The sequence below is a fragment of the Pyrus communis genome, chromosome 8, assembly GCF_963583255.1.
Source record: "Pyrus communis chromosome 8, drPyrComm1.1, whole genome shotgun sequence".
NCBI lineage: Eukaryota > Viridiplantae > Streptophyta > Magnoliopsida > Rosales > Rosaceae > Pyrus > Pyrus communis.
The window spans coordinates 9,699,729-9,770,604 of NC_084810.1; the positions used below are offsets into that span (position 1 = coordinate 9,699,729).

General features: G+C 37.4%; 6 protein-coding genes and 1 long non-coding RNA gene across 11 annotated transcripts; 5 read left to right on the forward strand and 2 right to left on the reverse strand.

Moving 5' to 3' along the window:
- Positions 1-7,550: 7,550 nt before the first annotated feature.
- Positions 7,551-12,498, forward strand: LOC137742501 (truncated FRIGIDA-like protein 1). Of its 2 annotated transcripts, XM_068482382.1 has the most exons (4): positions 7,551-8,621; positions 9,365-9,540; positions 9,630-9,942; positions 10,779-12,498. In XM_068482382.1, exons 1-4 carry the CDS (start codon positions 7,625-7,627, stop codon positions 10,883-10,885), a joined length of 1,593 nt encoding a protein of 530 aa, XP_068338483.1. In that variant the 5' UTR covers positions 7,551-7,624; the 3' UTR covers positions 10,886-12,498. The 2 variants fall into 2 exon arrangements, with proteins under 2 accessions (XP_068338483.1, XP_068338482.1); XM_068482381.1 differs by lacking the exon at positions 10,779-12,498 and having other exon boundaries at positions 9,630-10,750.
- Positions 12,499-13,297: 799 nt separating this feature from the next.
- LOC137742508 (probable WRKY transcription factor 20) lies at positions 13,298-18,390 on the forward strand. 2 transcript variants are annotated; one of them, XR_011069414.1, is made up of 7 exons: positions 13,298-13,696; positions 15,207-15,371; positions 15,839-16,382; positions 16,477-16,642; positions 16,725-16,883; positions 17,102-17,704; positions 18,041-18,390. XR_011069414.1 is itself a non-coding variant. In XM_068482393.1 (6 exons), exons 1-6 carry the CDS (start codon positions 13,451-13,453, stop codon positions 17,589-17,591), a joined length of 1,770 nt encoding a protein of 589 aa, XP_068338494.1. In that variant the 5' UTR covers positions 13,298-13,450; the 3' UTR covers positions 17,592-17,865. The 2 variants fall into 2 exon arrangements, 1 of the variants encoding a protein (XP_068338494.1); XM_068482393.1 differs by lacking the exon at positions 18,041-18,390 and having other exon boundaries at positions 17,102-17,865.
- Positions 18,391-23,796: 5,406 nt separating this feature from the next.
- LOC137742047 (scarecrow-like protein 21) lies at positions 23,797-26,804 on the reverse strand. Of its 3 annotated transcripts, none has more exons than XM_068481785.1 (2): positions 26,613-26,741; positions 23,797-25,773 (listed from the first exon to the last, which is right to left on the reverse strand). In XM_068481785.1, exon 2 carries the CDS (start codon positions 25,573-25,575, stop codon positions 23,974-23,976), a length of 1,602 nt encoding a protein of 533 aa, XP_068337886.1. In that variant the 5' UTR covers positions 25,576-25,773; positions 26,613-26,741; the 3' UTR covers positions 23,797-23,973. The 3 variants fall into 3 exon arrangements, 2 of the variants coding, with proteins under 2 accessions (XP_068337886.1, XP_068337887.1); XM_068481786.1 differs by having other exon boundaries at positions 23,797-25,730; positions 26,613-26,715; XR_011069359.1 differs by lacking the exon at positions 23,797-25,773 and adding an exon at positions 25,867-25,891 and having other exon boundaries at positions 26,613-26,804.
- A 15,502-nt stretch (positions 26,805-42,306) lies between these two features.
- LOC137743704 (uncharacterized) lies at positions 42,307-43,552 on the reverse strand. Its single transcript, XM_068483636.1, has 4 exons — positions 43,263-43,552; positions 43,111-43,160; positions 42,909-42,990; positions 42,307-42,608 (listed from the first exon to the last, which is right to left on the reverse strand). Exons 1-4 carry the CDS (start codon positions 43,498-43,500, stop codon positions 42,562-42,564), a joined length of 417 nt encoding a protein of 138 aa, XP_068339737.1. The 5' UTR covers positions 43,501-43,552; the 3' UTR covers positions 42,307-42,561.
- Positions 43,553-51,571: 8,019 nt separating this feature from the next.
- On the forward strand, positions 51,572-55,092 carry LOC137743508 (transcription termination factor MTERF9, chloroplastic). The gene is made up of 5 exons (XM_068483411.1): positions 51,572-51,896; positions 52,377-52,568; positions 52,678-53,370; positions 53,497-54,212; positions 54,438-55,092. Exons 1-4 carry the CDS (start codon positions 51,609-51,611, stop codon positions 53,812-53,814), a joined length of 1,491 nt encoding a protein of 496 aa, XP_068339512.1. The 5' UTR covers positions 51,572-51,608; the 3' UTR covers positions 53,815-54,212; positions 54,438-55,092.
- A 1,196-nt stretch (positions 55,093-56,288) lies between these two features.
- On the forward strand, positions 56,289-56,698 carry LOC137743633 (uncharacterized). The gene is made up of 2 exons (XR_011069509.1): positions 56,289-56,417; positions 56,498-56,698. It is a non-coding gene; the product is annotated as an uncharacterized lncRNA (long non-coding RNA).
- Positions 56,699-61,231: 4,533 nt separating this feature from the next.
- LOC137742921 (uncharacterized) lies at positions 61,232-62,086 on the forward strand. Its single transcript, XM_068482858.1, has one exon. It carries the CDS (start codon positions 61,232-61,234, stop codon positions 62,084-62,086), a length of 855 nt encoding a protein of 284 aa, XP_068338959.1.
- Positions 62,087-70,876: the final 8,790 nt, after the last annotated feature.

A 70,876-nucleotide genomic window follows, 5' to 3' on the forward strand; every position in this document is an offset into this window, starting at 1 on the left:
TGTCTCGGCCTGCAGATCGAGCATTGTGTTAATGGAATTTTGGTCCACCAATCAGCTTACATTGAAAAAATCCTGAAGTGATTTGGCATGGACAAGGTTTATCCACTCAGCACGCCAATGGTCGTTCATTCTTTTGACATTAATAAAGATCCATTCCATCCAAAAGAAGATGATGAAATGGTCCTTAGTCCATAAGTACCATATCTGAGTGTAATAGGTGCTTTATTGTACTTAGCTCAAGTACTAGACCAGATATAGCTTCTTCAGTTAACTTGTTAGCAAGGTATAGCTCTACTCTAACAATGCGTCATTGGAAAGGAGTCAAAGATGTTTTGCGATACCTTGATGGTACAACAGACATGGGTCTCTTCTACTCAGGAAAATCCACAAATGACCAAATCCTTGCTGGATATACAGATGCTGGTTTCTTCTCTGATCCGCATAAAGCCCGCTCACAAACTGGATATGTGTTCACTAATGGAGATACAGCAATCTCATGGCGCTTAACAAAGCAAACATTAGTTGCTACATCTTCAAATCACTCAGAAATACTTGCTTTACTTGAAGTAAGTCATGAATGTTCCTGGTTAAGATCAATGATCCATCATATCTGGAATTCATGTGATCTACCTTCAAAGACAGACAATCCAACTATCATCCATGAAGATAATGCAGTCGGTGTTGTCCAAATGAAGGAATGATTCATTAAGGGCGGTAAGACTAAACACATATCACCAAAGTTTTTCAGTGCACATGAGCTACAAAAGGCTAAAGTTATTGAAGTCAAACAAATTCATTCCAATGCAAATCTGGCAGACCTGTTCACCAAGTCTCTACCAAAGTGCACGTTTCAGAAGTTAGTGTAGAGTATCGGATTACGTCGACTTACCAATCAGCTAAATTTGAAGAATGCGAAATCAGGGGGAGATAAATATCAAGGGAAACATCCATGATACATGCTTGTTGTACTCTTTTTCGTTCGACTAGGATTTTTCCCACAAGGTTTTTCCTATTAAGGTTTTAACGAGGCAACATAAGCATACTTAACACTATATCAACAATCCAAGTAAAGTTGTACTCTTTTTCCTTCGCTATAGTTTTTTCCCACTAGGTTTTTCTGAGCAAAGTTTTAACAAGGCAACTGATGTTGATGTGTAGGCATCCAAGGGGGAGTGTTATAGAATTAGTGGGTGAATGCCCACTCAAAAGAATGCTCAAAGACTTAGTAATAGTGAGTAATAGTGTTTGATACTTTCAAAAGTATCATCATTGTATTTTGATGGTTGTAGTTACGAGAGTCGCTCTATAAATAAAGCACTCCGTCTGTTATCAAATGCACTGCGAAAGAAAGCAAGATAAATAATATCAGTATCCCTCCCTCTCTTTATCTACCATCCTTTTTGTGTTATAGCTACTAAAGTCATAGTGTGATATTTTGCACCTGCTTCGCTCCTGTCCTTAAAAAGGTTATCTCTCTAACTTTTGTCTATTTATAACACAAGTAATAATGTAGAGTCAATAAGATGTATATAAAAACACTCCTTACTTTAAACATCATGTTACTTGATCATGTCAAATAAGTGATCGCTATATTTTACTGTTATAGCACAACTTATGGACACGAACAAAAATACATTTCAATCCTACAAAGATCTTTATTCTCTTCTTAAGTGTAGATACAAGATCATGACATCTATATGAATGTAGTCTCTAAAGATCATGAAAAGAAAATTATTTTTCTATTTCTGATAACGTGTTATATAGTCGAGAATTTCTAGTGCAAAAACAACATAAAAATTATATTCTAAATTTTTTAAATTCATAACTTCTGGTTTAGTGTACAAATCTATGTTTAAAGAACATAGGTTCTAATATCAAAACTTTTGGTTTTAAAACTAATAACGTCTTATAAAATATTTTAGGGTTTAGGGTTATAAAACTAAAAGGAAATTGTGGGGGGATATGAGAAGGAGAGTAAAATATTTTTTAAGTTCGTGTGTATTTTTTTTTTGTCAGAATTCGTGTATATTTCATCTTTGATAAACACTTATCTATAGGCATTGATAAACACTTATGGCTCGTTTATGTAGCCGTAATCAAAATTGGAGGAATTGAATTGAGGAGAAATTGAAATGAAGAGGAATTAGAATCGATTTCCTATTGAAACTGTTTACTTAAATGTTCAGGAATTGGAATAGAAATGAGAATTAAGAATTAATATGATTACTAAAATGCCTTTTTTTGTTTCAGCAAGAGTCTTGTAACCATCCCGTGTTTTCAACCACTTCTCACACAACAACCACTCAAGTTCAGAGCACTGTAACAGCATAGTTTGCCTCAGTTCTCTAATGCAACCTAACAATATCACATTAGCGGCAGCCAAGCTAGAAGAAGATAGTAGGGAATTAAACTGATCAACAAACATCTTAATCGTTCCAGGAGGATCAACAACCACTCCCATTGCATTCAATTCCTTATCGAATTTCCAAATTGCATTCCTATATACAATACATCAATCGTAGGGACATGAAGGATACTCAATAAACAACCCCATCTAGGATCAAGAAGAACAGTTTCCCAAGGGCATTTAAAACCCACAGTTGTCTTTATCCACAATTGTCCTCATCCACCTCCTCAGCACAACTTCTTGCTTTTAACCTAGCCAAATTCATCTTCCCTGAATAAAAAAATTAACATTTTAAGAACCTAGCCAACAGAGTTGGCACCTTGTTGTGTTGATTAACGAGTCATTGGGCGTCCACTCACTCTCCACCCTCACGAGTGCATGCATCAACAGAGGCAACGCTCCGAGCACTCCGATCGCCATCTTGTTGTCTTCCTCCAACGCCAAGTTGACTAGCCAAATTCATCTTCCCAATTGTCTTCCTCCAACTCCAAAGCCAAGCTGAAGCATCTATGAATAAGAGGGCATAATAGGACAGTAGAGTGCATTCTTCATTCCTTCACCATCCAGGAATCCAAATACCTCACTCAGGGAGTCCAATTCCTCCAATTTTAGGGATTGAATTCCATTTTTCATGTGGGTCCCACATGTTATTGATTCCTTCAAATCATAGTAAACACAAGAATTATCCATAATTAGAATTGGATTCCTAAATTTCATTCCGATTACGGGTGTGTAAACATGCCCTTAATTACTAAATATAATAATTAGGCATTGATTACAAAACAATAAGATAGGAGGTTAGAGCAACTCCAGCGTTGCTGGGTGCTCGGGGGATAGGCCAGAGAAAAGGGGCCCGAGGCCCTGTGGACCGGCTCTAGCGTGAAGGAGCCCGAGTAGAGGTGGAGGCCCGAGCTCCGGGCCCGTGAAGAATTGCCAGCCCGAGAGCCCAAGTGGATGTGACGTCAGGCATTTTTATATTTTTTTTCTGTCAGGCGCGTGCATCCCACTTGCGCGTGGGGGTGCGTCGCCGACAGAAAATCAGAAAATACAGTCACTTTTTCAGTTACCGTTGGGAAGCCACGTGGCTTCCCGCGGTCCGTTCGATCTCAACGGCTTTTTAACATGGACCGTTCGATCTTAACGGTAAAAAAAATAAAAAAAAAGTGTTATTTAATATCCACCGTTCGATTTGAGATCAACAGTGGATATTAATATGCTTTATACAGAAAAAAAATAAAAGAAAAAATTGTTTTAAAATTAAGAAAAGTTACCGTTATGACACGTGGCACAATCTAGAGTGTTGGAATTCAAATTTTTTTATATCAAACGGCAGAGATTAATTAGTTGAATAAAAATTTTTAAAAAATGTAAAAAATTGTAAAAAATTGTAAAAAATTCGAAAAAAAATCTGAAATTTTTTTAAAACAAATTGTTTTTACTTTTCTACAAATACCTTCTCATTATCATCTACCTTACACCACAATTTCATATTTTCTCAACTACTTTCAATCACATTCCTTTCTTTCTCTCAAATTTTCAAACCATTTTTTTTTCAATAAAATGACTACTGATGCAGGTACGAATTGGTCGCTTCTTGAAGATGTTGCATTGTGTACTAGCTGGGTTGAAGTTACTCATAGTTCGCTTACAGGTAATGAGATGCAGTTGCGAGAAATGTGGAGTCTTATTCATACCAATTATCTTGAAAAAATTGGTGGGAAAAGAACCAAAGAATCGATGTCCAATCGTTGGAAATTACTTAGCCAATCGTTTAGTACGTGGAGAGACGCTTTGGCACAAGCTAGTAGTAATATTTGAAGTGGGGAAAATTACTCGGATCAGGTAACAATATATTATTTATTTGTTTGTACTATACCCAAATTTACATTATAATTATTTGTTTGTATTATTTATTTGTTACCTACTTACATTATAATTATTTGTTTGTATTATTTATTTGTTACCTATTTTCATTATAATTATTTCTTCTCCCGCATTGTGTAGGAACTTCAAACACAAGCTTGGTACGCTGCCAAAACCAAAGGCAAAAATAAATCATTCAACCGGTAGGAATGTTGGAATATTGTTAAAGATTGTCCTAAATTTAGAGTTGTGCTTGTCGATCTAGAAGTTTTCATGAACAGCACCCCTCTTCACTCTACACCCGATCATGTCTCGCATGTTCATGAAGATGATGCAGAAGAAGTGCCCGAAACGCCCCTCCCTGAACAAGCGTCGGGTTCGACCCGTTATCCAATTAGGCCTCAAGGTAAGAAGGCTTCAAAGGGAAAATGGAGTGCTTTCAAGAATGCTTATGCAAAGTTCATGGAAGAATTTACTCACCAAGGTGAATTGACTTTGGCGAGGGAACTGGCGAAATATGAGGCTGATAAGGCTAGAGATGACGCAAAAGCTGCAACTATTGAGAGAGAATTTCAGTCTAATGAGAGAGAAAGATAGCTACTTAGGCAAGAAAGGGAACATGTTAGAGAAGAAAGAAGGGCTCAACGAGATCGTGAGATTATGAACATGCCTTTAGAAGGTAAGTCTCCAAATTCTAAATTTTTTTGGAAGTCAGAGAAAGCGGACGTGGTGCGAAGGAGGCGTGCAAGAGAAGCGAGAGCAAGCCAAGATGGTCCTAGCACCACAAGAGAAGATCATCCTAGCACCACAAATTAGTTAAGTGATGATGAATATAGTAGTTTTTGTAATCGGAGCCCATAATTTTCCAATCACTTTGGGTTGTAATTTATTATTTATTGAATATAGTATTTTATGTTGTTTCCAATTTATTGAATATTTAGTCAAATGAATTTGGTAAGTTATTTATACTAAGAGAATATTTATTGAAATGACAAAAACACACCAAATAAAATTACATAAGCATACCGAATAATAAAAAACTCACTAAAAAAATTACATAAACGTACCAAATAATAAAACACACCAAATAAAATTACATAAACACACCAAATAATAAAACACACCAAATAAAATAACATAAACATACCAAATTCAAAAAAACACACTAAATGAACTTAATTATCTTCAACTTGTTTCAATGCCCACTAGTGCTCTATCAAGTCAATTTGTCGGGCATTGTGCATGTCTGGCATTTGAAATGCAGTATATCGTTGATGAGCCTTTCATTGTAACGTCTATTCCTTTGTAATGGCTCATGTTGCACGGGCTCATCGGTGGCGTCATGAGCACAATATATACGTGTTCTTGAATTGTTCATCGTGTCTGGCTCATATTCATCAACGGCTTCATAATCGTACTTATCTTCCACATTCATGTTGTGAAGAATGATGTACGTCATCATTATGGATCGAAGCGACTCTACATCAAACAATCTGGCAGCACCCCTAACGATCGCCCAGTGAGCTTGGAGGATACCGAAACAACGCTTCACATCCTTCATGCACCCCTCTTGACAGCTTGCAAAGTGTTTTTCCTTTGCACTTCGCGAACGTGGCACTGTTTTGACAAATGTTGACCACTGCGGGTAAATGCCGTCAGCTAGGTAGTATGGTCTGTCGTACATATGTCTGTTGACCTCATACATAACTTTTGGTGCCTTTCCTTGCAGGACATCGTTGAACACTGGGGATTGGGCAAGGACGTTAATGTCATTTTGAGCTCCCGGAACCCCGAAAAAGGCATGCCAAATCCATGTATCAAAAGATGCCACCGCCTCCAAAATGATACTTTTTGCTCCTTTTCTGTCCCCATAAACGCCTTGCCATGCACTTTGACAATTTTTCCACGTCCAGTGCATACAATCAATGCTTCCAATCATTCCAGGAAAACCACGCATCTCAGCCTTCTTCAGAAGCCGTTCCAAGTCCATGTTTGTAGGTTTGCAGAGGTACTCAGCAGTGTAGATAGATTCGATTGTTCCGCAAAACCTCATCAGGGACTCAAGAATGGTTGATTTCCCCATTCTCGTTATCTCATCCACTTGGTCTGCAGATGCTCCATATGCAAGCATCCGCAAGGCAGCAGTAATTTTTTGCTGAGGAAGGAGACCCATAGCACCAAAAGCATCTTTCTTCTGCACAAAGTAAGAATCATGGTTGCAAACAACAATCATGATTTTGTTGAACAAATGTTGTTCCATTCTAAAACGACGTCTAAAGTACGTATCAGGGAATGCACTATTAGGGACAAAATAATCGTCCAAGAGTTCCATACCTTGTCGTTGCCTACTTCTATCAAGGTTTCCGGAACGGCTGGGCCTGCAAATTTGAGTCACAACTTGGATGACTCGACGGGAATGTGAGGCTCTGCCCATTCTTACTTCATCATCTTTTCTTCTACGCTCCTCATCCTCTTCCCTCTCATTTTTTGCCACCTGGTGATTGAACATTCCTTCTGATTGGTCCTCTTCCTGATCGAGTTCCCACATCATCCTTGAGGAAGAAGAAGACATTGTAAGAAAGAAGCAGAAACTATGAATAATGATACAGATTTTTGTGAAGAAGGAAGTAGAAACTATGAATAATGATTAAGATCTTGAGAAAATTGGTGTGAGATTTGTGAGAATGGATGGTGGATTATATGGAGGATTTAGAAAGGATTAGGTTGTAGATAATGCCACGTGGCATGCCGTCATTCGTTAAAAATCTGATGGAAATCTATTCTCAAAGATTGTAAACAGATTATGACACGTGGCGCGACGTGATTGGTTAATAATCTTATCAGAAATCCATCACCAATAATTGTATTTTCGGATAATGACACGTGGCATAATGAGTACGATTAAAATTTTTATCGGAAATCCATCCCAATAATTGTCTTTTCGGATTTTATGACAATTGGTGCAACGAGAACAATTAAAAATCTTATCCGAAATTACAAATAAAATTATTTTGTATTATTTAATAATACTTCGGATAATGACGCGTGGCGCAACGAGAACGATTAAAAATCTTATTCGAAATTACAATTAAAATTATTTTGTATTATTTTATAAATAAATAAAATACTAATATTTTATTGCCTATTGCCAGGACTATTGAAGTGTAACGGTAGAGATACAAAAGACGATTACTGTTTATTACGAGCAGTTACTATTCATGAAGTGGATTGAATAGTGAATAGCTGGAGGTCACTTACCGTTCATATTTACAACAAAAAGGGTTTCTTACCGTTCTGCATTGGGAATTTTCCCAGGCGGGGGTTATTGCAACTCAATTTCGCGTTCACGAAGCAATGGCGACGACGACTGCGGAAACAATCTCAGCGGCCATGGAACTGATTAACACGAAGAAACAGAACCTAAAGAAGGCCTTCGACGAGCTCCAATCCCACTCCGCCGTCCTCTCCTCCTTCAATCTCTCTTGGTCCGACCTCGATTCCCACTTCACCTCCATCCAAAGCTCCCTCACCCAAAAGTTCCACCTCCTCCAATCCCTCCAGTCACAGTCCTCCACAAACCCTTCTTCTCCTTCATGTCAGATACCAAAAGACCCCTCTCCTTCGTCGAATTTACCGACCCAGGTAGCAAAAGACCCGTCTTTGCCGTCGCTCGGGTCGACCCAGATGGCGGAAGACCCCAAATCATCGTTCCAGATGCCAAAGGACCTGCCTTGTTCGTCAATTTTGTCGACCCAGATTGGAAAAGACCCTTCTTCCTCATCAAACCCCTCGAGCCAGAACGTGGATGAAACAGATATCAACTGTGAAGTGGATGTCGTGCCTCCTCGGCCCGAATTGGTGGCGTTCTGTGAGAGAATGGATGCAATGGGGTTGAGGAATTATATGAATGAGTCGGTGAATAACCGAAACACAATTCGGGGTGAGCTCCTGGGGGCAATTCGGTGTGCCAAGGACCCTGCTGCCATGGTTCTGAATGCAATGGAGGGGTTCTATTGCGTGAATGGGAGAAATAAGGGCGATAAGGACCAACAATTATTTGGTGTGAGGAGGAGTGCTGTGCTGTTGTTGGAAGTGTTAATGGCGATTTCTCCGAATGTAGGATCGGAAGTGAGGGAGAGAGCCAAGAAGTTAGCATTGGAGTGGAAAGGGAAGTTGAGTATGGATGGCGAAAACCCGTTCGAGGCGTTGGGATTCTTGCATTTGGTTGCAGCTTATGGACTGCAGGCCGAATTCAAGATGGATGAGCTTGTTGATCATTTTGTTATAGTTGCGCGGTATAGGCAAGCTGTTGAGTTATGCCGGAAAATTGGTTTGGGGGATAAGCTTGCAGGTAAAGCTTTGTTTTTGTGGAAACATTTGTATACTAAGTGGATGTTTATTTCGTTTAGTTAGTAATCGATATCAATTCATATAGTTAGTGTCATCCAATGTTGATTGCCATACCTGACCTTTTATACATGCCACATGTCTTTTGGTTTAGTATAAAAAAGGCTTCTTTGATGTTTCAGTCACTGAATTCGTATTAGTACTAGTTTTCGTGGGAATAATGAATCCTTGAGTTGATTTTTAATCATGAACATAATGTAGTTTATGCAGCATGGTAAATAAGTTAAAAATTTTGTTTTTGGTTATCAAGACTTGTTTGATACTTATCAGACAATGATTTAATTGTGGGAACCGAATCCTCTATGAGTAAACTTCAGAAAAAGAAGTGTAAGAAGTGTGAATAGATGCAGAGTGTCTGCATGGTCTCACTACTTAGTTACTAAGGCCTAATGGAAGGTTCTACACGTAAGCTGAAGGTCAATGCACTGGGGGAGAGCTAGTGATCCAGTTTTTCTCAATATGCAAACACTTCACATGTGCTAAATGTTGAGAAGGTGTGTCAATCTAAGAGAGAGCTCTATCATAAATGTACAAGCAGGGTACTGTCCCTCTGAGGCCATCTTACACCGGGATCAGTATTTGCCTTTTTTGTTTGGCTATTTTAATTCTCTATTGCACACGTAAAGTTTTGTTTCCCTTAGGGTAGATTCTAATTTTAACTGTATAAGTTTGGTTTTGTGCAAGCAGATCTGATTCAGAAACTTGTGAGTAAGGGAAAACATCTTTTGGCTGTCAAATTCATTTCTGAATTTGGTCTGACCGATAAGTTCCCACCAGTTCCCATCTTAAAATCCTACGTCAAAGAGTCTAAAAAGCTTGCTAAGAAAGTATGCAAGGATGGAAATAACTCTCGCCAGTCAATGGTATTTTCACCATTCTCTCATATGTTAACTGATAGCTGTCAAAATCTAATTCTTCATCTGCACATACTTCATAACTTTTTTTTTTGCAGAATGAAGCCACAGCGAAAGAATCCGGCGCTTTGAAATCAGTAATCAAGGTTATTGAAGACCTCAAGCTCGAATCTGAGTATCCACCTACTTTTCTTCAAAAGCGTCTGGAGCAGCTGGAGAAGGAGAAGGCAGACAGAAAACGCAATGCTGTGGCTCCTGCTGCCAAGCCTCTGCAACTGCGGCAGCAACAGAAACAGCAGACAGCAAAGGAGCCGGCAAAGAAACTGAAGCAGCAGCTATATGGAAACAAGCGTCCTAGAATGACTGCTCCAGATGGATCTGCAGCAGTCTCAATTAATGTTAATGACACAGGTTTGTTGCGAGCCTATTCCTTGTCTGGCATTGCTCCTGCTCCTCCAGCTGCCGCTTATGCGGGTTCATCAGCTGGGCTGTATGGTTTTTCAGGAGGCCAGATGGGTTTTCCTGGGCATCCAGCCCCTACTAGTACCCACTTATCCTTGTCTGAACTGTATGTTCCGTCAGGTTATTATAACCGGCCAACTACCTATGGTGGATATGGTCCACCCCCCGAATATCATCCATCTTACTATCCTCAGTAGTGATTGCTACTCTTTGTTGACGTAGTATACTTTTGGATGGTATATGACAAATTTTTAGTTTTTTATTTCCGCAATGCTGGTGATCAGAAAAGCAAGTCTGCTTCTTTGTTTACCATGATTGTAGCACAGCAAACAAACTTGAACAAGCTTCTTGCTGTCCAGAAGATTGTCTTATCCACTAATTTTCTGGACATTTGGGAAGTAATCCGCTGAAAAGTAGTATAACTTTGTTTTAATATCATTTTTTAGCACTCATTCTTGTGGGCGTAGTCTACTTCTAGGACTTATTGATCCATTTTTCTTTCCCATAGAAAATATTTCATAAAAAGAGAACAAGATCCTCATGCTTTAACTGTTTTAGGATTTTGCTCTCTGTGTTGCTGTTTAATTAGGGCAAGCAGTACTCTGCTTTTCTCCACTGGATTTTGCTGTGCATTCCCGATCCCCTATTCTTGTCCCAGAAATAGATGAAGTTTTGTATAGAATAGGAACTTAATCTTTGATTTTGAGGTTGATCATTGTAAGCGTGCTAAAAGTAGTGTTTTTTCTTGATTACTTTTCAAAATAATGATTTTTTTTTTCTTGAAGGTGCGTGGTTTGTCAGCATCTTCACTTCTTTGGGAACTGACACAACTTTTTTGCTCCTCTTGAATATTACATGCTGCTTAAAAGCCTTAAATCCTCTTTTGCCTTAGAGAAGGCGCTGTCTTCCATTAAAATATTATATTAGAAGGAACATGTTTGGTTTCCCAGTTTGTCATTCATCTTTGTGTGACATCTATCTTTGAATATATGTATTCTGAAAGAGCTGGGCAGAACAGAATAGAAGCTTTACGATGTTCCTCTTTTCTTACGTGTACCATTGCCATCTTGATGAAATGAGTTTCCTTTGTCAATGGCCTTGTAGCCTAATGGTATGGCGTCTCCTCCTTGTGTAAGATGGGGTTCTTCAGACTGACTCCATTAGGAGTCGTTCACCTCTTGGATAATAAATGGGTACTAGGTGCTTATGTTTCCATAGCAGAGAAGTGGGAAGCACGGTTGGGGATTTCTCCCAGAAACATTGTTTTCTGGGACTTGATACTTTCCGCTTTATCACTCCTTGCTTTGACATTTGTGCTTTTCATTCTCTCCATGCGGTCAACTTATTGTTGTTCTGTTCTACCTGTTTCTGGCATCAATCTTTTGATTCACTTTAGGCCACGTTTTGTGGTTAGGACTTGACTAGATTGAATAACGTACTAGATTCAAGTTATATTGAAGGAAGAAATGGAGGCCAACTCCCAAAGTTAAGTCAGGAGATGGATTAGTCATGAAGAAAACGTATTCCTTTCCAATCCCCCAAACTTGGACAAAATTTGAAAGTTGGCCTTCACTTCTTTTAACATGCCTTGTATCCAGTGTTTGATACAGTTCAATCATGGCTACGTTTAATCTAGTGACTTATCCAGTCCAATCATATTCACTGAACGCGGCCTTAAGCTCATATGGTTTGGACTATTGGACTTGTATAGCGTATGATTTAAGAAAGCTCTGTTTAGGGTTGGCCGGTTGCTTCATGATCTGCATTCTTCTTACTTCTTGGGGCTCTGTGTATTCTTCTTATGGTGTAAGGATGTTCTGTTGCGGCCTGTGTATTCTTTCAATTGTTTGTGTACAATCTTGTTCTAGTTAATGATTAAATCTAATTAAGTGGCGAATTGTGTTTCATTTGGTGATTTTTTAATTCCTCAATTATGATGTCCGTTGGTAGCTCGATACAGTGATTGCTCTTGGAACGGTCTATTCATACGACGTCACCAAAAGCGAGTCGCTGTTTCGAACAGTTTCGGAATCAGAAACGTGGTGGGAAGTGAAAACACATAACACACTGAATCAACGTTGCGGAGGCAGGGAGTTTGGAGGAGGTGGTTCATGAAGCTCCTGCATCATTGTTGTTAATAAATAGAATTTACTCCAGTGGGTTGGAGGCTCAGCTGCACAGCTTCTGGTTCTGGATTGCTTCCTTTAAGCCTACCACTGTTCCCAACTTAAATCGATGAAGTCAGTCTAAGTACGCGGAGAGGGTTGTGTTATTCATTCGCAAAACCCTTTCTTTTTCCCGTGTCGGCTACTACAAAAGTTCTACTATTCTCTAATGTATGAATGCGAAACATCCAACGATCAAGAATCTGACGACCACAGATGTCGTTGGATATTACACGCAAGTGCATACTAGAAAATTCATCTAGTTAAATGTATGTCAAATAATTGTTGCTTGTTTAGCAGATCAAAAGAAGACTAGAGATCATTAAGCCTTGACTAATGAAGGGGGGTAAATCATTATGCCATTTGTTGACGATAAAATTTTAACTTTTCTTTGGCTCGTTGCGCATAAAAAATCATCTATCGTACTTACAAATTACATTCTGACACGCACAAGCATTGAACCAAAAATTTATACAACGGTGGCCTAAACTATTTTCTTTTGTTGTGGTATGGAGACTTGGAGTGCACTTTTGGGGGTGGGATGAGTTAAATTTAATTAATTAAACATTTGTACCAAACTTCTTTTTACAAAAGATAGGCTGGGGTAGGTAAAAAGACAAATTGATTTACATATTTTTTTTATACAAACAATATCATACATTAAGTTATCTAAATTACATCGAGGCGATTCAAAATTGGATACAAAAAAATGATCACATTGTTTATAACCAACTTGACTAAATTCAAGTCGATCAAAAAGTAACTTATGCTACTTCATTTATGCCAACTCAATGCAATCTTAAATTTGAATAATGAATTTTCTACATGCTAAGGCACTAGTGCTAGCATATGCAAAGATGTGGATTCGAATTTGAATGTCAGAAGGTAATTATTATTTTCTTAACTTAACATTCATTCTGGTTAAGTTAACGGACTGCTTCTTATCAACTAATATAACCCACGTCTGCACAAAAGATCGCAATTCAGTTGAATTACACTTTTCCAATTGTTTTTTACCAAGTTCAATAAGATTTTAACCAGGAGTAACAAAATGAGAAAACGTCTCCATTGAGTTCTGAGTGGCTCAGTCCGCAGAAGAATTCAGATCCAGTGCAGCAAGTCAACCTCTCTCTCTCTCTCTCTCTCTCTCTCTCTCTGTGGCAAAAACCTTCAACACACAGAATTACCATTTTACCCTTCCTTGCTCTTCCTCTGTTCTGAACAAAAACGAACCCAGTAGTCCCTCTTCCTTTGACTCCATCACACGACACCCCAAACCCACCAGCGCTCAAATGGACGCGACCGCACTCGGCCACCCTTCCGGACCTTCCGACGGCGTCGATCAGGGTCTAACCGACTTCCAACCCGGCTCCGACCCGACCCTTTTCTCTTCTTCTGCTGCTGCTTCCGGTGGGGCCAAGTACAAGCTCATGTCCCCGGCCAAGCTTCCGATCTCGAGGTCCCCCTGCCTCACTATCCCCCACGGCCTCAGTCCGACGTCATTTCTCGAGTCCCCCGTCCTCCTCTCCAACATGAAGGTCTGCCCGCTTCCACGTCGGTTTTCCCTTTCTTTTTTTATTAAATTTATTTTTCTAGGGAGCAAAAGCAAATGCTCCTTTTGAATCTTAGGCCGCGTTTGGCTGCTTAATTTCTTCTGTTTCATTATTAATTTTTGAATTAGTAAGGCTCTGTTCTACTGCCTGGAGAAACTGAGCGTATCACTTTCCAGTGAAAAAGTTTGAATTTTGAACATTTTCTCGGCAGTTTTCTCGGTATCCAAACAACGGGTAGATAATGGAAATGGGTTTGATGGCCTGAGATTTTCCCCGTGGTATATATGCTATCGTGGGGAATTTTGAGGACTTAAAAATTGATGTGATGTTGATGATGAGTGAGCGAAGAAGATGCGAGTGAGCAAAGAAGATGCTTTTTTCAGCACAATTCGAAAATTCCGATTACTATTTCATTTGTTTTGTTGCATTACAGATTAATTTAATCAAATGTGTTCGCTGCGAATGCTTGATTTTATTTTTATTGTGCCAATGGCAGTGAGTTTTTATATGTGCGTTCTTTGGATGGGACCCCGAGATTCTGATGCTTTGTTGCTGTTTTAGAGTAATGTAATGGTTGTACTGGCCTATTGGGGTCTTTTCTCTTTATGCCCGTATAGATTTGTTCGAAAGCAATTGTTTTCAGGAATAATGGGGCTTTCACTTACAACTCTTTGAACTTTGTTGTTGTTTATTACCATCGACAGTGTTGTTTTCTCACATAATGATTCTTTTTCTCTTCTTTTTGCTTTGTTGGTGGGTTCTAGCCTTTCTGCTTGTATTTATTTAACGGTGGCAGTGGATGCAAGTACGACAAAAATGTTTCTATTTCTGTATGTAGCATGAGGAATAAATGCATTACTAGCAAGGGGGTATAGGGAGTCTAGAAAGTTTGTGGGTCAAGGAGGTGCGGTTAAAAGTTGTGATTGACATGAGTTTTTATAGAGGTTATGACCCTTCATGTTCTGATTGTGATTGGAGATGATATTCGTTGTTCAAAGCATATTGCAATAACTTCAGTTGTCTGGGTAATCGGTCTAAATAATTGCTCTTCCATTTTCAGTGGATTTTTTTTAAGATATGTTTATCTTCCTTACTAGTATTTGTTTCATTTGTGCCTGGTAATGGATGAGCTTGTTAGAATTATTTTGGTAGTCTATGTTGGATGGACAAATACCATATCTGTTAAGTGATGCCTATCACGATGATGCCCAAGTGATTGTCCGAGTTTCCTGTTATTGGACACATATGTAACAGCATGTCAAAGTACTGGCGAATTATTTCTATATTGAAAGGGCTTTAAATCACAGGGATAACTCATGGGGCTGCATCATTGTCAAGTTTCCTTGTTTCTTTTGTTTCATGAAGAGTCTTATTTTCTCCGCTCTAGTTCTTTTACAAGATTTTCCTTTTCTCTGCATGCCTCGTTGCTTAAAAAGTATCTGGATCTGGAATTTTGTGACATATTTCTTAATTTTTACTTTATCTGGTCTTGCAGGCAGAACCTTCCCCAACTACTGGGTCCTTTTTGAAGCCTCAAATGGTGTACGGATCTCTAAGTTCTACTACATATCCAGCAACAACAGTTTGCTCTGATTTCAATACCTCAGATGAAAGAAATTCTGGAAGCTTCGAGTTTAAGCCCCATGCTAGATCAAATATGGTACTTTCTATGAATTAGTGGTCCATTATCCTTTCATTAGTTGTATCCTTGACGGATATGTTTTACCTATGTGGGGAAGATACTGATTAAATGGTGGCCTTGATCCTAAGTTTAGCTGATTGGTCTTTGGCCTATCTTGTGCTCTAGTTTAAACTTGCAATATCAGTGGATATCTACTTGACGCTACAAAGTCTTTTAAGCTCCCATTCTGAAGATTAACGGATTTATTTAATCTCTTACCATTATTCTTTCGTTACTTTATTAGGTTTTTTCGATATTTTTTCTTAAAGATGCTTTATAAGAAACAATGTTTTCTAGGGATAAACTCTCCTTGTCAAGATGGACTGTCATATTTCTTTCTAAATTGTAGAACAATGATATATCTTGATCGAGTTTTTTTATGTATCTGCAAGTGTGCCAAAGTGGTTGTAAAATACTAATTGCCTAATGCTTTACGTTTATTCAAGGTTACTACAGATTATAACCACTATGGGAATGAGCAGCCTCTGCAAATCCAAGGTCAAGCTCAACCTCAATCACACATGTCACCACCTTTGGCTAAAAATGAGATGGCAGTCTCCTCAAATGAATTTAGTTTATCTGCACCTGTTCACACGGTCACTGCAGGAGCTAGTGCACCTGCTGAAGGTGATTTGGGTGAGTTAACACAGAGGGAACATCCAAATCCTGGGGTCCAAACATCTCAGTGTGATAACAAAGGAAATGGGCCTTCAGTAATATCTTCTGATGATGGGTATAACTGGCGAAAATATGGACAAAAGCACGTTAAAGGGTGTGAATTTCCTCGCAGTTATTACAAATGTACCCATCCTAATTGTGAAGTGAAGAAGCTATTTGAGCGTTCTCATGATGGACAGATAACAGAGATTATCTACAAGGGTACACATGATCATCCTAAGCCTCAACCTAGTCGACGATATAATACTGGTGCTATGATGCCTCCTCAAGAAGAAAGATCAGACAAGGCTTCATCTTTGACTGTTCGAGATGGTAAGCATCAGACTAATTCATGTTAGCTATTTCCCGAATAAACTAATGTTCTTCTATCATCTCTTCTAATTTTCTTTTTCTTCTCTAATGGTAGACAAACCATCCGGCATTTATGGGCAAATGTCTAGTAACAATGAGCCAAGTAGTACTTCTGAGCTATCTCCTGTCACAGGCAATGATGATAATGTAGAAGGCACAGGCTCACTGTCAAATAGGTTACCTGATGAGGTTGATGATGATGACCCGTTTTCAAAAAGGAGGTATAAATATTCAAGGAATGCTTATGTTTTCCCCTGTGTTCATTTTTTTTCTAACTAACAAGGTGTCAAATTTGTTGAGCAGGAGGACGGATGTTGGTGGCATTGATGTCACACCAATTGTTAAGCCTATCCGAGAACCACGAGTTGTTGTTCAGACTCTGAGTGAGGTTGATATATTAGATGATGGATACCGCTGGAGAAAATATGGTCAGAAAGTGGTGAGGGGAAATCCCAATCCAAGGTATGGTTTATCATCAGGGGAAGATAATTCTCACTGATTTTTATCTGTTTCAACATGTAACTTCAACATTTGTTTGGTAACTTTATGAGTGAAACCCAATCTCTCTGCTTTGGCATTTGGTGTTCTACCACCATCATCGTATCTTCCAAAGCTACCCTTGTTAACTGCAATTCTCAAATGAATTATGCAGTTTCTGAACGTTCTCACTTGTTATGCAGGAGCTATTACAAGTGCACCAATGCTGGATGCCCTGTTAGAAAACATGTGGAGAGGGCATCCCATGATCCAAAAGCAGTTATAACTACATATGAAGGGAAGCATAATCATGATGTCCCAACTGCAAAGACTAGTAGCCATGACGCTTCAGGACCAACAACTGTGAATGTCCCGTCGAGGATTAGATCAGAAGAAAGTGACACCATAAGCCTTGATCTTGGTGTTGGAACAACCTCTGGCGGCGAAAATAGATCCAACGAGCACGTGCAACTGCACTCTGAACTTGTGGAACGGCAATCTCGCACTAATTCCAATTTCAGGGTTGCTCAAAATACCCCTATTTCGACATACTATGGTGTTCTTATTGGTGGCACGAATCAGTATGGATCTAGGGAAAACCCAAGTGAATCACGCAGCATCGAGGTTCCACCTTTAAATCATTCCTCATACCCATATCCACAGAACATGGGAAGAGTGCTAACAGGTCCGTAAAATTTCTTATGATGAAGCCAACAGAAATAAGCTGCTTCTCCCCTTCTTTTGGCACATGCGAAGGTCAAAAGGGCATCTCGGTTTCAGACCGAAAAGAAAAAAGAGAAACAAAGGTATTCTTCTTATTTGTCTATTTCAAAGAAAGTGGTATTGTAATTAGGTGCCTGCTGCAAAAAGCCTTCTCTGTCCAAGTACTGTATTTGTAACATTAACTTGTCAGGAATAGTATGTACAAATATGAATGAGTCCTAATATATATTCTCCGTCTTTGACACCATGTGTTGTAATTTAAATGCTTAAAATGTTAAATGATTATAAGAAAATTTTGTTTCTTTTAGCGTTTGTGATGGAATCTTAATAGTATAATTAGTAGTTACTGAGCTGCTGCTTTAGAGCCTTAAGTTTGCTCGGCATTGTGAGTCCTATTGCTAACACTCGAGCAAATGTAGATGCTGGAGCACTGATGCAGTCTGGTGTCATTTGCGTCTGAAAGTTGTGATAATGTCTGTTGCTGCAGTAGATAAAGTTTTCATAAATGTAGATGCAAGAAGTACAATTCATCGTAAAGTTATGGTGTCAAAGATGAGTTGTAGTGGTGCCCTCTCATAATTGATGGTCCGAATGTGAGGATCGATGCTGAGCTGACGGTCGAAAGAGGGTCTGTCGTCGTGTTCTATGGATTGAGTGGTCTTGAAAGGAAGTGTCCCTTCAGATTGGGAGGAGGCTTTCCCCTTTTGCATTGAGCTTGATTTATTTTTTTATTTTTTTTTAACAAACGACATTATCTACACTAAATGAGAAAAAGTGAGCTTAGCCTCACAATGAGCTAGCAATAATGTAGTTCAAATTCACCTTTGATGAGAATTGAACCTAAGATCTCTCACTTACAGTCGAAGAGGAATACCATTAAACTGTAGTACTAAGTAGCAGCTTGATATTTTTCTTGACGAGGAGAAATGGTCCCTCAAGTTATTTTTATGGATCCAGAAAGATAAGAAAGAGGAAAAGAAAGAGTCAAATGTTACAAGTTTAACAGAACATTACAGAAGAAACACCAGGTGAATATTGACAATTGAATTCTTTGTAGCTTTGTTCTCAACTTCTCATGTCATGGCTTGTGGCAAAATGGAAGCTTTTGGCTCCTTTTGAACCATATAGATATAGCGTTCAAAATTGGCCTAGTGGCTAGGATCTTCTTTAATTCACTGTATTTCGGGTTCAAACCCTCCTTCCCTTGATGTAATTTGGAGTAAGAATATCGGTTTATAAAAATAAAAAAAATTAAGGTTTGAGTAAGGGACTTCCAAGTCCCAAACAATTAAGGCCTCTATTTTGGATAAGCAGCCTCATTAGTCTGCACCCAAACTTTTTTTGGGATGTTGTCTGTCTCGGTCCAGGTCCATTTTTGGGATTAAATTTGTTTCAACCCGCACCCAGATTTTGCTGGGGTGCACCGCTTACGGCCCAAGCCAATTTGGGTCCTCCACCTGTTTGGCTCGCAGCCATCTAGCCCTAATATGGCACGAACCGCTGTATTTTCTTGCTTCTACTGTCGACCCTTGTTTAGGCTCGGCCTATTAAATTAATTTAGTGACCTTCAGTTGATAAATTAGACAAAGAAAGATATTTTTGGCCCGCGGTCCACTTTATAAATTACGATCTAATATTTTGTTTTTTTTTTTGTTTGGAACATCAACATCATTTCGTAGTTCCAAAGCTACTCACACTAGGTCCCCAAAGCAACCCAATTTCATACACTAGTTGTATTATTGTATCTTGTGTTTTTGCACGTATGATGAACTAGTTCATTTAAATCAAACATGTAGCTTCAAATTAGTGCCTTTGAAACTTAAAATTTTCATAAAACAACACACCCATGTAAAACTCGAAATTCTTCATGAAAATTAAACCAAACCATGTTTTAGAACCCAAATGTTCTAACTTTGATGCTTATGGAGGTTTTTATTCCCCATAGCACCAACCACGATCTTGTTGTCTCCATTCAATGGATTGCCGAACCATCACAAGTTCAATTTCACTGACATGGAAGTTTCTGACAGAAACTACTTTATGTGGGGTACAAGATGTGAAGCTCCACTTGGCCATCGAGAAGTTGAGAAACCATTGAAGTCAACAATTGTGTGAATAAGAACTGAATAAGAATTCGCCATGATCTTTTCGAAGACTTATGTGGGAAGCATTACAATCGGAAGTACCTCGATAAAGACGATTTCATGGCTCTTTGGTTTGCTTTACAGACCGTTCGATCATGAAAGATGATCTTGCTTGAAGCAAAACATGATTAAAACTTTCAGATCCATGAATAAGTAAAATTTTGAAGTTTATAGAATTTGATTGAATTTTAACTAGAGAAGATTTTTCTTGTCCTTTTATGCCTCTAGCATACTTTTGAAGTAGCAATGTTGAGAATGGAAGTTCATTAAATTATCGTTTTGATTGGAGCCTAATGAATGGCATAGATGTATCGAAGGATATGCTCTACTTCGGCAGAGGTGTACCAAGCAGAAGTCTCTGTTTCGACAAACGCTTATCGAATCTGCTCATCCAGCTTCGGCTGGAGAATAACAAACAGAGCCGCCTAGCTTCGATTGGAACCTTCTGAACCCAAGTCTAAATCTATCTTTCTTCTCACCACTTTAGGGTTGGTTTTACAACATATGGTAGAATCAAGACCTGCCAAGGGGTGGCATCATGGCCAGAAGTGTGATCCTTGACACATAATACCCAAAATTTTAAGAATAAGGGACAGTACTCCTGAACTTTAACCTTGCAAAATCTACTTTTGTTTTGAAGGAAGAGGTCATTGGTTTTGTACTTATTTGTGCCCCTTGTTGAGGCGTAACATTCCCATAGTCAATATGTGAGACTAATTTTTCTCCACCTAACACATTTGGAAGAGCAGAATTTTGACATGGAATTGCCATGTTGGCCGAATCCTCTTAGTAAATTTTGGTTTACTTTGTGAACAATTTTCTGTGTTCCCAGATTCAAGTTTGGCGTTTGTTTTAGTACTGGATAACATTATGAATATTGTCATCGAATATGAGTTTCATTAGATCATGGTTCTTATACATGTGACCCAATTCAATTAACATGTGTTTAGGTATAATCGTATATATATGGGAAAATTAATTGTCTTGATGAAATGTGCTATTATGCACACTAACTTCATATCTAAATCACCCATCTAACAATGAATTCAGGTATATCCAACCTAATTAAGGGCCTTGGCACCACCCCACGCCCCCCCCCTCGGGGGTTGTATGAATGTTAATGACTTACCATTAAAAGGACCTTATATTCTCCTTGGTCAGGAAGAACATCATTGAGTTTTAAGGATATCCGGGAGAATAATGATCATGAATGAAGTTGCTAAAAAGAATAGAGGGTGCAACACCATCAAAATATGAAGCCCAAAGCTATGTTTTGGGGCCAATGGGTTGCCCCCCAATTGGGACATGCCACATGTGGCCGGCATGGAGCCAAGTGATTCAAGTAATTTGCTTGCTTTGGCAAGACCATTTGGGACACTTAGGTTGAGATATAACATTTCATACCACAGACGCATCTCTTTACCCGATATAAGGATTTTGTGCCTACAAGCATACTTTGACAAGCCTGTGTGTTGGAAAATTTAATTTCTATTCACCCCAAGCAAAGATACTAAGAGACCCTCTTTTCACAGTGAATTCAAGAGAATAATTTTGGACTAGTCCAAACAATATGTGAACCATGTAAATATTTATGATTTTGGTTGATGTATCGACACACTAGTCACATATTTGTTCACATACATTACAGCTAACTTCCTAGCTGATTTTAACTTCAACGATCTGAACCGTTCATTGTGAGTATCAATATATTTGTCAATCAATTACTTGATTCTCAAGTAACTTGTTATTTAGGTGACTTGGTTGTCGAATTGATCTTATGGCCCAATATGGTTAGAATAGTAGATTATTAACCTCTGATTAACCTATTACGTGGTCTCTATTCGGTGAAGACTTATTATGGTCGGATATAAACTATGTAATTGGGATTATGAATCTCTCTCATTTAATAATAGGCTTGATTGAGAGAGATCCTAGCAACTATATAAGAATTGTCCTTGCTCTCACAATAGTCGTTTTATTATGTACTAAGCCCTATTCATAGCAAGAACATATAGTTTGGAGAGAGTAGAAGACATTCTTATGCATACGCCGATTTCTTTGTCATCCGTAAGAGCCACGTCTTCCATACTTTACAAATAAGTTCAATATAATTAGTCCATCTCTATTTTATATAGATTTGATTCATTATATTCATGATCCTAATCTCTTGTTGTTGTAATTTCAAAATACGTCTTAAAACTTTGACACAGAATATAAAGTGATGAATGAGGTTCAATTGAGTACAAGTAGTGAGGACTTTGGCGATGATATCTTTTCCATCTCAAGGAGGAAGAACGTAAAAAGGTTACAATAGTTTGCAGGACAATTGCAAGGAGAACTTAATATACTTCATCTGCTTAAAAGTGTTAAAACTATATACGTTTGCCCTTGTGTTTTATGTTTTGGCCATGAAAACCTAATATAATTAGTTTCTATCCAAAGATGATCATGGAATTATATGCTTTTGTTGCAATCAGAAAATATTTAGTTAAAGTTTTTGTTTCTATCAATGTTAAATGGACAAAACTAACCATATGATTTTATATAGTTTTGTTTCAGTTACTCACTTCCTTACAATATCTGACATATAGATGAAGTCGAAAAATTAGTATTTGAACCCCCAAATCTCGTAATTATAGACCTGTTGACTAATGCTTGATCAGTGGAAGCGTATAAGAGGTACATGCGTCTTTGAGATTTTTTTTACTCTTTTAATCAGTGGGAGCAATAGTCTGCCTATGTAGTTTTGTCTCGTTTAATTAGTGAGAATAAGAAACTGCCTTTTATATTATTGAATTGAAATGTTAGTGGCTGAAGGTTTAATAGTAAAATTTTATTCATAAGTTTTAATAAGAGATCCTAATTTTGTAAATACTATGTTGTATTTTACTTGTTCTCTTATCAATTTTTAAATAGACAGAAAAGTTGGATTTTGTTACCAATGTTGTTGAGTTAATTTGTGAACTACTTTTGTTTTGAAGGATTAGTATAAGTGCACACTATCCTTGTTTTCAATAGTTCTACATTTAAATTAATAATAACAATTGTTATAAGGGTTTGGTTATAGAATTTTGTTACTCAGTGATCACTATTATTCTGGTTATATTTGGCTGATTTTGTGTACAAATTTATTGATGCTCAAGTGCGAGAATGTAAGAATTACTGCGAGTATTAATTTCTTTGTCAACCAATCACTTGATTCTCGAGTAACGTATTACAGAGATGACTTTATTATCGAGGTGATCTTATGGTCCAATATGGTTAAGAATAATAGAGTCTTAACATCTGATTAACCTATTAAGTAATTCCTAAGTAGCGAAGACTTATTATGATGGGATATAAAATATGTAATTGTGATTATGAATCTCTTATTTAATAATAGGCTTGATTTAGAGATATCCTAGAAACTATATAAGGATTGTCCCTGCTCTTACAATAGTCATTCTATTATGTGCTAAACCCTATTCATATCAAGAACATATAGTTTGGAGAGAGTAGAAGACATTCTTATCCATACACCGAATTCTTTGTCGTCCGCAAGAGCCATGTCTTCCATACTATATAGATAAGTTCGATATAATTAGTTCATCTCTATTTTATATTGATTTGATTCATTATATTCGTGATCGTAATCTCTTGTGGTTGTGATTTCAAAATATGTCTTACAACTTTGACACATTATATAGAGTGACGAATGAGATTCAATTGAGTACAAGTAGCAAGGACTTCGGCAATGATAACCATTTCCATCGCAAGGAGGAAAAACGTAAAAAGTGCTGTAATAGTCTGCAGGACAATTGCAGGCAGAATTGTTAATGTGCATGATTGAGGACTACGAAGAATCCGATTCAATTGAAAACCAAAAACTGCTTTCCACCGCAGAATATTTGGTAGTGAGGAATAACTATGCTCTACTTCCTTGTTTTGTTATAGTTTTCACCTCAATAAACATTACGTGACGATTTAAAAGAAGATTTTGATTCCAAAAGTTGTTTTCTGATGATGTAAAATTCAAGGTACAAAGATGTATATGAAAAAGGCTCATTTATTTCTTCTGAAGCATAGCCCTTACAACATAAAATAACCATCACTCTACCAAAGATACCTTAACTATCCGACGAAAAAAAGAAACACGAAGAGTTCAAACGAGAGCAGAAGATTACTTTAGGGTTCCATACAAGATCAAGAAACACAAAATTTCATGTTTTTTACCTCCACGCACAAGAGACAACCAGTGGTTGATTCATCCAGCCGAGATATAAAGCTCCACCCATCTCTTCAAGCGTGTACTTCTCAGAATAACTCTGCAGTAAAGTCTTGATAGTTGCGTTTACCAAGGGGCTCAGTGGACAAGGCGAAAAACCAGCCATAATGAATCGTGACCTCCACTTACTGAGAGGCTCATAACGTTCTACTCTTTCCGCCCCTTCACATGCTATAATGTTAACAATTTCTCGTGCCAGACAGTGCTGCTCGACATTGATCCGCTCCCTATGCTCCCTTGGCAGAGCAACATCAATTGAATCAAAGACAGCGCTAAAATAGCTCAGCGTCTCAGTGAAACGAGGAAGGAAAGGGACTGTGTTGGTGTTTGATTCTTGTTCAACAAGAGTCACTACCTTGGGTGACAAACTCTTGGCAAGCCTCAACAGCCGGTCCCTGTGATTCTGACTACTCACACTCTCATCTGGTATGTGGTGCAGCATTAAGGCAAAATTCACTGCAATAGCCTCGCCAGGTCGAATCACAAGGTCCTCAAGTTGAACCTCAGAACCAAAAATTCCAGCAGCATGGAACTCAAACGGTACCTTACATGACTCCGCAAGCCTTGACAACCTCTGTCCCACAACACCAAGGCCCCCTCCCCGAACATAAGCTGATGTGGAATCATCTATGCCTGTGATCCTAATCTGTGGGGGTCCTCCTGGCCGAGTAGCTAAAGCCTGGATTAATGTAATCCACTGGCTGCCTTGAGCTACCTGAAAATCAATTATATGAACTCTACTTTCATCCTTCATAGCTTCTGCAATCGCCCCATTTGCTGACATATATCCGAACTTGAAGTATGGGCAGACTTCATAAAGTATGTGCATGTACGAGAGGAGTTCAGCACTGGCAGGCTCCTTGCATCTTAGGGATGCACAGATAGAACTCCCCGACAAGGCCAGCCTTGCAATAAGACCTTCCAAAATGTAAGCTCCTAAACGTTGGATTGGCTCACCTGAAACTGACACCATCTGACGTAGGTTTGAGAACAACTGTTCAGTTGTTGACATATCATTGTTTGCCAACGCTTTTGCACATGCGCAAAGCACCTCCTTTAAGTCACTTCCGCGGATCATCACCATCATTTGTTCCCAGTGCTCTGCTTCTGAATAAATTTGATTAGCCCCAACCTCATCTATGATGTTGTACGCGTCAAAGGCATCTGAATCATTTCCCAGCAAAGCATTTTCCAGTTCCCTAATTTTGTGACCCAGGTCATCCGTTTCATTTGATATACACGACTGGTTGACAGGAGAGCCACAAGACTGGTAGGAATGCACATCTGGATGTGATGCTGGACTTCCATTTGCTGAGAAATTCAAACTTGATGGAGAACTGCGACCAGGGTAACCACTGGTTCCCGAGGATGATTCAAGGGTACAGTGTTGTTCAAATCTTTGAACTGAAAGCTGTGTTCCTTGGACAACCTCATCAGAGGATGCTTGTTGTTCAACATTCTGGAAGGAAGACTCCGGCTCTTCAACAGGCTGTTCTCCGATTCGGCGTGGAACATTTGGGATTATATGCTTGTAAGATTCTCGCATTTTCAGGAAAGCCAATTCCTTTGTTTGATCCAACCAAATGAAATGCTAATGGACTTTTCTGGCACAAGATCTCTCGAATTAACTGACAACTCTCTTGTTATTTAGACCGAACCTTGACCACATCATAACATACAGATCCAACTTTTGTACAAACTCTGCTTGAAAACGGTGGTAAATTAAATAGAGTCCATACATACTCTGCAGAAATAAAAAAGTAACAAGACAATTAAGTGTTATCAAGACGGACAAAGAAAATTGCATTTCAAAGATCCTACTGAAAAATATTGAAGCTATCTATTTGAGATGCCCGCATGTTCTAGCAAATGTTGTAAAAATAATTTTTATCTGCGAGGCGTTTTAGCATAAACTGTAAACAATTTTCAGCTCAATCACTGCAGTAGTTATAACTCTCAGTTTATATTAAGAAAAGGTTGAGAATAATCTGACATTCCATTTCTGGTTTGAACAAATAATCTAGACCTTGAAGTTTACAAACGGGAAACAATCAGAAAAGCTTCAAACATACAAGGGTTTCACTTAGAATTATGAAACTACCACCATATCTTCATTCAAACAAACAGAAAAGAAGTTAACACCAAAAGGGTTTCTCCTTTTTCCTGCATTTGTGGGAGCCCAAAGATCCCACTCCTGACGACAACTCATCAGCCAACCTACAAAACCAGTTGGCTAGAGCAGCGTGCTCCTCGAATTCCCTTCTGCTAATTTAAATGAATTTAGTGCAGAATATCCCACCGTTTGTTAAAAAAAAAAGAATATTGAAAACTCGAGATAAAATACTACGTCTCACTCTCACAATAAATTCATGCTTGAAATAACAAATTCAAAGCCACTAAATTGACCACCAAGTTTTCACCTTCATCACATAAGAAACTAAAAGCGGAAAAAAAGCACATGCAACTGCAGCAAACATTATAGCTCAAAAGCATCTAATTTGAAGAACAATAAAATAAAATAAAAATTAAAAGTACGGAATTTGGTGAAAAGCCATTGCAGTTTCTGATGGGGTTTTGACAGACCTTATGATTATTGATGTGTGGTTGATGATCACCTTTGAGCTTCAGCTTTCGTGTTCTTCTTTGCTTCTGAGTTCAAATGCAACGATCCAAAGTCTGTTAGCTAAACACCGTCTCCTACATAACCCAAGAAAATATCTGCCTCTTATAACAGTGCTTTCCTAACATCAAACCTCAATCTTTTCACGAATTACATTGCTGCCACACACATTACGACGTTTAGGTTTAGCGCCTAAAACACTCCCATTATTTATTTCTTGTTTCATACGTTCATCATCTCTCTGTATTGTAGTCGTCTCTTAGTCATGGTCGACGTCAAAGTCTTTTCATGGAAAACGTTATATATATATATATATATATATATATATATATATATATATATATATATATATATATATTATCAAACGTTATAATTTATATTAAGGGATAAGAGAGTGAGTTTAATTTCATAATAAACGTGTAATAATGTAGTTCAAATTCATCTTTAATTATAATCAAGCCTGAAACTTTACTTACAATTAAAAAAAATCTACTAAACCGTAATATTGAGTGACAAAGACAATAAAATATTGGACATGATTATCTTTTTCCTTCGGATTTATAAAGTCAATGTCATTCTACTCTATTTATTTAAGAATTATGTGCTTCAATTAGTCATGCTTAGTTAAGAATTTGACAAAACTAAACCCCACAGACAAGGGAGTAATCATGTTGTTTGACTGGGATTTTACACGAAGGAAAATGATAAACACCTTTTTTTTTTCTTAATTTGTTCACACTCGTGTTAATCATGATTTTCGTGTTCGCTCGATTTATTGAAATAAATAACTAAATCTATAAGGAAGTGCACGACAAGCTTAAGTAGTGTGAAAAACAACTCTCTACAACAACAGAAAAGGCAAAATGCCGTAATAGTTTTGAGAGAAAATTGTTCTCGGTAGTGAAAGGCGTATGAGGATTTTACTTTATTTTATTGTCATTTGATTCGATAAAAGCCGCATATCAAATATGAATTCAGAACGTCCTCTAATAAGATTATTGTTTTAAAAATTCTCACCTAGTGCCCTTTAGGTGGGGTCACCGTTCCGATTAATCTCCAAATGTTTGAAAATTAAGAAAAAACGTTTAAACAACCTAACCCACCCAAACCTACTTAGATACTCATCTAGGTCACGACTCTTTCTTTGACAAAAAATATGTAATTTTCATTTACAATTTTATTTTTTTTCAAAAAATTGTAAAAAACTTGTTGAATACTTTAGATGAACACACATCATATACGTATTCCCTATGTTTACATTATGTCCTAAACATCATAATATTTCTATCATTCAATTTTGCAACTTATGTATCCCTATGAAATTATGTATCTTTTTTTAAGTATAATCATACATTTATACGATACGTAATATATTTACTTAAATCCGCCTATGCTCCAACTTAGCCGCTAGGCCCCAACTCGTTGTCCGACAAACATCTAGCATCTTTTAGAACCTTAAATAAAATAGAAACTGTGTTTCATTGGATCAAATTTTACTGGATAGAATTATAATTAAGTGTATCTCATTTTTCTTTACCGAAGTATGGAATTTTTCCAAATAAATTGAGTAAATTACCAAAGCTAATTTGAAGGTTGGACGGAATGGGTAATATACAATACAAGAAGCCCCAGAACCGTTTGTTTTGTCCACTTTACTCTCAAGTCGTACCATCCAATAAATGTTGTAGGACGAAGATCAGAAAAGAGACAAGAGAACCAACAAACACTGTACCACGAAGATCAGAGATGAGAGACGAGATCCAACAAACACTGCTACTCCTTTTGGTGTTGTATATATCAATCAAGCATGATGACCGACGTCCTTACATTGATTCAATTACATAAGTCACATACAACTACTTGTCAGGCTTATTTATCACACAACTAACTTTTCGATAAGAAAAATAGATATGTAATTGTATATAATTGATAATTGTATAATTGGTTACACTTACAATTTTCTACAGCTTCCAAACTCAAAGCTGAATATTTTTATGGTGATGGAAGTGCTAATTATTTACCAAACCATTCAATCAAAATTAGTCTTAATTAATTAGTATGCTAATTAATTAAAATTTTCAACAGAAAGGTCGAAGGCGGTTGCTTTAGATTTCATGCAAACAACAAAATAGTTGCAATAACGGGTGACGTTGAAGATCAATCGGCAGTGTTGACATGATGTATGATATGAAATTCAAAAATTAATTCAAGATAAGGACCTGTCGTCTGGACCTGTCTGTCTCCTGCATGTGTTGATTTTATGAATAAAAGGCCAAAAGCCATTTCATCATATATTAGGGAAGCAAAAGACCATTTGATCGTGTAGGTTCAACATTTCTGTACTCCTTTTATTTTCATATTTGGTATATCTACTTAGGGTTTCGACTATACTCTCGATCGAGCACTATATATTTAGATAGCGTTCAAACTGTAAGTATCACGTCTGCAGCACATCATGATGTCTTTATATATGTTAGTGTTTTAAAAAAAAACTCGTCCCCCAATGCGACTAGGTGGCTTTAGAAGCGGAGTGACAGAAAAATTGCCTCTATTTTGTCAGAGTCGGCGAAAACTCGTCTACGATCCGTGGAGGCGCGATTCAAGGCATTCAATTGGGCATAATGTTACCGAAATTTTAAAAAAAAAAAAAAAAATTAGTTGAAATGGGTTTTTAGTTACAGAGCAGTTACTGTGTTTTTTCGTTTTAGAGCTTGTAGAAGGTGAAGAAGACTTTTAATTATAAAAAATTTTGAATGCAAGATGAGATTTTTAGAGTACAATAACAAATCCCTTTCAAAAAAACTAAAAGATAAGTACAAAAAAAAAAAAAAAAAAAAAAAAACAATTTTGTATTTTTAATATTCATTTAAAGAAAATACTCAAGAGACTTTTATACTTTTTATATTATTTATAGATCCAAAAAATCGTGTGGCCAGAACGAAAAAAGTACTGATACATCATTTTTGTTTTTATTATTATTATATGTTATCTTTGTTTTTGGGTGCTTTATATATAGACAAAAACTTTCGCTATATTTCAAAGAATTCCATTAGTTTTTAAACATGTCAACAAGAGACAAAAACATAAAAATAACTAAAGCCCAATCCAAAAACATGGAAAAAAAAAGTTTTAAAATACCAGTCATACCCCTAAGGCTTTAGGGTTGGTTTGGTATTGTTGTGCTTTGAAAAAAAACTGCATCTACTGTGCTGTGAGAATAAGCTCATTTTTGCTGCTTCACGTTTTCAGCTTTTTTTCACCCAAAACTATGAAAATAAGTTGTTTTAAGTGTTTATCAAACACCTTTTTGAGCTCAGCTTTTTTTGATACCCACTTTTTATAAAATCACCTTAGTACCAAACTAGTGCTTAGAGTTGTTAATAGAATCCAACCTTCACAACTCCAACAAATTAATATGTGCCATAAACTCAACACATCCTCGACTATTTCTGTAGAATCAGTTTTGAAAATATATGCAAAATTAGTTTGTATCATTTATTACTAGAATCAATTCAACCCGTTCTTGACCATTTTTGCAAAATTAGTTCAACTCATCATCGACCATTTTTGCAATTTTTGTAGAATCAGCTCAACCCGTATTCGATCATTTTTGCAGAATCAGTTTAACCGTCCTTGACCACTTTTGCCAAATTAGTTCAACCCATCTTCGACCAATTTTGCAGAATCAGTTCAATCCGTCATCTACCATTTTTGCATAATCAATTCAACCTTCCTATTTCATTTTTACATAATCAATTCAATTAGTCTTCGACCATATTTTGCAGAATCAGTTCAACCCGTCATTGACCAATTTTGCATAATTAGTTCAACATGTTTTCCCATCATTTTTCCAGAATCAGTTCAACCATCCTCTTTCATTTTTGCAGAATCAATTCAATCGATCTTCGACCATTTTTGCAGAATCAGTTCAATCGTCGTCGACTATTTTTGCAGAATCAGTTCAACCTGTCCTCAACCATTTTTTGCATAATCAATTTCAACCCATCTTCGACCATTTTTCCAAAATCAAGTTCAACCCATCCTGCATAATCAAGTTCAACTAGTCTTCGAACATTTCTGCAAAATTAAATTCAACCTTCTTCGATCATTTCTACAGAATCAGTTCAACTCGTCTTTGACTATTTTTGTAGAATCAGTTTAGCTTGTCCTCGACCATTTTTGCAAAATCAATTAAACCATACCATTTTTGCTTTCATCTCGTCCTCCATTATTTCTACAGAAATCAGTTCAAACCATCTTCAACCATTTTTGCAGTTCAACTCGTCCTTGACCATTTTTGTAGAATTAGTTCAACATGTCTTCCACCATTTATGCAGAATTAGTCAAATCAATCCTCGACTATTTTTGCATAATCAGTTCAACCCATCCTCGACTATTTTTGCAGAATCAGTTCAATCCATTCTCAACCAGTTTTGTAGAATCAGTTTAACCCGTCTTCAACCATTTTTGTAGAATCAGTTTCAAATACATATAGAATCATTTTGTATAATTTTAGTAGAATCTGTTTGTATATGTTCAACAAAACTACATACATGTCATCAGTCCAACCGCTTCTCGACCATGTTTGTAGAATCAGTTCCATGTTTATAGAATCAGTTTTGTATACATTTTAGTATAATTAGTTTGTATATTTTTCACAAAACTACATAATTGTCATCAATTCAACCTCTCTTCGGCCATTTTTTTTTGCAGATTCAATTTCAAAATATATGTAAGAAACAAAATAGAGACCAAAGGTTTTTTTTAAATTTTTTAATTTAGAATACAACCATGAAGTGTGACAGCCCGTTCCGAAAATTTTTAAAACGTACGCGTGAAAAGACGATTTTGCCCCTAGTGTGATTTTTTTACGTTGTGTGGTTGTTTTGAGCTTGGTGTGGCTGGTTGTGGACCACACACATTTCCTTCACCCTTTCCCTGCCCTGCACCCTGTCCTGTGCCCTTTCCCTTCCCCATTTTCTATCCCATTTGTACGGACATACCCCAAAACCCTTGTAATCTTCACAGATCGAAGAAACAAAGTACATATCCATGCTCATGAGGTTCGTAGAAGTTCAACCATACCCATTTCAGGTAAGGATACCTTCGTTTTCACGTCGAACTCGGGATACCCAATTTTTGTCACTGTTCATGCACACGTTAATTCTTGTGTTTTTGGGAATTCCAAGCTTGTAGGAAGCTTGGTGAGGTCCTTAGGAGGCTCGGGGTGGTTCGTTTGAAGGTTTTGGACGTCAGGATCATAAGTGTCGAGGTTGGCTGGAGTTGGGGGTGTTTTCCCGGCGAGATCCCGTGTGTTTTAGCACTTGAAAGTGGTATGAACTTGTTCCTCTTGTTGTAAGCTTCATTTTGGTACCAATTTTGTGAAATTTGGTTGAAAAACGAAGAAGATACGAAGTTTTAAAGATTTCACGATTTTCCGGCGTTGGTGACGGCGCCGGAGAAGACGACGGAATATTCCGTCAGTTTGGACGGAATATTCCTAATGGTATTAACGGAATCCGTCAAAGTTAACGAAATATTCCTGACGGTGTTAACTGACGCCGTCAGCGTGCCAAGCACGTGCCTGCGCGTGGCCGTGCCTTGGCCGGCACGTGGGGGCGTGTGCGACGGTGAAAATTTTTTCTAAAAATATGGGGATGTTCCTGAGGTTGAGTAGATCACGTTGATGTATTCATACACCCCATTTGAGCATTGAATGAGAAGTTATTTCTTAAGGTTGGTTATGTGTTTTAAAATTAACGTTTTTATAGTTGTTCCGCATATAGGTGATACCTATCCCGAGGACGAGTGTGGTCACTCGAGGCAAGGGGGTTACGACCCTTCCACATACCAGTGAGTTGGCTTTTGGTTTTCTGTATATACCTATATACTTATACTTTTCCCAGAAAGTGAAATGAAATGTTTATTCGTTTATATGCCATGCTTATAGTTTGTTGTTTATTTACGCATTATGAATCACATATGTTTATATATGTTTGGTGCTGCGGACACACAGGTAAGTGCCAGGTGAGTTATGATTTATGTTTACGTTCAGTAGTGACTTGAGATGCTTAGAAAGCTCATAACCTGCACCCCCGGTGTTAGTGTTCCCGCCCAGAGTTGGGCACAGTCCTTCACGTGATGTTCACCTCCCGCACCACACGCTCATCTTGGATCCAAGTTAGGTGCACAGTCCTGTCGTACAAACCACTTTAGGTGGTTTCGACTCGTAGGTGACCCGCGATTATTCGCCCAGCCTTCACGTGATTGTAGCACTTGAGCGTACTTATATTACACCCAGGCTTGTCATACAGACCACTTTAGGTGGTTCCGACTCGTGTGCAGGCATAGTTAGTGAGATGGAGATTTGAGCTCTAGATTCAGCCGTACAGGTCACGTTAGGTGACTCCGGCTGACAGATCATATGGCATTGATGTGATATTACCTGAGTACTTGCATTTTACTTCGAGGTTTTGACATGGCATATTTCTGAGCATGACTTATTTATATATATGTTCTATTTTCTGGGAAGTATACAGGTTTTACGGCGAGGGGTTAGAACTTATTTATTAAATGGTTTTCGAAAAGCTTTGTTTTTGCCCACTCACGCTTTTGTTTTGCACCCCTCCAGGTTCTAGTTGGCTAGCATGTTTGGTGGCTTCCCGGAGGATTTCCCTGGCATATCTGACAGACTATCACCAGTGTAGGACCACCTTCGGGTGTGCTTTTGTTGTGTCGTTTTCTCCCGGACTGCATCAGGTCTTCGTGCTCTGAACTTTGTGTTCACACTTACGCTTGCACATGTTTGTTTTTACTTGTGTAAAGCTGGTTTTTACTTATTCGTACTATTTTTATTATTATTTTATTAGCTTCCGCACTGTGCACATGGTTACGTCACTTCCACGTGACGGCCAGCATGCCCTGATCTCGATCGGAGTGTGTCATGAAGTATCTCATAACGTAAAGAAAAACAAAATACACGTTTCAAAAAAATGACTTCACAAACAAGCACAAAAAATTCAAAAGAGAATGTTTTTCTCAATCATTAAGTGAAACAACCATATAAACTATAATTTAAAAGAGACAACTTTTTTCTCAATCCTTAAATGAATGGAGCAACCCTATATGAAAAACTAACTAATTACATATGGAAGGTTTTGAGATCACTTCTACCACTTTTAAATTACTCATGCATAAAGTACTCTTTAGTATTTCCATTCTCCACCCTATCCTTCTTCTCATGAATTTCTTCCGATACTTCTTATACTTCTCATGAGATTATTTTGGCAATAGTACCCTCTCTCAAAAAAGACAACTCAAACATTGCAGAGGTCACATGGGTTTCCCCTTCTAACATGAAAAATTAAGATGGACTTAATTTTCAGGTGAAGATCCATGCTAACTGAAAATTCAAAGAAAACACATGAGTCCTAGGAGATTGCCACTTTCTATCCAACCTGTATCCCTCCATTCGGAATCGATCCCGACACATTCTTGTTGGAGAACAATTTAGAAACAATAAAATAACAGAAATATAGAACCGAAATACTTATACTTTATTATTCAAAAAATAGTTGCAATACAGAATGCAATTACACAATAATTACAAAAAATTAAAATGATACTAACTTGAATGAACTGAAGGTAGAGGCTAGCACAAACGCTATGTCCTTCGAACAGTATTAATGTCTCACTCGTGTACTTGTAGTTCTACAACGTCTGCTCGACCAGAATACAACTACCTAATTCTACAACCCGCACTGGATTATAGAATTCTAGCGAATTGCTTTGTGTGTTTACTCTCTGGAAATTTTGTACAGGAGACAAGGAGGAAGAAAAGATGATTTTTGATGGAACTGAGGACTCCAGTTATATAGGCTCATTCATACCTTTTCAAACACCTTTTGGATGTATCTGAAGCTATACAACTCTTTCCAAAGAGTTGTGTCTATTAATCAAAACGGTTTTAATTAATTTAATTAAAAACTTTCGAAATTAAAACTAATTGATCAGATTAATTTTAATTCCTTGGCCCCAAGGCCCAAGGCCCTTGTCTTGATTAATTAATATTAATATAATAGTATAATCATCAAGCCTAATCCACACAACCATAAGGCCCAAGCCTTCAATCCGTTTCCAAATGGTCCAAGTTCTAATTACTAAGAAGAAGGAATAAGCCTATATAAAGGCTAGTGAAAAACCATTGTTGCCCGATGTGGGACAAGAGGGGTCTCAAAACTCTTACAATTCTACCCCTCCTCAGTTCGTTCGATCTCCAACTCTATCTCTCTGGAAGTAGCAGAGGATGATGGCAATCTCAGCAATGGGCTGGTGCTGCGGCAACATGCCCTTGCCCAAGACCTTGAAGAAGTCGTATTGAGTCACATTGATGAGTAGCACGTCTTCCTTAGCCTCCTAGGGAAGGAGTGACCAGAGCTCATCAAAGTTGACGATGGAGCAATAAAACTTGCTGCGAAGCTTGTGAAAGTATGTCATACCGACTTTATTGAAATACCTGGCGTCCAGTGGTGGTGCATGCCTCCGGCGTTACCGCGACCACCGGAGATGTATGCAGTGCTTACCTATACCGTAACCGGCGTTGACACCTCTCTTATTGCGTCGTGGTCATCTTTTCTCTCTTTGTGCTCAGAGTTTGTACCTCCTCCACTCATCTAGCTAGGATTTATACGCCTCCACCTTTTCAAATATGAGAGTATTTTTGTAATTTACACTCTAGAAAAAACAAAAAAAAGTACTAATGATGTCATCTTACATATGTATTAACTTTTGTCGCTATTTGAAATGTTTAAAAAAGTGTTATCTCAATATATAATTCTTCGCTTCATGCCTCAAGCCTTTCGCTTAGACAAAGCTATCTGTGAAACGTCTCACCTACGCCTCGTTTATAAAACATTGATATGTGTACATGGTTTTCATTTGTAAATGGAATGAAGTAATTAATTAAATGTTGGCCTTTTCTTTCTTTCTTTTTTTTTTTTTTTTTCATTTTGCAATGTTATTTGGAGATTAGTATCATTATCATTTAAAGATCAACTCTTAAAAAAATCAGCCAAATTAGAAATTGTTTGAACTGTTGAAGTAATGTTTGTCAAAATTGTTTAATTGAGAAACTAACATGCATATCTATATATTGGATAACCATTAGATGACTAAACGAATTCAAATTTAGTTTTGCACATATGATCTTTAAAGGGTGACTTAAAAAATAAATGGTTATATTATCATGCAATATTGTAGAACAAAAAAGAAAGACAAAAATGTTGCTAACATTCTCCATATATCAAATGAAATGTTTAATAAGTGCTACAATTTTTTTTGCGGTTAACTACAAATAACTACCCAATCTTAAGTGGTAATTTCAAATTGGTCCCGACCTTTTAATATGTTCCAATGACAACCTAATGTTTTCGGGAATTGGACATTCATTAGGTCATCAACATTAAGTGATGACCTGGATAAGTATTGAATCGTGCTTCATTCTCACGTCATCTATAAAGATCTAAATCTATAAACTGATCCTTTTAAGTAGACAAATATAACATTTATCTTGGCTAAGAATTGTTCATTTGAGGATTCAAAATTCCATAAGTAAGTGAAAATCAACTTCCATATTTGTCTATGCCATCACTTAACATTAAAGGCATTATCAATTAACGGTGATGACATCATCACTTAGCATTGGTGACCTAACAAGTGTCCATTCTTTCTAAATGTTAGGTAGGTATAGGAAGGTATTGAGATAATTTGGCATCACTAACACACCCTGTCCTAAGGAGGGCGTGCTGGCACGCCCGGGCCCGCTCCACCACCGTAGCACGATATTATCCGTTTTGGGCCCCGACTACGTCCTCATGGTTTTGTTTCTGGGAACTCACACGAGAACTTCCCAATGGGTCACCCATCCTGGGAATGCCCTCGAGTGCTACTCACTTAACTTCGGAGTTCTTACGGAACCCGAAGCCAGTAAGCTCCCAAAAGGCCTCGTGCTAGGTAGGAATGAGAATATACATATAAAGATCACTCCCATGGGCGATGTGGGATGTCACAATCTCACAATCGCCCAAAGGAGTGATCCTTATATGTATATTCCCATCCCTACCTAGCACGAGGCATTTTGGGACCTCACTGGCTTCGGGTTCCGTAGGAACTCAGAAGTTAAGCGAGTAGCGCGCGAAAGCATTCCTAGGATGGGTGACCCATTGGGAAGTTCTCATGTGAGTTCCCAGAAACAAAATCGTGAGGGCGTAGTCGGGGCCCAAAGCGGACAATATCATGCTACAGTGGTGGAGTGGGCCCAGGAAGTGGTCCCGCCCGGGTCGGGATGTGACAATTTGGTATCAGAGCCTAGGTTGCAGTCCTGTATATCTTGAGAATTTCTTTGTGTCTTCTGTCAGAACTATACCGCCTCGAAGTGAGCCACGTCGTTCAGATGAGCCTAACCCTGGTTGCGTGTGTGCCGACGAGGACATCAGACCCCTAAGGGGGGTGGATTGTGATATCCCACATCGCCCAGGGGAGTGATCCTTATATGTATATTCTCATCCCTACCTAGCACGAGGCCTTTTGGGAGCTCACTGGCTTCGGGTTCTGTAGGAACTCCGAAGTTAAGCGAGTAGCGCGCGAGAGCATTCCAAGGATGGGTGACCCATTGGGAAGTTCTCGTGTGAGTTCCCAGAAACAAAACCGTGAGGGCATAGTTGGGGCCCAAAGCGGACAATATTGTGCTACGGTGGTGGTGCGGGCCCAGGAAGTGGTCCCGCCCGGGTCGGGATGTGACAATCACCCCTAAAGGTGCGCAATTATTCGTATTTAACCATTTAAAAAAATTAAAATAAAATTACAAAAATAATCATTTTAGGATCCCTCACTTCCTTACACGCGTCAATGTAAAAGATAATAGACCTCTAACCCTCACAAAAAATCCCTATTTTGGTTATGATCATGTGTGTTCCCGTAAATTTGAGTGAGATTGTTCTTATTATATATCATGCACATTTTAAAGAATGAAAAATGTGGTCATGGTTAGGTAGCTACCGTCATTTTCTAGTTTGCTAGATCATAAAGTCAGACTAATCAATCAAAAACAACACCAGCACATAATTTTGGACCTTTTATTAGAAATTGATAGAACTAGAATATGTGAAGGTGATATATTTTGACAAATGTACAAGATCTAGCAAAGTCAGCGAATATTATTTGAAGTTGAGGGTTTGGAAGAATGTACGGCTCTTCACAGTCAGCCAATATTATTTTTTTGGTACAAAGGTAAACAATTCCATTACCAACAACTTAAGTTTAAACAACAAAGGTCTAAGTCAAAGAAGTACAAGCAAAATTGAACCAATAAAGTTAAACAAAAAAAGCCTAAATAAGAATTCAGGCCCAAACCAGAAACTTGCAAAAGAAACCTTAGTCTTCTACTTCCATTGCCTCTACTACAGTGAACCAACACGATCTGCAAGCTTTCACGCCTCCAGTCGACGAACACCTCTCTAATCGCATCAACCAGCTGCAAGCAACTTTTCGAACACAGCCACAAAGGAAAAAACCAATCACAAAGTGGAAGAAGCTCGTCACAATACCCAAGCAACGCTACCGACAAAGCCAGCAACCATAGAAAGTGGTGGTGTTGTGAACACTCGAGTTGGTGGGAACATTGAAACTCAACACACTCTCTCGATGAAACAGTGACTACAGAACGAAGTGGAGATGGTCAAAGATGATGAACGCCATTGTGATGTGAAGGACAAGCCAAATCGGGGTGGGGAGCAGGGGGATAAAGCAAAATCAGGAAAGAAAAGAGAAGACAAAGGGCAGGAGGAAATGACTGCCACTGCCCCTAGCCATAGCTAGGGTCGGCAGCTCTGGAATTTGTGGAGATTAGGTCCACTCACACAACCAATGAGAAATGACTCTCAGATAGAGAGAGTCTCTCATGAGGGAAAGGAAGCTTTTGTACCCAAAATGTATCCTCCAAAGTCAGCGAATTAGACCTCCAAATTAAAAGGAGAAAATCTAATCATAATGGGGACTTTTAGCACCCATGATAAAGTTTAATAATACTTTTTTTTTTCCCTTTTTTTCCCTTTTTTTTTTTTTTTTTTTTTGTTTTTTTGGGTCAAAGTGCTACTTTTATTACTAACTAGAAGCAAACAAAAATACAACCAAAGCCCAAAGCTAACATATGGACAAGCAAAAAGTGGGCCAAGACAAACAGAGGACAACGGGACCAACCAACTGTTGAAGCCCAAACACACAAACAAAATTATAGATTCTAGAACCATCCACTACATCCATCGTCGCCACAGTAAACCTCAATCTGTCCAAATCCTTATCCACAATCGAGTATCGTCTTTTCAGACGTTTCATCCAATTCCGATCAGCTTCACGAGCACAGCCACAAAGAAAAGATAGCCAACACCTGAACGAAGGCAGCCAACTATCGGGATGAAGTTCATGGAAGCCCACGAACAACGCTGCCGGTAAAAGCAGATAACCAGGAGAAGGTGGTGGTGTTAAAAACACCGGAGCCGGTGAAAACACCGAAGCTCTACACACGATCTCAACAATATTCATGGCTGAAAATAAAAAATTTAATGAACAAAATGAGGGATACCAATTGAGCAAGAGGGATAGACAAGATCGGGGTAGAAAGCATGGAGAGAGAGCAGTAGAAGTGAAGAGCAGAGAAGAGAAAAAGAGAAGGGAGGGAACGATGATTGACCCCGGTTGAGGCTAGGGTCGATACCACTGGGATTTCTTGATTTTTGAAGACTCACACCAGAAGGTGAGAAAGACTCTCAATAGGAGAGAAAAACTCTCACTCGGAGATAAAGGAAGTCTTAGATTTCAAGGACAAATGCATTATACTAGTTGTAGCAATTCCTTAGTTTAATAATACTTTTTATTGTTGGAAACTCCAAGGATTCCAATACTACAGTATAAGAGAGCTCTTGACACGTACTACATCGGTGTGACAAAGTTAAACTTGTATGTTCTTTTCTTAGTTGCATGAATTTAGTTGTAATTCTTATTGGTGTGAAATTTGTTCTCCTCAATTATTTCACATAGATGTGACATATTATTATTATAAGTGAATGGAAGCTAATTTGGATCAATGGAAATATGTAGGTGAAATTGAAAGTGTTGGTTGTTCTTAGTATTATATTACAAAAATTTAGTTTGGGTCAATAAATAATTTTTAATATTTCCGTATAGGTTGATGGACATTTTATTTTTTTTAACATAGGTCAGTTGAAGTTATTTAGCACTACGGTCTTATAGCATTCTTCCATACTTATAAGTGGAAACTTTTAATTTTAACTCTAGTATTGAGTTCAAAATTCTAGTAGTGTGAGATCTTAGCCAAGAACTTTTGTTATCTATTGTACTTTCATGGTGCCCAATGTGTTGGATGTATACCGTAAAAGCAATCAAGGTTAGTGGATTGCTTCAGGTAATTTAGGGATTAGTTCATAATCTAATCATTGGCAAGATCACTGTAGGTAGATTTTCAAGGCAATCTCATTAGTGAGTGCATGGATAATGATTATAAACATATGTAAGAGGTAACTTATGAGATAACGTTAAAGAGACCTTTTTAATATGTGTTTATGATAAACATTGTTCTTGTTCGTTGGATTATTCTAGTGGATATCTTCTAATCCGGTAAAACTGGTAGACATTATTCTGCACATTGTAAGACGGGATGCATGGCTAGTCTAAGCCATTAGTGAGAGTCACTAAGACAAATGTGTATCTGTTAATAAAGATTAAGTTCATTGAACGTGATTTCCTCGAGATCTTATGTATGCATGCTAGATACATGGTCATGTAATAGTAGCTCGATCGTTGTAATATTGCAAATTAGCCCTTTGACCCGAGGCATCACAATTGTCTTGTGGTTAGGTCCTTAATCTTTGATTATATTAAAGGCACTTTGATGTGAGAGGGTGCCCACGACATTGTTGGGGTTAAACTACCTAATCATGGAGGCCAGTGAATGTACAAAAATGAATCTCTAACCTTCACAATTGAAGGAGAATGCTCATCGACATGGATTAGAAGTCTTTGGCAAAAAAGTTGTGATTTGGAATGAAGTTTCAAATCTATCCAGTTGAATCATGAGTTGGTCGCTTAGGCACTTGACATGAAATAGCCTAAATAGTATTCGAGAGAATTGTATTAGAAAATGACTGTATTGCATTATAATTTGGAATTGAATATGTTATCCCATATATAGTACATTGACTAGGAGAACATGACATGCGACTAGGCGCATGACATGGTCTATGCGATCCTCAAAGACAATCATTGTTGTCTTCACAAAAAAGGTGGATTAAAAGGTGAGTTTTAAACTTGGTAAAATAATTAAAGAGTCTAATTCATCTCATAACCGTCACTTAGTCTGGTGGTATTCATCTTCACTTGTTAGTGAGAGGTCTTAGGTTTGAATCTCGTAGATGGCGAATTTGATACTAAATTAGGTTGTCCATTATGTGGTTTAGGTGAACTCCTCCCTTCCTCTGGTGTAAAATATATTGTTGTATTAAAAAATAAAAATCATTAATAAGAACTTAAAAAGATCGCACACTCTATTCTAGGATTAAGGTGATGGAAATAATTAATTAGATTAATTAGTTTGGTTAAATAATTAATTAAACTGTTTAATTAATTATAGTGGTTGTTATATGTCTAAAATGGGCATCGAAATAGTTTTAAGAGTTGTTAGGTCCATAGGCCCAAACCCATTGGGATTGTTACAAGTTCTAAGATGATTTGGAGTGCACTAATGGTCCAAAATGGGTAATGATGGCTCATTACCCATTTTGAAAGGATGTGATATGAAAAGTGATGATAAATTCAAGTTTGCCCTTATATGGTGGTGTGTAGAGGAAGAGTGGAAAGATGTGAAACTTTCACAAGAAGTTCAAGGCCTTCTTGACACACATGCATGTGTAAGAGTTTGTCTTCCACACATCCTTAGAAGAAAGACAAGTACTGGTCATCCTCTATAACCAAGTAGAAAAAATTAATATTTTCAGTGAGTTTTTTTCTCTCTCTAGAAGAGAGAAAACACTACCACCACCAAAACCATCCTTCTCCATTCTCACCTTAGTTCTAAAGGTGAACTACGCGGTTTGATCTTTGTTGGAAACAGAGTGCGTAGACAATCTACTCATACGATTGCTAGGTGCAACCGAAATCTACAAAGGGTGTTCTCGATCTTTGGAGATGGAGCATGCATGGAAAGGAAGAAGGCCCTACCTTAGGGCGACCAAGCTTGATGAAAATAAAGGTAGTGCCCCAAAAGGTGTATAGTTTCTATCTCATATAAGTGAATACATCAACCTTAGGATTAAAGATCTTAAAGAGAGTTTGTAAAATTTATTTTCCACCCTACAAATTCCGACAGAATGTAGTTCATGAGTCTTTCTGCTTTCATGAAGTGACCAGCTTATTTGTAATGTGAGCTAAAAAAATTATGACTAGCAAGGGCATTCTTCCGGATGTTTTATTTCTCATCAAATAGGCTCAAAATTGTATTTGGATTGCCTACTTTTTTTTTTTTTATTTTTTAAACAAACTATACGATAATCTACCCTAAATCATTGAACATGGGCTTAGGAATTGACCTGTTTATATAACAGTTGTTCAATGCACTGCAAGCATACAGGCACAAAACATTATTCACAGATCCCATTCTGCCTGGCAGATTGTGATCTTTCCCCTCCAAATTCTACAAGCTTTCACATTGCTGTCTTATCCCACGAAATCACACACCAACATGTACAAAGCAACTTATGCTTCAATAGTTGCATCATAAAATTGGATCAAACATCCTCCATCGAACCTTATAGAAAATGTGTTAATGCTAAAAATTATTGGATCTTAGCCAGAAAAGAATCTTTTCCATGATTGCCAAGGGAGAAATCCACCTGAAAGAAGAATTCAAAAACAAAAAGGAAATAAATTAACTTACAAAAAAACCGCTAAATTTTCAGTCCAAGAAGAATAAGAGTAAAAATATTTGCACATCCCTTTTCTTCTCCTACACTTCATTTTTTTTCTTTTAACTTTTGAATTGAATAACTTAAAAAAGAATAAAAAGACGGAGACAAGAGAAGAAACGCAAAAGGAGAAAACCGGAAAATCACGTCCCAAAAATAAAAGAACCTATATAGAATTTCGGTCCCTTGATAATATATAGAAGCAAATAAATGGAGTATGAAGCATACCACATTCAGGACATTTCACATAGTTGTCTTTGGTCAAAACAAGTCCTGACCCTCTGCATACCTCGCATCTTTTCTGTGCGATCTACCAATACCACATTTGCATAAATCATAATCAATAACATATTTTCACTTAATAACATATGATTTATTGGATAATAAACTCATTTTTGTACATGAATTCATGTAATATTCCTGAACTTACTATTCTTTTGCTGAATTCAATTCCAGCGACCACAAAAGGTGTTACTCCAGCTGCAAAAATATTAACAAAATTGAAATCACTAAAAGTAATAAAGCACTTATATAAGATGTAAGAATAAACACACACACACACACACACATATATATACATACCTATAGCTCCGACAACAATTTGCCAGGTGATGACGACCGGGGTCGGATCAGCTACAGCTGAAACATCGTCGATTGCTGCAATCCTCCAAGCTTTTTTGCTTGGTTTTTGTATCGCAAGTTTCTGTGGTTTTCTGGTAAAGCTTGCACACTTTGCAATGTTTCTGCTTTCAAACAATAGACTGCTGTTGGAAATGCTTGGATTTTTCATGAGTATTGAGGAAGAAACTGAGGCTTCCATTGCCACGACGAGAAAGGATGCCACTCAGGCACGGGCACTGGCGGGGGTGCGACTTTACACACACACACACACACACACACAGGGAGAGAGAGAGGAGATGGGCTGATACTAGTCACCACCGTTGCATATTGGGCCACGTTGCTCAACACAGACTCACCCACTCATTAGAAAATAAATGTGGATCACACATATAATTTAAGGAAAACTAATGAAAATGTTTTGAAAACTTTGAGTTTTAACGATAAGAAAAAAATGAGGGGTAAATTGAATAGTACCAAAATTGATTTTTTAGTGTAAAAATATAACTTTTCGTTAAAGTGAACAATACCGGAAACTTTTCGTTAAAGTTTTCTATAATTTAGGGTTAAAGTACTCTACAGTTTATTTTTAAGGATGTCTTATTTCAAATTTTCAATAGAGAGAATTGAGAACATAAGTAACGTATTTTAACATTTCACATCTTACGTGAATAATATGGTTCATATGCCTTATTATTAATGCACGTATATTATTTTTTATAGCTAGACGAATTGGTTCAATTAGAGAGTCTTACATATAAAGACAAATATATAATATATTTTAAACAATTTCACTAGTTTTTAAATATTTTAAAGAGAGACAAAATACAAAAACAACTAAAGCCCATCACGAAACATATAAACAATTTGACTATAATCTCCATTATGCGTAACATTTAACAATCATAGAATATTTTGTTTAAAAGAATTGAAGAGATGAAAAAGATAAAATAGAAATTGATTAGTCTACTGCATTCAAATCAAATTCACATAAGAAATTAACAAATCTAAGGCAGTGTGGAATGAATTTCGAGTTTTATAGAGACGATTTTCTAGTTTCAGGGGGCAAAGTGGGATCAAAATCGAGTTCCAGGGGTTTAAGTGGAGCGAACTTTGAGTTTTAGGGAGTAAAGTGATAACTTTTGAGTTACATAGAGCAAAATAAGATTAAAATCGAATTTCAGGAGGCATAGCTAAAAATTAGTGAAAATTAAAATGAAAAAACTATGACCAAAAGAATTCGGCCAACAAAAAGAGAATTCGATTTCCGTAAAATTATAATGAAAAAACTATTTTTTGTTGCCGTCTTATTAGATTAGGAATGTGATTATGTAAATCCTAATATATCTAGGATATCCTTATAGGATTCTACCATATCTCTTAGACTATATATTATCCTATTAGAGTTGTAATCCTATTAGGGTAAGGATTTAACCTTCCCTACTACTATAAATAAAAGCACAATGTGGTGAGATAACACACACCTTACAATTACACATCTATTTCTTATCTCTCTATGTGCTGCACCCCTCTCTCTATCCTTTATATGATTCAGTAAATTAGCCCTACAACACGTTATCAGCACCTTCTTGACGTTGTGCTACAAAGAGTTTGATCTTCAATCATTCTTTTTATGATTAATTTATTCTTTTATTGAATTGATCTACATGCTATTGATTCAATTTAATTTTTCTTTGTTGAATGTGATACAATGCATTGGAGATGCAATTTCGGCTTTCCGAGAAGGATCTTCTACAAATTCAAAAGCTTAATTGTTTTCTGCCAATTAGGTTCTTTTAAAATAAATTAAGATATTTGAAACGACTGTGAAACATGAAAATATTTCACATGATGCATGAACCCCCTACATTTATATTTTCCTTCCGACATATATATATAGACACACACGTTCATGCATTACACAATTATAAATTAGCTATGTGAAATTTGCGAGTCAAAGAATCTAAATAAAATAGAAGCATGATTTTTTATTTTATTTTTTGGGGTTCTAAAAACCCTAAATAATAGAAATTAGAAAAATTGAAAAGAAAAAAAAAAGGGAAAACTTGGCTGCTTCACGGCTTGCAGCTGCGTTGCCAAGCCAAGCCAATCGCTGGAGCCACACGTTCGTGCCAAGGTCAAGCCAATCCACTGAGCTGAGGCAAGCCAACTCTATCTTATAACCCAGATGCACAGGTTGAACGACGTTGTTCGATCTTTCCGTTCTGTGATTTTCCCGACGAGACCTTTGATCTCTGACTTCTTTAAGTTGTTCATGGATAAATTATTTTCACAAAACTCGACGACCTGTAGTTGTCTTCGTGGGTAGATTTTTGTCTTCGAACAGATTTGAGAGAATCCCAAAGAATATTTGAGGTTTTTGGACCTATCTGACATCACGATTATTTTCCCATCGATGTTTCTGAGGATTCGGACCTTAGTTTTAGACTGATATTGTCGCCACCATAGCGGCTCACAAACCAAGTCCAATTGGGCTTCCCTTTTGATTTGGCCCTCAACCCTACTTAGGCTGGGGCTGCCCACAGCAGATTTGAGCCCAAATTTTTTTGGGCTGCCTTCTAATTGGCCTGCAGCCAACATGACTTCTATGCATAGGCTTGAATCTTTATATTATTTTGCTTCTACAATCGACACCGAATGGTCTCGATTTATTGAATTAATTAAAGTGATCAGCAATCCACTAATCCGACAAGACATCCAAAATTATTGGCCTAAAACCCACTTTTGGACATTAACGATTCAATATTTTATTTTTTTTCTTTGAACCGCTGATTCTTTTTCGTAAGCGCTCACACTTGAGTTCCTAAAGCAACCCAAATCCACTACACTTAGTTGTATATTGTATTATGTGTTCTTAAAGGTACCTCCTTTTTACGAACCATAAGATTCATAACTAAACTCAAACCTGTAGTTTTGAATTTAGTGCCTTTGAAACCCCTAGTTTTCATAAAATAATACCCCCATGAAAACTCGAATTTTTCATGTAAACCATGTCTTAGAACATGAATGTTCTAACTTTGATGCTTATGGATATTTTATTTTCCATAACACCAATCACAATTTTGTTCCCTCCATTCAGTGGATTGTCGAACTGTAACAAGTTCAATTTCACTAATGTGTACATTTCTAATAGAAACCACTTTATGTGGAGTACAAGACGTGAATCTCCACTTGACTATCAAGAAGTTGAGAAGCCATTGTAGCTAACAATGACATGGAAGAGCTGAATAAGCCTCCGCCATGATCTTCATAAGAAGACTTATGCTCGAAGCATAACAAATGGAAATACATCTTGAACGAGGATTCCATGGCTCTTTGGTTTGCTTCTACGGACCGTCTAATCATGAAAGATATTGACTGAAGCACACAATGATTACGTCCATGAATTAGTACGATTATGAAGTTTATAAATCCGATCGAATTTTAACTAGAGAATACTTTTCTCATCCTTCCATGTTTCTAACTCTTTCCTGAAGCAGCAATGTAGAGAGCAAAAGTTTGCCACATTCACGAATCTGATTACTACCATAAATGTGAGAAAAGTTATAGACCCATCTTCGGCTGGAGTCTACCAAATAGCATAGACCCAGCTCAGTTGGAGTTTACCAAATGGCTTTACCCAGTTCGGTCAATATGGTGATTCCCAGTTTCGACTAGGGCCCATCGAATGGTATTGCTCTGCTTCGGCAGAGGCCTACCGAACAGACCTCTCCAGCTTTGCCTGGAGCCTACCAAACCTAAGTCTGGGTCTGTTTGTCTCTTTCTCACCTACTTCAAGGTTTGTTTTTACAACGTATGGTAGAATCAAGGGCTGCCAAAGTGTGGCATCACGCGCAAAGTGTGATCCTTGGCATCTAAGACCTAAAACTTCAAGAATAAGGGATATTGTTCCCAAACCTCAACCCTGCAGAATCTACTTCTACCTTGATGAAATAAATCATTGGTTAAGCACCTATTCATGCCCCTACCAATGTCGTTGAGAAGTACCATTCTAGTAGTCAATATGTGAGACTAATTTTGCTCCACCGAACACCGTTGGAAGAGGAGAATTTTGACATGAATGGTCATGTTTGCTGAATCCCCTTAGTAACTTTGGTTTACTTTGTGAACATTTTTTTATGTTCTTGGATTCAACTTTGGTGTTTCTTTTAGTTATGGATAATTTTATTGATATTGTTCTCGAATATAAGTTAATTGAATCATGTTTCTTATATGCATGTGACCAAATTCAATTAAACTTGGGATTAGGTACGAAAGTGGGAAAGTTAGTTGTCTGGATGAATATGATACTACGCACACTAACTTTATACTTAAATCACATCTCTAGCAATGAATTCAGGTATATCAAACCTGATTAAAAGCATTGGCATGCTCCTCATTGTATGAATGGTACTAAATTACCATTTAAGAAACCTTATATTCTCTCCGTTCTGAAAGAACGTCGTTGAGTTTTAAGGATATTCAAGATGATAATGATCATAAATGAAACTATTGAAGAAAATAGAGTTGAATATCTTTGTACCACCTCCAAAAATGAGCTTGAAGCTTTGCTTTGGGGCCAATGGGCTATCTCTCAACTGGGAACACACCACGTGTGGCTGGTTTGGAGCCAGGTTATTCAAGTAGTTTACTTGCTTTGGCACGACAGACACTTTGGTTGAACAATGATGCCACGACGCATCTCCTTACTCGAAGTAAAGATCTTGTGCGTACAAGCACACTTTGCCAAGCTTGCTCGTTAGGAAAATTGATTTTTAAATCATCCTAGTAAAGATATGAAACGACCCTCTTTTCACAGTGGATTCAAGGGAATATATGTGGACTAATCCAACCAAAATGCGGACCATATAAATACTTATGGCTTTGGTTGATAAATTGACAAACTTGTCGCATATTTGTCCATACATATTGTTGCCAAATCTCCTGGCCAACTATAAGGGTTCACCACCCTAATTATCCCATAAAGTCTGGAAGACTAAATAATGGTGAAGAGTTTATATTGATGGTTTTCGATAAGTATTGCACGTCTTTTGGGTTTATAATTGAACATCAAATTCCCATGTTCATCCTAAAACAGCCTTGCAAAGTGATCATAAAGTGAAATTTCAATGATCGCCTAGACGTTGGTGAACGCACCAAGCCTTCGGTTTCTGCCTAGGGCTATGTAATATTGAACACATCTATGTCGGTCCACTTTAAGGCCCATTGCCACCCAACCATTTTTGGTGTTACAGTTGGTTATTGGGTACAAACATGTTGCTTCGTATTTATGTGTTTTGGGTGTGCATTTTCTGTGCTAAGTTGTGCTGTAACTTACCAATTTGGGTCATCACAGAAGGTTGTGAATCTTTGTTGAATATAATTCTCCTTCACACTAGCTCTCTTAGAGCCCCTTGCAAGTGATATCTGTATCGCTCATTTGCGGATTGTCACTTCTATGAGACAGTCTTCCTGCCATTAGGGGGAGATAAAAACGTCAACGTTTTTGTAGAGTGGCGCGAATTTACGTGGATGTTACCCACTGTGTCTCATCTCGATATCTGATGAATTCTAGCTTTCAGAATGTTACTCCAGACGCATTCCTTTGATCAAGCTAAAATGACGAGATCATATACCAGCTGTAAACATGCCTGCAAGAATAAACGTAATTAATGGACATTGAGTCAACATCCCTGAAGTGTGCGCCACCCCTGAAGGGCGGTTTGGCCGCCCGTGTTGGATAACCCGGTACACCGGTGGATAGCCAATCAATCATTCTTGGCATGAAGCATGATAGATCACTTAGTTCATAGGATTCACTTCCTTAAAAGAGGAAGGTCACGACACAACATGAATTTATACTCGATCGCTATCTCAAATCATTTTCATCTCATGAGATTAATCAGGATTACTCCTGAGACTTAAAGTTCTTAGTCCAGTATACTAGTTTGGATGAGATAATGGAATTGGAATAAGATTATCATCGATGATGTTTTCACTTATATGGTAGCTACCGACATAAATGAAAAAAGACGGTATCGAACCGTGTTCTGTTGATTAGTGACAACGTAGAACTAATTGGGCAACCAAAATTATAATCTAGGTTAAAATCCTTACCAAAGTGTGTTTCGACTTATCATTCCTACATTACTCAAGGTAACCTTGTCTTGTTACTAATGGGAAAGGAAGCGTAATGAGATGAATGAAATAATGTGATATGATGCACGCCTTATGGCGCAAGGTATCTCTCAAACTCCCTATGTTTGATTGCAGCATTACAAATGTGGTTAGTGTTTCTCCATAGGGATATAGATACAAAGATTACATGTAAGTTCCCGAAGAATTGCATAGACTGGTTCAAATAGTTCCAAAACCATGGAACACCATTTCAACTCATTTTAAGGCATTCATTTATGGATTGAAGCAATCCAGTGGATGTGGTATACCTGTCGAAGTGATTATTTGATTAGTCAGGGATATGAATGAATGCCCTTACATGTTAAATTATGAAGTTTTATTCTGAATTGCTAGAGTTACAGTTTATTTTCATGACATGAATCTCACTAAGACTTTGGAAGAGCTTGAGAAAACTGCCTTGCACCTGAAGACAAATTTTGAAATAAAGGATATTGGGAAAACTCATTTATGCCTTGACCTGAAGTTGAAGCATTGTTCTGACGGTACTTTGGTCGACCAGTTGAACTACACCCCGAAGGTGTTACCTTTTGACTATACCTATGATCTTCCAACACTATATGCAAATGAGACCCTTGAAGAGGTTATGAAATCCGAAGTTCTATATTTGAGTTTAACTTTGCGCTTTGTTATACTTACCTCATTGCAATTAGAAAGGACATCTCATTCACTGTTGATCTATTGGTAAAGAAACAACACTGCGCCTACACGTAACCGTTGAATTGCTATTAAAAACTTTTTTTCGCTACCTTAAAGGTACTACGAACTTAGGCTAATCCCAATGCATCCCGAGTGGATCCGATCCCCCTTGATCCTCGAAATAATGTTTGCCTTGTTTGTTATGCTGACGCATGTTACTTATCAAACTTGCACAAGGCACATCCCCAAATGGTTATGTCTTTACCGTTAGGGATATCGCAATATCTTGGAGGTCCACAATATGACCTCAATTGTGATATCTTTGAATTGTTCCAAGACTCACCTTACTTCACTACGCCATACGTGAGACATAGTTGAGAGCTCTTGTTAAGCATATTCGAAGTACTTGCTGTTTTCATCTATCGTTAAGTCCCAACGACGATCCATGAAGAATCTGCCACATGTATCAACCCAACCAAGAGATGATACATGAACGAAGTCAAGCCAAGACATATTGTGTCTACATCTATATCAGCAAAGCATTAGGAGATTAAAGTCATGCAAGCTGATCCTGGACAACTTTGCCAACCTCTACATGACGTCACTACCAACGTCGACCTTCCAGAAGCTTGTCCGAGGAATTGGTATGTCTAACTATTCATATGCAATGCTTGTAGTTTTCATTAGTATCCAGAAGTATACTTTTTTGATCGTAATGTACTCTTTTTCCCTACTATTATGAGCATTTTTCCCACTGGGCTTTTGCTACCTAACTAGGTTTTGATGAGACACCCATCCTGGGCTGGTCATATCCTTGTGAGCTATTCTACTTGCGTCCAAAAGGCGTATAGTTTTAACTTAATGCAACTTCTCACTTTTCACCTTTGTCTATGGGTTTTTCTCCCACGTTGGATTTTACCATAGTGGAGTTTTGTTAGTTTTACCTTTTATGCATTCTTTTGTTGATTTGAGGCTCGCATTCACTCATTGTGCCGACGACTTAATCAACTGATCTACTTCATTGTGAAGACCTGATGCGCCATTTGTTTGAGTACTAACCTTCCCTACTACTATAAATAAAGGCACAATAGGGTGAGATAACACACACCTCACAATTACATATCTCTCTCTTCTCTCTTTATGTGCCGCACTCCCTTTCTTTATCCTTTATATGATTCAGTAAATTAGGCCTACGACATTTTCCTCATATACACTCATATTTTATTATATTTGCTAATTGTATTCGATTTAAACAACAGATGTCAAAAAATTAAAAATCGTGCATGAAAATCAGTTAATCTTACAAGTTAAAAATGATCAAGGAAAAAAAAAAAAAAGGAGGATATTTAATTTTGTGTCTGAAATCAGAACCCAAAAAAGATGTATTTTGAAAGCAGAAGAAGATAATGATAATGTAGATAATTCTGTAGAGGGTTTTAGAGTATATTCTTCGTCTCTCTTTCTGTATCTAGTAAAATGGTATCTTTCTCTCTTTCCTCCTCCTCCTCCTCCTCTTCTTCTTCTTGTCTGAAACTCTTCTCTCACTCCCAGTTCACCATTACCACCCTCTCCAATCTCTCTGGGCACAAAAGAAGGTCCGATTCCAGCTGCCGCTTCGTGGTGCTCTCCGCCCACTCCAACCCCAAAATTCTCAAGTCCAACCGCCGCTCCCGCTATGGCCAGCCTCTCTCCCCCTACGACCAAGACGACGACGACGAGGTCTCTCGTGTTACTGACGTGTCTGACGACGATTGGTTGCTCAATGTGAGTAAATTATGCACCCCCAGTTGTTTGTTTTTCATTAATTCGAGGCATGGATAACAAGAACGCTGTTGCTTCAGTTATGCTGACTTTTGTGTACCCATTTGTTTGTATAGGTCAATTTGTAGATTCAAGTTTTTTTCTTTTAGAATTATTGATTTTGTTGCTTATTGGATTGAGGTTAATACTGGTTTTATGGGGGTTTTTCTTTGCCCTTTCAAAAAGTTTGCTTTTGTGGGTTCTTGAAAATGTATATAACAAGCTAAATGTATAATGAAAGACGATGAGTTCGAAAGAATTTCGCATATCGTCACCCAATGTTGGGAAAATTGATTCTTGGGCTGTGATCACTGATCAGTTGTTTATACGTGATACGCTGATGAATGAAATGTTAGTTTGGTATGAATGTATATATGACACAAGAACCTTGCTTTTTGTTTGTTTGAACATCGTCTGAATTTTCTGTGTGTATTGCTTCTCCAGGATGACTTTGCGGAAATTTCAGACTTTGATGTGAATAGAAAGAGGCCCAAATCCCACAAGGGATTTTCCAACGGTCATTTGGATGGCAGAAACAGCAAGCGCACTCTAGAGAAGAGTAGTAAGGAAGACTACTATCATAGTCCAAGCAAAACAAAGGAAGTCACTTCCGGGGATGTACCTCGCAAGGGAAAGGTAGCTTTGTGGATTGATGTGAAGAGATTTCGAATTCTATGATCAACTGTACTAAAACATTTGTACACCATTTGGTACGAAAGTGCTGATTTTTTTTCTTTGATTGCAGCTATCAACAAGGAAGGCTATGGAGGATAGATTCCCTCGGCTGTCAGAAGATGTCGAATTGGATGAGAAATGGTTACCCCTTATTGATTATCTAAGCACATTTGGGCTAAGGGAATCACACTTTATTCAAATGTATGAGAGGCATATGCCTTCTCTTCAAATAAATGTGTGCTCAGCAAAGGAAAGGTTGGAATATTTGTTGAGTGTTGGTGTCAAACAGAGAGATGTAAGAAGAATGATTTTGAGGCAGCCACAGATCCTTGAATATACCGTTGAGAACAATTTGAAGTCCCATGTTGCTTTCCTGATGAATCTGGGCATTCCAAGTTCCAGGGTCGGGCAGATTATTGCTGCTACACCATCCCTGTTCTCCTATAGTGTTGAGAACTCGTTGAAACCGACTGTGAGATACTTAGTTGAAGAGGTCGGGATTAAGGAAAAAGATTTAGGTAAAGTTGTGCAGTTAAGCCCTCAAATTCTGGTTCAGAGGATTGATATATCATGGAATACTCGTTTGCTATTTCTTTCTAAGGAGATAGGAGCACCCAGAGATAGTATAGTGAAGATGGTTAAAAAACATCCGCAGTTCCTCCACTATAGCATTGATGATGGGCTACTGCCCAGGATCAATTTCCTTAGGAGTATTGGGATGTGTAATTCTGACATCTTGAAAGTTTTAACTAGTCTAACGCAGGTATGCTTACTTTATGTTATGCCCATTAAAGTATTGATGCATTCTGTCTATTTGGATGTTTCCCACTTCACAAGTTAATTTCTGAATCTTGACCAATTTTTGGATTTCTGACATATATCCTTGCAGGTACTATCCCTATCACTGGAGGATAATTTAAAGCCGAAGTACAAGTACTTGATAAATGAACTTCATAACGAAGTGCATTCCTTGACCAAATATCCTATGTACCTAAGCTTGTCATTGGACCAGAGAATTCGCCCTCGACATAGATTCTTGGTTTCTCTGAAGAAAGCTCCTAAGGGACCATTTCCTCTAAGTTCATTGGTCCCAACTGATGAATGCTTCTGTCAACAATGGGCTGGAACTAGCTTAGATAAATATATGGCTTTCCGCCAGAGCTTACTGCTCAAGGAGTTTGCAAAAAAATATGAAAGAAAGGGATAACACCCTCCCCCTTGAAGTATGTGTGAGTTAACTGACACACGTGTTTGATGATCTGAGAATCCTCCCTTAGCAACTTCTGCCGGTGAATTTCAAGGTATGACATTGTTAACAAAGTTGCCATGAAGTTGAGAGTCCCCGCTTATCACGAATCTGGAATAAGAAAATTTCCAGGTTTTTCAGTTTTTTGTTTGGGTGGCTAGCTTGTTTCTCGTATAGAGTATATAGGCTGTCGTTGCGGCACTCCCGTGCCATTATTTGTTTATACAGGAGCTGCTCCAGTTTTGTGTACAAGGTTATGCTCTGAGGTCGAAGCATCTAGATGAGTATTAATTTTTAGGCTTTAACTGCTTGTGACGGAAAAGACAAAAGACACTCATCGTGGAGTTTATACTTTTAAGGTAATTTATTTCTAATTGAACAAGAAACATTAGTTGTTTGAGGAATAATTGGTCTGCCATATGAATGTTAACATATTTATTTATCCTTGCTGTATTCCTTCATGTTAGTAAACAATTACAACATTCTGTTACATTGTTCCATTGACTGGCTTGCCTTTAGATATTTTCTCCTTACGTTGTTTTATATGATTTCATAGTTTCTAATGATGAATCAATTCATTGCAGGTTGTAGTGTATTTGTATCTTCTCGACACTCAAGAGGACAAACGAGAGGCGTTACTAACTGCATTTGATTTAAAACACAAGGGCCACTCTTGTTTTGTCAGTAGGATGATTCTTGTTGTTCATCCTTAACGATACGCCGAAGACCAGGACGTGTAGCTTATAAACCTTTTTATCTCTCTTTTCTGCTAAAAGTTTTGCATGTATTGATCTGTAACATGCACTTCCGAAGTTTCTGTTTATATTGTTAGTAACCAGACTGATGTGTTTGGCATAGAATGTAGAGCTGTATTTCCAGTCCAAGTTTCATGTGTGGTTGGTCATATAAAAACCTGAGATCTCTGACTGCCTTTCTGCAGAAATGTGACTTGGAGCATCGTGTTTTCTACTGACTGTTGGTTCATATATGTGTTGGAACTGTTGAGGCTTTAGAGATTCAAACCAGAGGAGAGCCTTTGTAAGGCCCAGCTACCACCCCTAACACTGTCGCAAGGCCCGCAACCCTAAACCCCTCCTCTACTTGGCTCAATCCCTTCACTACGCAGGCAGTCGCCGTGCTCGCTAGCTCCTCCGACCATGATCTAGCCCCCAGTCGATGTCTGTATCACCCAATCAGTGCTTTGAATTTATATTACAAAAACATTACTACCAATAACAAATTTACTACGTACATATATTTCTTTAGCATTTTAGACATTGGCACCTGACACATTTTAAAAATTTCATTTCTAAAAAAATTATACCGAATTAAACAACTATAGCATGCTCATATCTTAAAAATGAAAATTCTTATTTATCGTTTCCTTTTTGCAACAGTTCTTCAAAAATCATTTTCTAAAACTTAACCACGCAGACGCTTTCTTCTTTTCATACCTTGATATGGTAAATTTAGACGAAAATTGTACAACCATCTCAAATTTCCTACTGTCAGACTACGGACTTGTTTAGTGTCTATGATTTGTGCTGAATTCTATATGTACTCAAGTTATACTGAAGAAAAAATGAAATTTTTTGTCCTAACCTAATGTAGATTGATTACTCGTTAAGGAAACTTACTAATTCCTAACGCAAAAAGATTCACATCTACTTCCAAATACCTACACAATTAATATATAACAAGTTTCTAGTTCACAATTTCAAGTCATTTGATTAGCCTAAATTGCCTTCCCATCGGTTTGCAGAACCTAATACGGAGTGACAAGCTTTCGGCTGGCTGGTAAGCCTAGAATTAGATGACCTCAGCTCATGATCTCACAGTTGGCTTCCAAATTATCTTATACCTTTTTTTCTAAACCCTTTATTTTTTTTTCACAAGCAAAGATAAGAGTAGCATTTTATTGGTCAACACATAAAAATACAGAGATGTGAATAACATCTTGGCTTCAGTGATAAGAAAATTGATCTGGAGTAAATTTACAGGGACACACAAACTGAGTAAAACCCTTATATGACTACTAGAAACACATCCGTACCATCGCCACTAGTTTAGATTCCGTTACAAATGGTAGACGCCACAAACTTATACCAGCGGACACATCGGTCATCGCTGAAGAACGAGATATAAAGTTATTACAAAGGGCGAGACTATAGAATCATCGTTAAAAGACTTGACCGGCCACATAACTTATTACTCACAAAAAATCACATCTAGCCATAGCAAAAGTGCGAACACAATTAGTGCAAGGGTTTTGAAAATATAACCCTTGTTGTGAAGTCCTTCAATGTAATTGTCTTAACGAAACTGCAGGCCTTTGATCCAGTCTGCGGGTAGAAGCTTACTTATCCACTCCAGGGTCGGTAGCAGAAAAGAGTCATAAGCATATATAACATTCTTTGCTATTTGGCTAGGGTGTACATACTTTGAACCCTCAAAAAGTGGATCGCCAGCCTCATGTACAAAAACCACGTGCTGATTACTTGGATGCTACTTATACATGTAGATTACTTGCGATGTGAGAATGGTTGGCATCAAATATAAATAAGGTGACTGAACAAATATTTCTACTTCTTCATCTTCTTCTTCCTAGCTAGAATTGCTAAACAAATCATTTGTACTCTTGCAGAGCCATTTTGGTTGTGAGATGCCACATCATATGCCATGTCATCAAGAAAACAGTTAATAGTTAGTTGGAGAGGTTATGAGAAAGCTGACTGTATAAGAGAGTTAGAGAAATGAAATGTGTGAGGTGTGTATAAAAAGCCTGTGAGCAACGCATTGTACTTATTAACTACAATCTCTATCAATACAATCTCTCATTTCTTCTCTCTCAATCTCTCTCTCTCTCTCTCTAAATTCTTTCTGCTTCTCTTTACTTCTGTTCTTTTGGTATTCTAATTCAAACTGTTAAGATGGTATCAATCGCCCGGACGATCCTTGGTGCTATTTCTTCCGCTGACGAGTTCGATGCAGTTCTTGGAGACTTGCTGATCGGATTTCTTTAATTCTTGGGTTGCTGAATTGGATATCAGGTCGATTCCTTTCTTTCTTATTTTCTGCACACCAAGTGTTTGTGTTTTTGCATCAGTGAAGAGTTATGGCGATTTTGGGTGTTTTGTTTGGTTGTTTGTATCTGGGTTCTCTTCTGTGTATGATTAAGGCCGATGTCAAGAATTGTTGATGGTAGAAGAAGTGTATGTGTGTTTGTGATAAGGAATGGACTCACTGATTTGTGTCATTACTGAGAAAATTGTAAAGAATGGAGCCAAGAAGGCCGATGCCAAGACAGTTAAATGCTAAATGCCTGAGCTTGTTGCTTTGGGATGTTGATCATTGTTGAAGACTGATGTTGAAAGATTACTCATTATTGTTGATTGTTGGTATATTGTGAAGTTGATAATTGGTGAAAGATTGGCATTTGTCTATTGTGATCAGTTGTTGAAGTTGCTTTTCAAATTGTGATTTTTCTTGAAAGATTGGTGTGTGTTGAAGAATTGGTATTTGTATTTTGTGATCAGTTGTTGAAGATTGTTGATTGGTGTGAAAAGAATTAAGTAATCAAGATGTCGGATAAATCAATACGAATTGAGAATTTGCTTGGCATGTTAACTGTGAAATTGCAAGATGACAATTTTGTTAAGTGGAACTATCAGTTTCAGTCAGTTTTACGAGGTTATAAAGTTGGAGTTCTTTACTAGTGAAGCTCTGTGTCCACCAAAGTTTGTGATTGATACTGAGAGTGGAGTGACTAAAGAAATAACAGAAGCTTATAAATCTTGGGTTCAGAAGGATATGGTACTGTTAAGTCTGTTGATTGCTACGTTGTCAGATGATGCTATGGAATATGTAATAAGGTGTAAACATCACATGAGGCTTGGAAAAATTTACAGGAAAGATATGCTTCTGTGTCAAGGGCCAGTATAAATCAACTTAAAATTGATTTCCATACAATTCAAAAGGGAAGTGACTCTATTGATAAGTATTTCCTTAGACTGAAAGCTATTCTTGATCAACTTTTGTCTGCAGGGGGGAGAATTACTGATAATGATTTGGTCATAACTGCTTTTTCCGGATTACCACCTGAGTTTGATATGGTGAAGACTGTTGTTTTGGCAAGAGAGAGCTCTAGTCCTCCGAAAGATTTTCAAGCACAGCTGATTGGTGCTGAATCTGTGATAGAAGCAAGGATCAATATTTTGGCAAGTGGCTGCGATGTATGTTCAGGGAGAACAATCCAAAGGTGGCAACCAAAATTCGAGGTATTCACAAGGTGAAAGTTCAAATGCAGGATCCAGATCTGTTGATAATCAGGGGTATCAAGGGAATAACACGTTTCAGAATAGAAATGGGTACAATACTTCTCAGTTCTACAATAGAAATGGTTATGGCTGATTCAGTAACTCAAGGCCTTACTACAATGGGAATAGACAGAGAGGGAGTAACAACTATAATGGCTATTCTAATACTGGAAATAGAAATTCTTGGAATGGTAATACAAACTTCAAAGCTGGGACTGTGGTTGAATGCCAGATTTGTTCTCGCAAGGGTCATACGGCTCCAAACTGTCCAAATAGGAGTGATAATGGATCATCATATAGTGGCTATCAGGTGACTCTTTGTCAAATCTGTGGGAAAAAGGGTCACAGTGCTTTGGAATGTAGACATCGAAATAACTATTCCTATTAAGGTGCACCTCCACCTTCTTCACTCACTGCCTATTCAGCTCAAGCATCTACACAGGTCTCTGCAGCTGAATTTGGACAACAAGCTCAAGGAATTCCTGCTGCTGATACTTGGATTCTAGACACTGGTGCCTCTCATCACATGACACTAAACCTTGGCAATCTAAATCAACCAATGACATATAATGGGGATGAGAAGATCACTATCGGTAATGGTGAAGGTTTGACGGTTAAACACATTGGTTATGCAACTCTTTCTACTCCACATCATTCATTGCATTTAAGAAATATATTTCATGTTCCAGCTATTAGAATCAATCTTTTATTTGTAAAGAAACTTTGCAAGGATAATGAATGTTGGTTCATTTGTGATGAAATTGTGTTTTTCATACAGGATAAGGTAACAAGAATGATATTGTACCAAGGCAGGAGTAGAGGAGAGCTATATGAGATTCCACTGAATGTTCTTTCAAGGAGATTTGTTGTTGGTTCAAATAAGGCGGTTGCACTAATTGGAAAAGCTTGTGAATGTCTCAATTTGGCACAAGAGACTCAGGCACCCATCTGAGGAAGTACTTTCTACTATGATAAGGAATTTTAGACATTCTATTAATGAGGATTCTCTACCTTCAGTATGTTCTTCTTGTATGTATGGAAAAATGTGTAGACAACCATTCTCTATAAAAGAAACTAGAGCTAGTTCTATCTTTGATAAAGTACATTCTGATATATGGGGGCTAGCTCCAACTAAGTCTCTAGAAGGTTTTCGGTACTATGTAAGCTTCATTGATGAGTTTTCAAGGTTTCTGTGGATTTTTCCGGTTATAAATAAATCAGACATATTCCAAGTATTTGTCAATTTCTATTCATTTGTTGCAACACAGTTCAATATATCAAGTGTTTACAAACTGATGGTGGATCTAAATATATGAGTAACAAGTTTCAAGCTTTCTTAGCATCAAAAGGCATTATACACTCTGTGTCATGTCCTTACACTCCTCAGCAAAATTGCCTTGCTGAGAGGAAACATAGGCACTTGGTTGAGATAGCAATAACCTTATTGACAGAAGCTAGTGTTCCATTATAGTTTTGGAATTTTGCTTGTAATCATGCTACTTTTATGATCAATAGAATGCCCTGTAAAAACTTGGGTATGAAATCACCTTATCAGTTATTGTTTCAAAAAGATCTAGATTTGCTTACTTTGAAATTTTTTTGGATTTGGTGTATATCCATTCTTAAGGCCATACAATCAACATAAGCTTCAATCAAGGTAAAAAATGTGTATGTTTTTAGGATTTGCTGCTAGTTATAAGGGTGTTGTCTGTTACGACCAATGTTTTAAAGAACTCGCCTCGGGGCGCGCCTAGGGCGCCTTTGAGGCTGAGCGGAGAGGCAAACGCCTCAGTTTTGCTGGAGTAGGCGAAATGCTTCGCCGGAGACGCCGAGGTGGCGGAGGCGCGCCTCAAGGCGTCTGGACGCCTTGTCATACCTTTTTTTTTTTTTTTTTTTTTTTAAAAAAAAACCATCCAAACCCAAAACAACGTCGTTTGGGTAAGGATTTTCAGTCTTCTACCATACCTTCGAATTCGATCCCATTTTTCCTGCCTCTGCCTTTTGCCTTCTGCCTTGTTGCGTCTTCTTCTCCCGCGCGCCAGAAGCCCAGAGGCTTAGAACACCAGTTCAGTCACCACGCCGCCACGCCGCCATCACCCCGCCGCCGTCACCTCAGCACCATCAGCCCAACCCCAGCGCCGTCAGCAAGATCCCAAAGGTTAGGGTTTCTGAAATTAGGGATTTAGTTTTCTAGGGAAGGTTTTGCATTTTCTGGGGAAGGATTTCGTTTTCTGAGGAAGGATTTAGTTTTCTGGTTTTGGGGAAGGTTTTGCATTTTCTGGGGAAGGATGATTTCTGAATTCTGCGAGAGAGATAGAGAGAGAGACAGAGAGAAAGACGCAGAGTAGAAAATAGGGGAATAAGGCTATAAGCCCACGGTTTTATTTGTCTGTTTTGCAATTAAACCATAAACTGTTTTGCAATTATGCAATTATAGTATTATACCATAAACTGTTGTGCAATTATACCATAAATTTAATGCTCCTGGCTGCCATAAATTGTTGCCATAAATTGTGTCCATGTGCCATAAATTGGCACTTAGAAAAATTGTTAGAAATTGTTAGAAATTGGCACTAAAGGGGTATATAAATTAATTAATAAATTGTTAGAAATTGTTAGAAATTGTTAGAAATTGGCACTAAAAGGGTATATAAATTAATTAATAAATTGTTAGAAATTGGCACTAAAGGGGTATATAAATTAATTAATAAATTGTTAGAAATTGTTAGAAATTGGCACTAAAGGGTTATATAAATAAATTAATAAATTGTTAGAAATTGGCACTAAAGGGGTATATAAATTAATTGATAAATTGTTAGAAATTGTTGGTATATAAATTAATTAATAAATTGTTGGTTCATTAATTGTATGCATGCATCTATTGTTTATTGTTTAGGGTATTGAAGAATATGGCTTCTTCTTCTAAGAAAAATTTTGCTTGGCAATGGACAAAAGATTTGGATCCTGTCACTAAGCACTTCTATTGTGTTTTTTGTAACCACAAATGCACGGGTTCAATTTCTAGATTCAAGCATCACTTGGGTGGTGTAAGTTCGGGAGGAATGATAAGTTGTAAAAAAGTCCCACCCAATGTGAAGGAAGAATGTATTGCTAATGTTATGGGAACTAAAGAAAAGAGGAAAGCTAGTCATGAGTTGTGTCGTGGTGGTGGAGAAGAAAGTGCAAGTGTCGATATGGGCACAACAAGGACAACATATGTAAGTAGTGGGAGTGGGAGTGCGAGTGCCACACATTCACAACAAACCGGTTCTTTTCTACCACCTAGGTCAAGGGGACCACTTGATAGGTATGTTACATCGGAAGCTCGTCAAACCACGTTGAATGCACCTTTCAAAAAAGAGGAAAGAAGACAAGACTCCCAAGCATTGGCCCGATGGTTCTACACTAGTGCCATTCCATTCAATGCGGCAAACAATGAATATTGTGTTAATGCAATGAAATTGGTGTCCAATTTTGGTCCCGGCTTTGATGCTCCTACAAGCCATGAATATAGAACTTGGATGCTCAAAGAAGAAGTTGATGATGTACAAAGTATGATGAAAGAACATCAAAAGGCTTGGAAGAGATATGGATGCACTATTATGTCGAATGGATGGTCGGATGGCAAAAGTAGATGTTTAATCAACTTTCTTGTCAATAGCCCTCAAGGTACTTGGTTCTTGAAATCGGTTGATGCATCGGCCTCTATTAAGAATGGAGATTTGTTGTATGGCTATTTGGATGACGTTATTCAAGAAATTGGGGAGGAGAATGTGGTTCAAGTTATATCTGACAATGCTTCGAACTACAAGAATGCCGGGGCAAAACTTATGGAGAGGAAAGAGAAGGTGTGGTGGACTCCATGTGCGGCTCATTGCATTGATTTGATGCTAGAAGATATTTCTAAGATGGCATGATTTGATGACACACTCAAACGTGCTAGGTGTATTTCAAAGTATCTATATGGGCATCAATGGGTACTAGCTTTGATGAGAAAGTACACTAACAATTCGGAAATTCTTCGTCCGGCGGTCACTAGGTTTGCCACTTCTTTCCTTACACTACAAAGCTTACAAAAGTAAAAGGAAAATCTTGTTGCTTTGTTTACCTTTCAAGAATGGTCGGAAAGTACCTATGCAAAATCCCGTGAAGCAAAGTTGGCTAAGCATCATGTGTTATATGATCGTGAGTTTTGGGGTCGAGTTTCCTTTTGCATTAAGGGCGTTCTTCCTCTTGTTTGTGTTTTGAGAGAGGTTGATTCGGAGGAGAGACCCTCCCATGGGTTTTATATATGAGTTGATGGATGCCACAAAAGAGAAAATTGCAAGCAATCTTAACAAAGTGGAGAAAAAAATATATGCCTATTTGGAGAAAGATAGATCGTAGATGGGACGATCAACTTCATCAACCACTACATGCGGCGGGCTATTACTTAAACCCATAATTTCGATATGAGGATAATTTCTCAGATACTGATGAAGTACGAAATGGGTTGTTTGCTTGCATGGATAGGTTGCTTGGGAAAGGGAAAGAACGTGAAGAGGCCGATGTTCAATTGGATTTATTTACTCATGAGCGTGGTCCATTTGCGGATTCTATGGCTATGCAAACTAGGAAAAAGCGAATACCAAGTAAGATTTAATTAGTTAATTGTTAATATCTTTTTATCATTAACCTTTAAATTACTTACCTTATTAATATTGTTTTTTTAGCGGCTTGGTGGGAGCGCTTTGGGCATAAAACACCCGAGTTAACGAAATTTGCTATCCGAGTTCTAAGCCTTACTTGTAGTGCATCGGGATGTGAGGAATTGGAGCACATTTTCAATGGTAAGTAAATATATTATTAGTATCTTAAGTGTCATTTTTGCTTAAAATGTTTAGACTTGAATAATAGAATTGATTTATTTGTAGATTCATACAAAACGAAGGAATAGGCTTGAACACAAAAGGCTTAATGCTTTAGCCTATGTCAAGTACAATTTGGCTTTACAACAAAGAAGTAAGAAAAGGATGGAGAAGTATGATCCTATTGTTGTGGAAGAAATTGCCTCCGATGATGAATGGATAACAGAGATAGAAGATCCCGTTATTCCCGAAGATCCTACATGGCTTGAGGATGAGTTATTGTATAATGTTGAGGCCGTAAGGAATGTGCCAACCCCGGTTTATGAAGGTGGCTCATACATTCGAGAGCCTAGAGAGTCTTCTCCTCCTCCTCCTCCTCCTCCTCTTCGTGAGCCTACTCCTCCTCCTCGTGAGCCTACTCCTCCTCCTTCTCCTCGCAAGCCTACTCAACCTCGGGGTCCTATTACATACAAAAGAAAACGGGGTAATGAAGAATCCTCAAGTAGAACTAGAAGAAGTGTGGAATATGATTCGGAAGATTCTTTTGATGAAATGATGAGATACCCGACAAGTTCATCTAGAGTTGGCAATGAAGAGGATGATGTTGCCTTTTATTTAGATGAAGAGGATTTAGATGAATGATTTATATCTTTGTTTGTACTTTGATTTATATGAAGATGATTTGGATGAATGATTGTTTTCTTTGTTTGTATTACCTTTTGAATGATGATTTTGGGTGATATTACCTTTGAATGATGAATTTAAATGATATTATCTTTTGAATGACTATGGATTTGAATGAAAAATTGAGAATGGATGTTTATTTTACATAGTATTATTTTTTATACAATTATATGTATAATATATAAAACATATATATATATATAAAAATTAAATCCTGTAAGGCTTCGCCTCACGCCTCACGCCTCACGCCTCACGCCTAGGCTAGGCTTCGCCTCAGACGCCTCGCCCACGCCTCACGCTTTTAATACATTGGTTACGACAGAAGTAGTAATAAGCTAATTCTTTCTAGACATGTGATTCATGATGAAAATATGTTTCCTTACAAGAATAAAGATACAACATTCACTGGGAATACAAGTATGCCATAGAATACAAGGATATCTCCTATTGTTGTTCAGTTGTCCACCTCTAGTACAAATTCACAAGTAGAGGCTTCTCAATCTCGAGGGCAACAAAGCACAAGTCCAGAACCTATTGGAGAACAGTTCAGGTACAGTACATAGGGGTCAAGTTCTTCAGTTCAAGCTTTGGCAGATTCTCAGAATGCATCTCATGGGTCCTCTGCAACTTCTCCTTCAGCATCTACTTAAGGTACAATATCATTGTTACTTGTCCATGAAGCTTCACAATTGGAGGTAATCCTATCACTCTCTCATTCTTCATCATCATCAGTTATTCCTGAAGATTCAAGTCATCCTATGGTTACAAGATTAAAGTCAGGTGCAATTACAAAGAGATCATATACTGGTTTCAGTGCTTCATATCCAGAATTACAAACCTTGCAATTGAATGATGAATATGAGTTTTCTGGTGGATTTTCTTCCATGCTGCAATCAAAGATTCAGAAGCCTTCAACATTTAGAAAAGCATCTACCATTCTTCATTGGCAAACTGCAATGTAGGATGAGTATGATGTCCTCAAGGCTCAAGGGATATAGTGGTTAGTTCATCCTCCACGTGACAGATCAATCATTGGGAGTAAGTGGGTTTATAAAATCAAGAAAAATCTTGATGGAAGTGTTTCTAGGTACAAAGCCAGATTAGTGGCTAAAGGGTTTTCACAAGAACAAGGTCTAGATTATTAAAAAAACCTTCAGTCCAGTAGTGAGACACACTACAGTAAGGTTAATATTATCTTTGGCAGCTATATATAAATGGGAATTGAGGCAATTAGATATAAAGAATGTTTTTCTCAATGAGGGCAAACCATTGCAGGATCCTACTTTGTACAGAAGCATGGTTGGTTCTTTACAGTACTTAACATTCACGCATCTAGACATAGCCTATGCTATGAATTCAGTGTGCCAGTTCATGACATCACCAATAGATGTGCATTTGTGTGCTGTCAAACGAATTATCAGATATCTACAAGGGACTGCAGAATGTGGAGTCAATTATTCTTCTGACACAGAGGTGAACTTAACAGCATTCTCGGATGCAGATTGGGCAGCTGATCTAAATACAAGGAGGTCAGTAACTGGTTATGTTGTTTACCTTGGTAACAATCTTATTTCGTGGCAATCTAAGAAGCAAACTTCTATTTTGAGAAGCTCAACAGAAGTAGAATACAAGGCATTGGCACACACTGCAGTAGATGTAGCTTGGATTAGATTAATCTTGAAGGACTTGAGGGTTGTGTTATCTGTTCCATTAACCATAAACTGTGACAATATGTTTGCCATAGCACTTAGTGCTAATCCTGTGTATCATTCAAGGATTAAACACCTTGATACTGACTACCATTTCGTAAGGGATAGAGAGTACATAATGGTGATTTAGTGATTGAATATTTGCCTACGGATGAACAGACAGTTGATGTTCATACTAAGGGATTACACAATCTTGTGTTTACTAGATATTATTTCAATCTCAAACTAGGTTACCCTAGTTGAGATTGAGGGGGGGATGTTGACTCATATCGATTGTGAAGATGCCACATCATATGCCATGTCATCAAGAAAATAGTTAATAGTTAGTTACAGAGGTTATGAGAAAGCTAACTGTATAAAAGAGTTAGTTAGAGAAATGAAATGTGTGAGTTGTGTATAAAAAAGGCTGTGAGCAACACATTGTACTTATCGACTACAACTCTATCAATACAATCTCTCATTTCTTCTCTCTCAATCTCTCTCTCTCTCTCTAAATTCTTTCTGCTTCTCTTTACTTCTGTTCTTCTGGTATTTTAATTCAATACTGTTAAGAGTAACCAATCAGTTCAAAATCGACACTCATGCTTGCGTACGTGTTAACTGTCAGTTGTTGATCTATGTGATGGTTATAATAATCTTAATTATAGTTTGACAACTGACAATTCTCCTATATTTTGTCAACATATGTTAAAAAGTTTGCTGATTATTTTCTATTTATGATTAAAGAAACTAACTAATCGTTTCCTAAAGTATATTTATATATATATATATTATTTTTTTTGTTGAAAATTCTCCATCTATTTCCTTCTCTCTCTCTCCATATAAAAGATTGATCAATTTTGCTCTTTTTCGTCATGGATTGAAAGACTTATGAGTACGTTTCGATCAATTTAAAAATAATTTTGTTAGTTATTTCAACACAAGGCTAGAAGCCTAGAATTACAAAAAAAAAAAAAAAAAAACAATTAAGTTATGTCGTACCAGGAGAGTATGTTTTATATGACTAAAATGATCATATGTTTGAATTAATTCCGCAGCAAAAGATTGTCATTGAGGTGCAGATGAGAAGCAGAAGACGTCGTGCCAAGGCCATGAAGATAGCTGCTGTCGCTGATGGTGCCTATACTACTTCTGCTCATATTTTTTTATGTCTTCATCATTTTTAAAAAATAGGAAAACTAATGAAAAATGCTTGAAAACTTTGAGTTTTAACGACAATGACAAAATAAAGGGTAAAATGAATAGTACCAAGATTGACTTTTTAGTGTAAAAATGTGGTTTTTCGTTAAAGTGAATAGTACTGATAATTTTTCGTTAAAGTTCCTTTAAAAAATTTGATAGTATATGTACTTCATTAATTTACAAAAAGCAAAAGAATTATGGCACGTAAACATATTTTTACGGGGATTTAAGAATGAAATTCGTTATGTATAATATTTGTAGGTGTTAATTCATTGGCTTTCAATGAGGAAAAGAAAGACCAGATGGTGATAATTGGAGATGGAATTGATGCAGCTAGCTCTCTCTCTGAGGAAGAAGGTTGGCCATGCTACCTTAGTGACTGTGGAAGAAATAGTACTGGAAGATATATGATATTTGAGAAACTGAAAAAAGGAAAAAAGAAAAAAAGAGGAGCCATAGATATCATATATGCCAATTTGATCTGCATGCATGGATAAAATCATCGATTTTATATCATGCTCAAGCATCTTCATATTGGTGGTAATCATAACTTTATCCATATATGGTGCTACAAAGCGGTTTATGGTTATGTATGTAGATCTTCAACGGATGTTCTATTAAGCCTGACTATTTTTATTTTTGTTTTCGTTGATTGTGTGATATTGAATGCCAAAGGCGGCCTATCCAGCCACCATGCTTAATTTACGAACTTTTCTTACCTGCCTGTTGCGTAAAATCATTATTTATGCAAGAAATTGTCGTTCAATTGGTTAAAAATATTTATCTATTTCTAAGATGTTCCAAATTCGATTTCTCCTGCTTGAGTCAAAAAGTTCAAATAGTTGCATCTGTGTTAAAATGATCATACGGTTAGAAGGACAGACAAAATTCTATACAAAAAATTCTTTAAATCTCAAACTTTTTTTTTAGAATAAATATCAAGTAAAATAACTCAACAATTTGAAATAACAATTATGGACAAGTCACTGGAATGGCCCTAGTCCTTGTATTCTCCAATGCGTTGCACATTCATACTTCCTAATCATTTTTTGGTGCTTAATCACAAAAATATTTATACAAGTAAAACGAATTATATAGTCATAATGTTGGAACTAAACCCATTTTATGACAATAGGAAATTTATTGCTTAATAGAGTTATAGTTACAAAATTATTTTTTGACGTAGTTATTCTTAATGAAAGTTGGATATATGGATACAAAGAACAACATTAGTAGTGGAGAATGAAAATTTTCAAGACATAGCCATTGGAAAAAAAAGTGCATGCATGCATGCATGCAGTGCTCTCTTTAATGCTAAAGTTTCTTGATGCCCATGAAGAGATGCGAAGATTCTTCGCCTAATGGTGAAAATAAAAGCTCCAAGTATCCTACAAGAACAATGGGTAAAGAAAGACAAGGCTCGATTTAATATTTTTTTGGATGAGGAACACTTTCCTTATGTTCCTAAGTATAATTCCATGCCATTTAAAGAATAGTTATATCAAAAGGCCGGAGGGAATTTTTTTGTTCCATCCCCAATCAAGCCTCAGTCTAAGAGGATTGTCAATTTATTTGAGGAAGAAGTTAGGCCACTTGTTCTTTCGTCTAAAATTGAAAATTTGGTTGGCATAGAAGAAAAAGTTAGGCCAGCTATTTTTTTGTTGAGACAAAAAATTTGGTTGGCTTAGAAGCAAACATTTTTGATGTTTTGTGAAAGGAATTTTTCAATACAAACAAAGCCGAAACACAGGCTCAGATGAAGAAACCATCTCATTGATATGGTTGTTGGTAGTTTCGCCGATACGAAGAGATCCCGTTTGGCTGAATTATTCAAGTTAAAAGCCAAAATTGGCAACATGATTATGCTTGGGGTATACAATAGCTCAACGAATTTGGCGGCCGAGAATAAAAAATATTTGGCCAAGTCAAGAATATTTGAAGATGATCCTTTATTAGGCCTGAAGCGAAATCAAAGTAAAAACGTTGATATAAAAAATCTCAGCTCGGAATAAAACATCATTGACCTGCTCCTCATAATGGTTCGGCCATTTTTGGTTTCGTTTGCTAGGAAAATAATAACTTTTATTTTCTTAACTATCCTACTGTTTAGATTGATAATTAAGAAAATAAAGGGGCAACAAGCGGTTGTCTGCCCAAAAAAAAAAAGAAAGAGTACAATTTTAATGGCCATCCACTTTAATTGTTAGACCTTCATGTGGACGAGTTGGTTTATTCGGTGAAAAGGTTCATATTATTGTTTCTCTAAACATCAATAAATTTCATTTTGTTTCACAAGACGATACTAGAAAATAAGGGTGATGTGTTCGGTGATCAACTAGAGACAAGATTAATTTCCTTAACCATTTGGCGTGCAAGCAGAAGGTCACGAAAACTTGGGGCAATGTTTGGACCCAACTTTGCACGCTCTCGGCCCATACGTTAAGAATCAGGATTGGTTTTCGGATAAAAATTGAATCAATTGCATAATAAATCTAGGTTAAGAATCCTAGTTGAAGGCGACGAGATTTGGAGGTAGTAATGTTTTGATCGAGAATAATTCCGAGTATATTCAGAGAATATGTCGAAGAATTGATATATTATCAAAACTATATCATTCGATAGATTTGGCCATCAAGGAATTCACCCCCTATAAACACAAGATGTTTTGCAACGTAGAAAACCCCCTTCAACTTAACAAACAACTTAAAACGCTCTACATGAAGTCCTTCATACATTTTTTGAGGAAAAAAAAATACTATCCTAACCCTTCCGTTAACACATCTTCAATTCAGATAAGTTAATATGATTGTGTTGACAACTGATGACATCTTCAGTTTGGACTAACAACATTGGAGTTGTAGAATCAAGCGATCAAAGGAGCATCTTCAGTTTAGACAAATAGAATTGCTTCTAGTTGGTTGGTTATCTATCCAAGTCTCAGTCGGTGAAGAAGCTTTTAGCTTATTCACTGAAAGAAGTCATTTCATTAGCTTCCCAGTGAAGTGGAGTGTTCTATGATTGGTTACTCTCAAGTGCATTTTTCAGTTTGACATTCAGACGGCCGAATCATGTTCACCATCAAAACACTCATCTCCTTTAAATACATGTGTCCTTCTAGCTCAATACTGATTCGGCACTCCTATACTCTAACAAATATGATGGAGGCAGCCGAACCACGTGTTCCTTCCTTGGCCATAATCACTCGAGTAGGGAAGTTAGCAGCGCATTCGAAACTACCACCACCACCGCATCTATTTTACTCGCCCGGCTGAGCTTGGTTGCAAGTTGGCATGTCCGCATTCATAAAAAGGACATAATTAGGTCATAGTTACTCGGCTTGTGCGCCATGCAGGTTTTGTGATTTTTAGGGTCAACACATACTACTATTAGGTTTGTAGAACCCTACATTTGTGCCACATTAATATAATAAACGAAATTGAAACAGAATGACCAAATTGATTTGCGACAACAAATTTCTCACACAAAATTAATTGATCTTGAAATTAACAAACTAAAATGAAAAGTTAGCTCAATGTTATAGACCATTTGTCATAAAAACCTAAAATAAATGACAAAATAAAATTTGCACCTATAAAATTATCACCTATTCAAACTCAAACTTTCCTGCAGCACTTGCGTCACAAATGGCGTTCATTAATGACATCGGTTCTCATCGACCACCCCAGCCAACGCATTGAGCGGCAAAAATATTGGGGCTAGTACAAATTTGATTATACAATTTTTTTTAACAAAAATAATTATTATGATTAAAGAGTATGAGAGAGTTCGAAACTATTATAATAATTTAAGAGAGGGGAAGATTTAAACTTGGGACGCACGAGTAGAGACCTAACATTCTATAGCTAAGTTGGGGCTAGCATGTGATGCTTTTTCCAAGTACCTTTACCTTATATTCTGTGTACTATAGCTGTGCTGACTTATTACTTATATTGCTAAGTTACTATGTTTGGGTGAAGAAATTTAAGATTACTAAGGAATTTAAAAATGACGGAAATTGAAATGACGAGATTTTATTTTCTAGAATTTGTAAATTTTCTTGTTTGGTTAACCTAAAAAAACAATGGAATTGAATACAGAATTTGTTATTTTTAAACTCTCAATCATAGAAATTGAGAAATGACACCTATTTACATGAAATTTGAACTTGGGATTTGGAGGTCCCAAATAACAAGTTTTTTTTTTCCACGCGGAAATTCTAAATTTATATGTTTATGAATCCAAACAAGAGAATTGGTGCCTGTCAATTTATGAAAAAGGGTTGGGC

What these genes read in the sequence shown, in the direction of transcription:
- LOC137742501 (XM_068482381.1), top strand. Translation starts at nt 7,625, where the DNA reads ATGGCGACGACGACTGCGGAAACAATCTCAGCGGCCATGGAACTGATT. An exon ending in TTTGGGGGATAAGCTTGCAG is followed by an intron (nt 8,622 to 9,364) that starts GTAAAGCTTTGT and finishes TTGTGCAAGCAG; the next exon opens with ATCTGATTCAGAAACTTGTG. An exon ending in ATAACTCTCGCCAGTCAATG is followed by an intron (nt 9,541 to 9,629) that starts GTATTTTCACCA and finishes TTTTTTTTGCAG; the next exon opens with AATGAAGCCACAGCGAAAGA.
- LOC137742508 (XM_068482393.1), top strand. Translation starts at nt 13,451, where the DNA reads ATGGACGCGACCGCACTCGGCCACCCTTCCGGACCTTCCGACGGCGTC. An exon ending in ATCTTTGACTGTTCGAGATG is followed by an intron (nt 16,383 to 16,476) that starts GTAAGCATCAGA and finishes CTCTAATGGTAG; the next exon opens with ACAAACCATCCGGCATTTAT. An exon ending in GACCCGTTTTCAAAAAGGAG is followed by an intron (nt 16,643 to 16,724) that starts GTATAAATATTC and finishes TTTGTTGAGCAG; the next exon opens with GAGGACGGATGTTGGTGGCA.
- LOC137742047 (XM_068481785.1), bottom strand. Translation starts at nt 25,575, where the DNA reads ATGCGAGAATCTTACAAGCATATAATCCCAAATGTTCCACGCCGAATC.
- LOC137743704 (XM_068483636.1), bottom strand. Translation starts at nt 43,500, where the DNA reads ATGGAAGCCTCAGTTTCTTCCTCAATACTCATGAAAAATCCAAGCATT. An exon ending in TTGAATTCAGCAAAAGAATA is followed by an intron (nt 42,991 to 43,110) that starts GTAAGTTCAGGA and finishes TGGTATTGGTAG; the next exon opens with ATCGCACAGAAAAGATGCGA. An exon ending in TGTGAAATGTCCTGAATGTG is followed by an intron (nt 42,609 to 42,908) that starts GTATGCTTCATA and finishes TTCTTCTTTCAG; the next exon opens with GTGGATTTCTCCCTTGGCAA.
- LOC137743508 (XM_068483411.1), top strand. Translation starts at nt 51,609, where the DNA reads ATGGTATCTTTCTCTCTTTCCTCCTCCTCCTCCTCCTCTTCTTCTTCT. An exon ending in ATGTACCTCGCAAGGGAAAG is followed by an intron (nt 52,569 to 52,677) that starts GTAGCTTTGTGG and finishes CTTTGATTGCAG; the next exon opens with CTATCAACAAGGAAGGCTAT. An exon ending in TTTTAACTAGTCTAACGCAG is followed by an intron (nt 53,371 to 53,496) that starts GTATGCTTACTT and finishes ATATCCTTGCAG; the next exon opens with GTACTATCCCTATCACTGGA.
- LOC137742921 (XM_068482858.1), top strand. Translation starts at nt 61,232, where the DNA reads ATGATAAGTTGTAAAAAAGTCCCACCCAATGTGAAGGAAGAATGTATT.